The sequence below is a fragment of the Dipteris shenzhenensis genome, chromosome 6, assembly GCF_047967505.1.
Source record: "Dipteris shenzhenensis isolate YYH24624 ecotype China chromosome 6, Dip_SZ_1.0, whole genome shotgun sequence".
In the NCBI taxonomy this organism is placed as follows: Eukaryota; Viridiplantae; Streptophyta; class Polypodiopsida; order Gleicheniales; family Dipteridaceae; genus Dipteris; species Dipteris shenzhenensis.
In genome coordinates, this window is record NC_141601.1 from 53,869,666 (window position 1) to 53,941,754 (window position 72,089).

General features: G+C 40.6%; 3 protein-coding genes across 4 annotated transcripts in view; 1 reads left to right on the forward strand and 2 right to left on the reverse strand.

Moving 5' to 3' along the window:
* Positions 1–7,175: 7,175 nt before the first annotated feature.
* On the reverse strand, positions 7,176–9,913 carry LOC147901348 (purple acid phosphatase 2-like). Its single transcript, XM_087375447.1, has 9 exons — positions 9,678–9,913; positions 9,114–9,314; positions 8,869–8,980; positions 8,559–8,782; positions 8,309–8,447; positions 7,988–8,208; positions 7,762–7,868; positions 7,481–7,662; positions 7,176–7,310 (listed from the first exon to the last, which is right to left on the reverse strand). Exons 1-9 carry the CDS (start codon positions 9,852–9,854, stop codon positions 7,204–7,206), a joined length of 1,470 nt encoding a protein of 489 aa, XP_087231573.1. The 5' UTR covers positions 9,855–9,913; the 3' UTR covers positions 7,176–7,203.
* A 10,620-nt stretch (positions 9,914–20,533) lies between these two features.
* LOC147901349 (uncharacterized) lies at positions 20,534–21,540 on the reverse strand. 2 transcript variants are annotated; one of them, XM_087376181.1, is made up of 3 exons: positions 21,237–21,540; positions 20,865–21,055; positions 20,534–20,725 (listed from the first exon to the last, which is right to left on the reverse strand). In XM_087376181.1, exons 1-2 carry the CDS (start codon positions 21,368–21,370, stop codon positions 20,908–20,910), a joined length of 282 nt encoding a protein of 93 aa, XP_087232307.1. In that variant the 5' UTR covers positions 21,371–21,540; the 3' UTR covers positions 20,534–20,725; positions 20,865–20,907. The 2 variants fall into 2 exon arrangements, with proteins under 2 accessions (XP_087232307.1, XP_087232305.1); XM_087376179.1 differs by having other exon boundaries at positions 20,535–21,055.
* Positions 21,541–71,040: 49,500 nt separating this feature from the next.
* Positions 71,041–72,089, forward strand: part of LOC147901350 (protein EARLY-RESPONSIVE TO DEHYDRATION 7, chloroplastic-like) — a 2,675-nt gene continuing 1,626 nt past the window's right edge. Inside the window, exon 1 of the mRNA XM_087376352.1 lies at positions 71,041–71,747. Coding sequence (XP_087232478.1) covers positions 71,354–71,747 — 394 coding nt within the window. The 5' untranslated portion in view covers positions 71,041–71,353. The remainder of the gene's footprint in view (positions 71,748–72,089) is intronic.

Here is a 72,089-nt window from a genome sequence, read left to right on the forward strand (position 1 = left end):
ATTCATAGGTGGTTATATCCCTTGGGATGAACATGTGCCACCATGACCAAAAAATACCAGGTATTCTGAGACATTTCCAGAATACTTCAGCCCATACCATGGAGGGGGGTTTGTAGGCCATCATCTCCCGATCATATCATATTGATGCCCTCTGGGCCCTGGTATGTGCCATGTAGCTTTAGTTATTGGCACTTAGGTCAGTACTTTTAGTGTCTTATGACATAGCCGAACTAGGGGAGTATAACTTGGACTACCCTGTGTACTTTGCTAGCCGGCAATTGAACAATGCCAAGGTCAACTACACAACAACAGAGAGGAGAGGTCCTGGCCGTCTATGTAGTCAAAAAGTTTAGGCACTACTTGTTAGCCAACAAGTTCATCTTTTTTATGGCCCATCAAGCACTATTGTATGTGGTCAACAAGCCATGCATGTGGGGATCCATCACCAGGTGGATGCTAATCCTCTTGGAGTTTGACTTCACTGTCGCAGTGCGTAAAGGGAAGACCCAAGTCCTAGCTGACCACCTCTCGAGGATCCCAAATGGTGAAGCTCGGGGTCAAAGATTATCTTCCTGATGCTTCCCTATTCCTCATTGACATCATCCCTGAGTGGGCCACTAAAATCGGCCACTACCTAGCCAATGGATTGCCTCTAGACAAAGCCCTCAAGAAAGACAGAGCCCGCAAACTCACCCAACAACTAAAGGAATAGGGGCCAAATACATTATCTTGGCCACAGATTACTTCACCAAGTTGGGGGAAGGGAGAGCCACCAGGAAAGTTGATGTGAGATCCATCACTAAGTTCTTATACAAGCAAGTCATCGCACAGTTTGGGTGTCCATTAGAGTTGGTCAATGACCCGAGAACTCATTTCCTCAATGAAAGCGATCCTAACCAATGAATTCCTTTTTATACATAGGAAGTCAACGCCATATTAGCCTAGGGAAAATGGCATGGCTGAGAGCTTGAAAAAAACTTGCTGCAAGATTATAACTTGCACAGTGGAGGCTAGTCGTACCGATTAGGAACATAAGCTCATTGCAGCCTTGTGGGCCTGCCGAACATCTTATAAAGTAGCCACCACAAACTACACCCCCTTCAGCCTAGCCTTTGAGGTGGAGGCAGTTATGCCAATGGAGTATGTAGTACCTAGCCTCCGCATTATAGCCAAGGAGAGGCTCACTGAGAATGCCTTGGCTGAGTGCTTGATTGATCTCAAAAATCTCAATGAGACAAGATTGTGTGAAGCCTACTACCTCCGAGTGGAGAAGGCACAGTACAAGAAATGGTTTGACCGCAACCTAAGAATAAGTACCTCGAGGAGGTTGATCTCACGCTCCTCTATAGCATCCACAACACCAAACGTAAACTCAAGTACCATGGGATGGGTCCCTACCACGTGGTGGAGATCACTCCACAAGGGGTGTACTAGATAGCCACCCTAGATGGAGTAGAAATGGAGGGCTACCTCAATGGGAGCAAATTGAAACGATATTACAGCCCCCTCACCCTGCTGACCCTTTACGCCACCATAGAGAAAAAGAGCTCAAGGCCGAGGTAGCCCGGATGAAATGCCAGGCCATCAAAGAACCCAATACACATAATGCCAAAATCAAACAACGTAGGCAGCTGGCCATACTAAAGGCAACACTCGAACACCCATGCCTAACTAATGAGCTAATGGTAGAACCAAGCAGGTTGAATGTCTAATTGCAGGGTCCGAGCTTACACATCCAAGCACTCGAGGATCCAGGAGCAAGCCACAACTTCATCTCCCCTGATGTATGGGAGAAGCTACAGGTACCCGTAAACCTCACTATGGCTTCAGTACACGGTATCAACGGTCAACTCTTAAGTACATTAGGATATGTGGACTTGAGACTAATGGTTGTTTGCCAGGCAATAGAGATCCGCTTTTATATTCTCCCCACATGAGTGACTGACGAGCAAATGATATTGTGAAGGACTTGGTGTTACACAGTGAACTGCCAAATCGACTGGAGGGCCAGAACAACATCCCTCACGAATGGGGGAAGGACTCCGATAATTTTGCTTTGTGAATCTTGTCCTGTGCACCCCCTATAATACCACCATCGGCCAGGGGCAATGAAGTTCTAAGTAAAGGCGAATCTAAAGCCCCAGCCACCTTTAACACTCTGGATCCCGACCCTCAGAAGAAAGTTCGATCTAGGAAGGAACATGGACACAACCGCGGTGGCAGCCGGGTAACATCGCAAGTTACTCTGCCACTCCCGCCCACCTAGGGATGCCATGAACATCAGGTACAAGAAGCTATTCTCTGCGCTCAACACCACTACAACAATAACCGGCGGCCCAAAAAGGTCAAAGCAAGGGATAGATCTCCAATCACTCCAAGGATGACTCCGATGTGGACATCCCCACAAAAGAGGAGGGCACAATGCCATCTATGCCTTAGCTCCCAGGCCCTAATCCACCTCTCCAACCACAGCATCACCACAAGTGTTGGGTCACCACCAAGCTCTTGGAAAACTAGAGTAGTTACAAAGGCAAGTAGGTTGTCACGGTATAGAAGTTCGAATCTCAATAGGCAAGGGTTCAAAAGGTAGTAACACAAGAACCTGTGTCAACCTTGGATGCAGTACCACAAGAACCTACCATCGAACCCCCTGCAACAAACAAACCCCTAAGTCCCCAATGTGCCCTGATACCATGAATTGTACAACTCAATGAGAAGATCGCCCAGGCCAACGAGGAAGCAACACAAGAACTGACCCCTAGAATGGGGAGAGTTACACAAGAACCTTCCTCCAAGCTTGAGAGCGAGACATTGGAGGATGTCCCACTCATATCATCACCTGCGGAGCTTCCCGAATATAAACTATCTACTATATTAGAGGGTATACGGTACCACAAGAGCCAATTTTGGCACCGATTGTGGTCACACAAGAACTCGATTATCCCACAACAAAGAGCTCTCCACAAAGGATCATCACTGCACCTCTGGCAATCAGAATGAGCACAAGCTAGACGTGTGCTCTACATGGCTAATAACGCACTATGCGACTGCGCGACATTCGTCTCCACTGCATTCCACATGATCATCAAGTCTAGGTCTAAGTGAGTTTGTACGATAGGCATATCACTACGATGCACCTACAACTCACAAGTCAACCGATGCCCATGCACCCACCGGCATTCATGGTTAGCAATAGGTGATTCGTCCCTTACACATTTTTTGCATTCTCGCACTTTTTTTTGACCTCACAGTCCACCTAGTCCATACACATCACATCCACAACCACCCTCTTCATTGTTTTCTCCTTTTCCCTCTTCCTTCTTTTATTATCTGTTGTTTCTTTCCCCTTCCCTCGTTCTTTCTCCCCCCCCCCCTTCTCTCCCTCTCTCTCTCCCCTCCTATTCTCCCCCCTTCCCACACCCCCTATCCTTTTCACCCTCTCTCTTTTTTCCTCTCTCAAATTCTGGTAGCTGCTATCCCGCCGGCCGTTGCCATACTACTATCCTGCTAGCCATTGCCATACTACTATCCCTCCAGTCGTTTCCTTTCACCCAACCCCACGGCTCGTTGCCCTAGCTTCTAACCCACCAACCGTTGCTATAGCTCCCATCCTACCGATTGTGACCATCCTACCGATCGTCACCCCCCATCGCCTTATGCCATCCCCCTGGCCATAGGGATAGTGAAATCTATAATAAGACCCCCTATCCCCCCAGGTCGTCACCATAGCAAAAACATCAAAACTCTGCCAAAATTCTACCAAGAATCCCCCAGCTCCCTACCCTCTTCCAGCCAGCAATTTAGCCTCCAGTTCATGTCCTCAGCCTCCTCCTCCTCTACCAATTTGCTTGTTACTCAGTTGCCATCCTTTTTCCACATGGATCCTGTGCAAATTGCACACAGTATACTTAGAAATAGTTCATCTCCTATATTTCAAGATTCAAAATTTTTCTCATGATACAACCTTATCACTACAGATACAAGCTAAAAGATAGGTCTAAAAAGATACAACATTCTATTGATGACTCTTCATATCCCAAATTGATGTTAAGATTAATTGTATACTTTTGGATATAATTTGGCATCATAGTGGATAACCTAATGCTAGCTATGTATCCATGCATTTAAACAACTTAATTGCGTTGGCATTTCCCTTTTATTCTTTAAAATGTACAACTAAAATGATATTGCAAGTATCATGAGAAAATTGAAATATAGATTGTTTTATACAAATTGCCATGAAGAACTTGTGAAGGCCACACTTGCGGATGACTTTTATTATGAAGGCCACATTTGTGGTTGACATTTATTGAAGAATATTTTATTATGATGGTTGAGTATTTGCAATTTTCTTCAAGAAGGCAAGGGAAACTAAGTAAAAATAAAATGGAAGCCAAAGATGTCACCAAAATTGAGCATTCAAGCCAATGTCTTTGACTAGATTTATGCACTTTGCAATAAAACACCCCTTTGATATTAGAAGTTTGAAGTTAATGCAAGGGAAACTAACTAAAAATGAAATGGAAGCCAAAGATGTCACTGAAATTGAGCCTTCAAGCCAATGTCTTTGAGTGGATTTATGCTTACTTTCCCAAATGGAGAAATGCCCTTCACAATAAAACACCCCTTTGACATTATAAGTTTCAAGTCATTACATTAAGCACTAAGCCGATATACTAATGCTATCTATATATCCAAGTGTTTAAACCACTTGGTTGTATTATATACTCCAAAATGTACAACCGAAGGGATATTGAAGGTATTATGAGAAAATTGATTGTTTTATATAAATAGTCATGAAGGACTCATTTGTGGATGACTTCTATTACGGAGGCCACATTTGTGATCAACATTTATTGAAGAATATTTCAATATGATGATTGAGGATTTGCAATTTTCTTTATGCAGAAGGCATTGGTCAAAGCACTGTCCGACTAGTAGACCATATTTCGTCACAACTTGTACCTCCTTATCCAACAATCTTTGGTTGTTATAGCTATTTCTTTTCACCCATCACAAGAACTGGCTTCCAGGTCATCCGAACCCATAACCATCCCAATGTCAAGCCTTGTTGCCAAAATTTTTCCTGTGTTCCTCGAATCATGGACCATCTCTGACACCAAGAGCAACATACAAAAAAACAACCCATTATTTCAATGGTTTAAAAAAATACAATGCCGGTAAAATGTACATAGTATAAAAGTTTTCAAAAATCAATTGGAGTGGATATCCATTTTTTTTGTGGTTCTACTCTTAAAATATGATGATATCTAACAAGAGTTGGGAATGCAAGGGTTCTCTTAAAATTAAACATATAAACTGAACAAATCTTATGATGTATGTTCTACATGAAAAATTTCATCAAATCAAATGTACTTGGGCTTATGGGTTAAGGGCTTCCTACATGTTACACAAATATGGAGTTCCAAGTTTGGGCTTGCAGCCATGTCCGTGGAGGCTTCTTCCATAGATATTACCTCTATTTGTATCCACTTAAAAACTAAAATTTCTTAATGGATGCCTGAATTATTGGAAGACAATTTAATTCAATTAATAACCTTCCACTGTGGAGATCTAAGCTTACCTTAAATAAGGGGTGCCTTTTGTGAGTTTTGTTTCAAGAAAATTATTTTGGAATATTTTACATTGATAATACCTCTCTCTCTCTCTCTCTCTCTCTCTCTCTCCCCCTAACAATGGAGCCCACAAATGGCATGTGGCTTAAGCTCTTTTAAAATTGTTTTTGTAAGATATTGTCTTTTTTAGTCCTATATGCATGATAATAAGTATGCAACATTCTCATCTCTCTCTCTCTCTCTCTCCAACCCACTATTTACTTGCTACCTATCAATTTTTTTCCCCAAAATTACCGAATATATTAGGGGGAGTCGTTAGCCGTCGAGCAAAGGTCTTGATACAAAATTTGATCTAGAGTGGGACATGGCCCAAGACCTACACTACTAACAAGCACCCACCATTACCCTATTACCAGACAATTACCCACGCTTAAGATGGCAAAGCCCACCACAAGGAATTCGCCCAAAATTCTGAAGGTATGATTTGGTGATCGCTATGATTGCCGAAACTCAAAAGCCAAGTTGTTGGAAGGTTGATTTGTTCTTGGCTTCTCATATGCCTAGAAGGGTCGCAGCACGCAAGTACAACTAGCTAGTCATGAACGTCGACGAAAGATTGCATGTCACCCAGAAGCGACATTGCATAGTACGAACCAATCATGAACTTAGCCATCAAGCCAAAGGCCCTAATAGCATCTTGTAACTCCCACCACACCTCCCTCACGACTGGACACCTCAACAAGAGGTGTCTCAGATCTTCAAGGACTTTACCACACAAGGCACAACCCGAGTTAATATGCATCCATCATGCCAACTTCCTTTTGACAGGCACAATCTTCCACATCAAGATTTTTGCTTTGCCAACTATGCTACTTCCTACCTAACAATTGGTATGTGGCTGAAGCTCTTTGCATGGTTCTTTAAAACCATGCTTTTTGTTCAACCCAACCAATTCTCCATTGTTGGCAACATTAGTATGCCAAAGCTAGTGTGGCCTACATCAAAGATGGTCATGTTACGGAGTATACAAGTCACTGACAAGGTAACAATGATGATATGGCTACAACAAGGGAGGATTTACATTTGGTCAATAAGGTAAGTCACATCTTTCAAACCCGGCTTCCTCACAGGAAACACCCTCCCTTTCATCTTTATAGGTGAGAGATTTCTAGGTGGTTCTAGTAGGTCTTGTTGAGCAACCACTTATCATTTATTGGTTTGAGTTGAGGTTGAATTTGTTTAGAGGTGGTGTCTCGGAGAGTGTTATGTGAATTTGTATGGGAGAGGAATGTGTGATTATGAAAGGAAGCTGAGGCACTCTGTGATGAGAGCTCAGCAGAAGAATGGCTATGGTTCCAGTCGGTTGATATGTGGAGCACGCATTATGATGAAGGTTTCTTGATCCAACGGCCAGGATCAACTTTCCGTCAACCAACCGTTGACGTACTCTTTTCTTCGCCATCTCCGATTCGGAACTCGACACTTGGCTCCGCCTCCCCCATCCGTCGACGGCTGGGAATCGCAGGCGGTTGTCGATTCCGATCGGAAACCACCGGCGCCGGCGACCGGTCATTAGCCGGCGGTTCCCTACACCTTCCCAATTCTGGACAACCCTTACACTTCTCACTCAGAGCTTACCCGAATCAAAGATTGATGGCTTTGCTTCAGCGGAGGATCTCTTCTGATCCATGTTACCTGAAATTGTGGATGTACCTGGAACGCAGCTTTGAAGTACTGAACGCAAAGCACAATCTAGAGGTCAACTTCTAGCATTCGCACAAATTCGACTGATTTGTGTGCTAGAACAATGCCTTCGAGGAGAAACGATCAAGTTTCAAACGCAGAAATATCGATGGAATCTAAACGTTGAGCTAGTTCCGGGTGATCGGCGATGCTTTACTCACCATCGATGGTCGCCGATTTCCAGTATTGATTCTTGAACCAGTAGGAATCCGCCATTACTGCCTCTCCGTCTTGGTTCCGGTGCCAATAGAACAACGCGTCGGTGCGATTCATGATCTCCAAAATGCCGTGGCCGAAGCTGGCTTCTCGGAAAGCCGAGTACGCAGGCTGAGGTTCGATGTACCTGCACCAAAGTGAAGCAGTTCATCGTCCAAATTTTGCGAAAAAGCTCCTGCCTTTCCCGACCAGAAAGTGACGGATATGCAAGCGTTGAGCTTCTTACGGCCAAGCAAGGCCTTCCACATTTCCTCCGTCACCAATCACGATGTACACAGGGGCATCGTCATCCAAAACTGGTTCGCAAGCACCGTGGATGTTGGAGACGCGATACTGTGTACTCAACACCACAATGAGGTTATGAACTCATCAAAAATTCATGAGAAAGTGAGGGAGATGAACAGTAGAAACGAAAGATAAGCCAGCTTGCATAAAAGCACAATTTCCTATACCGTTCTTTCGTATGCGTGAACGTGGCCGGAGAACACAACGTCGACCTTGTATTTTACAAACCAGGCTTCGAAAACAGCCCGCATAGCTTCCCCTTCACCATAATGTACTGAGTTGCTATTGTACAATGGCACATGCATGATAACAAACAGCCATGGCGTCTTGGTTCTATCCACTTTCGGCAGCTCCTCGAGAAGCCAATTGTACTGTGGAGTATATTTCACTGCGACAATTCACCGACTACAATTCACCATCAAAATCGCGTGCAATAGAGTTCAAACCTGCACTGATGATGAAGCTCGATAGTTTTGCGGTCGTTTTACCGAATGACGAGTACGAAGACAGCACAACGATGTACGCCGGCCCGCGCTGGATTGAATACCAGAGAGGAGACGTGCTTTTGCAAGTTGTGTAAGGGGTCCAGTAACGATGCGTGAAAGCTTTGAATGTTTCGACCTCTCCCTGCAAGCACATTGCATGGCAGCTCACTGCTACGATTGTACTTCTAGTCGAAGCCTGTTCATCCATGCTCGAACACGTACTTCAGATCCTGCGAAGGGAGACGAAACTCACAAACGCCGGGCCAAATTCGATGTCGTGATTGCCGGACGCCCAAATCCATGGCTGGTAGGCCGTGCTTCTTTCCACGAAGCGACCGCAGGTATCCCACCGATTGTTGTCGTAAAAAGGGTACTTGTCTGCGTACGTTAAATCTCCAACAAACAGGACAGTTTGCCCCTTGCTTTGAAGATAATGTTGGAGAGTTCTGTTTGAATCCGGAGTTTGGCCCAGGTCTCCTGAAATCATCTTCTCCTGTGAGCGGGAAAACCACACGGGACTGGATTGCGCAGCAGATCGAGCAAGGGCGTTTGGAGGAGCTTACCAATCAAACCGAACGTGTAGGGGACGTCAGGCCCAACTTCCGGAGGTGTAAGAAACCAGAATTCGCGGGAATTGTTGCACTCCCCTAGCTCGTAGAAATACTTCCTGTCATACTGGCGGACACAGGAACCAAACGTCACAGAGGAGCTCAATGATGATCACTCCTGCAGCAGGTTGCAAGAGCGAGAAGACAGGACGTCCGTCATGGATGCAAATGATGATAGATTGGCAAGAAGCGAGGCTTACCTCAAGATCCTCGAGGGTGCAGTGATGTATGTAGCCCGATTGATAGTTGAAAGCCGTATACCTTGTTACGCTGGCGGTGGCATTGAACTCGTACTGCCGGCTCTTGGTGCCGTAACGCACGACGGGACATCCTGCGAGGTTTGGCGTAATCCACGATACGGTGACTGCCTTGCCATGATGATCGCCTTGCGTGATGTGCACCTTCCCGCCAAAAACAAAGCAAAACAAGAATGAGATATCCCGTAATGTGAGCTTCACGTCTCTCTGCAGGGCTAGCTAATTAACTTGCGGATCAAAAGATCGAGTATTGCGGAAAATTGAATCTACTACATGAGGTCTCTCTCGTTCGAGTTAAAGATTTGCTCTCGGCTTGCGAAAAGAGTATGCAAGTGAGGGAATTGCTCTTCAAGCTCGACGTCTCTACAGAAAAATTTGCTGCGGGAAGAAGAAATCTGGCCCTTGGGAAGAGAAGAAGGATTCAAAGTGAGGAGTAAGGCTGAGCAGATAAGGTGAACGAAATGCAAACCCTGCGCCATTTGAAAATATGGGAGATGAGGGAGGTACCTGCTGCGGGGAATTGAAGCCGGGAGGCGGGAGGAAGACGTCGGAGTGGAGGGGCATGTCGGAGGAGGGATGGAGGGGGCGGAAGAGGGGGGAGGAGGAAGAAATGGAGATGGAGAGGGAGAAGAGGGAGAGGGAAAGGGAGAGGGAGAGGGCGAGGGGAGTCGAAGCAGCAGCCATGGCGATGAAGAAGCTCAATATTACAGTGCTACAACAGTCATGGCGATGAAGAAGCTCAATATTACAGTGCTACAACAGCCATGGCGATGAAGAAGCTCAATACTACATACAGTTCAACAACAAGAAACAAGGAAGAAGCAGAGAAGAAGAAGAAGAAACGAAGAAACAGCAGCTCACGAACAACATTTTTCACTTTTCTATCTCCAAATTTTAAACAGTTTATGCAATTTACTTATATCCATTTGCACATTTTTATTCAAATTTTGACACCCCAAGAATTTTATGCAATTTACTTATATCCATTTGCATTTATTCACATTTTGACACCCCAAGATGGCTGATTTGTTGAGGCAAATGTTTTCTCTTCAACACTTAGAACCATGGCTTGTTCTTTTTCTGCCGGCCCCTCTCTCAGTTTTTGCAAAGGGTAAGGGAGATTATTCTCGCGAGATTATGGGCTTGAAGGCCTCATATTTTGGCTTGTGTTCCATGTTTCGAGGCTTTCGTCCATAGGCCTTCGCATTTACTCATGTAATTCAACTTGTTAATCTTGTTATATATATTATATATACTTTTCCCATCTTTTATAAAATAAAATTTTTAAAAACCCTTTATTAAATGCTGTTCAATGAGTTTTTTCAAGTTCAAAACCATCCCTACACGTTTACTCCTTTCTAGCATATCCATGGAATATCTCCCCTAACCTCCCTAACATAATATATTATGAGTTTTCCTTTTACTAGGTTTAAAAACTTAAGTTGCCCAACATCTAATATTGCCCTTGACATGAGAATCTTCCTCTAGTCCCTTGAAAATACAGTTTTTGAATTTAACACTCCTCCTTACCTTTGAGTGCACTCATGAAATTGAGGGCATGCATATCCTTGTCTCTTCCTACCCCTCTCACAACCTTCAATGATTCATCAGAAAGCCACCCTAGCGACAAGTGCAAGCTCATGCAATTTCAACACTTATGCTGGTGAAATGTAAACAAACCTAAGAAAGGGGGAAGGGAGTCATGATCTAATCACTTAACCTTGAATATCCTTTTTTTATACAAAGTCTTCAAAATTTCGCCTTTGTCAAATAGCATATAGTACACTAGAGAAGCATGAAAAGGTTCAAACTCAACACCTCCACCAATAAAGTACTTTTATTTTTATGTATGTCAAAGGTCATTAATAGTTATTTTGTCCCAAGAGAAGAAGTCATCTTTTAAGCTTTTGGAGGAACAAATAGGGGGGGGATTCATCCCTTTTGAGAGGGATGATTGAGCTTTGTGTCTCCTTTAGTCTTTCTCTTCATGTATGGTCCTTTAGAGTTTCATACTATGGGATTTTTTCTTTTCCCAAGTGGCATACGGTTCTTAAAAAATAGGACCACCAATATTGTTTTTGAAAAATGACACAATATCATATGTCTTATTCCTTCTAAACGTCTCAAATTTTGTCCTTTACTACATTATATCTTGTGACTAGGGAGGTTTTTGGGCAAACTTGTGTGGTCCCTATTTCGTACCAAGTCAACATAAGTAAAACCGATTTGCCTTGGAGAAAGTAACCTTAAAGAAAAATACTTTATCATAATTGAAATGATTCTCCCTTTTCTTTGAAGGAAAACATACTCTCACACCATGTCCCATTGCTCTTACTTAAATATAGATGGGCATTAACAACCTACCAACTTTGTTCTTCATTGATTTTGCACAACAATTTCTTCAAATGGACTAAGGGACAAATATGGTGAGTCAATTTGAATACAAAGAGCAAAAGAAAAACTAGAGGAATATCTTGGTGTTGAAGGGATCTACTAGATGAGCTCCTTCTTACTCCTTCCATAAGCTTGACATGCCCTTTCTTTTGCTTACTATGCCTTCTGTATTTACCATGATCTTTAGGATGGAAAAAATAGGTCACTAGAAGCAAAAAGTATATAAGAAAGGAAGTTGGAGGGAGGCAAGAAACAAAGCTAAACTTGAACCCATTTAAGAAAAAATGAGAGCAACCAAAGAATGATTGATGCACTGTGTAACTATTGGGAGAATGCTATCATGCACCACAATCACACACATAAGGAAGAGACAAGGGGACAAGAGGGGGGGGGGGGGGGGTGTTGGGGGAGGTTGCGCTTGGGGTGGGAGGGGATGAGCCCAAGACAGAGCTCTTTGGGTTGGTCATCCCCCATAGGGAATCGTATGTGGGCAATCGATTAGGAGGGCCAATGCCAAGACCATTGGTCATCAAAAGTGAGGCAATTGAGGATCTGCATACTGAAGCATATAAGGAGAGGAAAATAAAAGTATTTTGGTATAAAAGATAAAACTTTCATTATGAAATTTTGGAAGCATAGTGAAGCGTATAAGGAGAGGAAAATAAAAGTATTTTGGTATAAAAGACAACTTTCATTATGAAAATTTGGGCCTTATAGAGACTTGATGAAATAATAAAGGACCAAAATTGGACAAGAGGAACCCTCCATTTAGGCATGTCGAAACCTCCCTAATAGAGTCTCCCCAATTTTGGGGCAATAGATTTGTTCACAAAAAAACTAAAAACCTGTGATTGGTTACTCACATTAAAAGGATCCTCTTGATACTCCAAACCATTCACAAATAGAAACCATGCTCAGGTATTTCTTTTGCTTGAGCATTTGTCTTATAACTCTTTATCTAACCAAATCACCTTACAAAAACTTTTGAAATCACCTCACTTCACTTCCAATTTGTTCTTTTCCCTCCTATTTCTTTTATCTCTTAGAGTCTTTGAGAGAACACTTGCACCCAACTCTATGCACTACTTCCTCCTCTTTGCACAAAGTTATATTTCCATCCATCCTCTAGTAGTACCTTTCTATCAAAGATTCAAGTTTCCACGATCTCTATCTTAACAAATGCAAGGAATGTTCAAGAATACAAGAATACAAGAGCTACAAGGGACTTTAATTCACTCTTGTCTTATAGACTACATACAATTAACAATGCACTATGGTTCATGCACTCATTTCCCTTAGAACAAGATATAACACAATTGGAATAGGCTTCAATTCTTATAATGAGGGACCAATGATCTTTTGGTTTGGTTAATTATTTTATTTATTACAATTTTATGTCCTTTTCGAAATAGGGTTACCACTTTAACTAGCTTGAGAGATGCATTTGAAGTATAACAAAGTTGGCCTTAAAGTGAGATAATCCATTCTCAAATGAGGGCATGATCATGTGATGCCCATTGGAAGGGCCATTTAATACTGAAATGGGTCATAATGGTCTAGCATTTACAATCACATGACAATTCAACATCAAGGGCCAAAATGGTTGCCCTAATGATGAATGTAGCAAGCAAGGACAATTCTAACTGCTCACAATAAAATGGAGAGGCTAATTTACTCCTTGCATCAGCATCCACTTTACACTTCTTGAGTGTTTTGCAAAATATTTAGATATGCTTGATCTACCTACTAGATTTTGTCACAAATACTTTGTCCATCCTCAAAAAAGTGATAGCTGAGGTACTAATTTGTCCTTTTAATGCATGTACCTTGTTTAGAAGGAAAACTTGATAGAAAGCATACATGATGTGTTGTGAATGTGAATTACAGTCTATGAATTAGGAGCATTGCACAAAGAGTAAAAGAAATGGGTGTATCCCACAATGTAAGGACCCATATGAACCTCCTAATAGTGCTCCGAAGTACAGTTACATATATAAACTTGTTTGTCATCTTTATGGGATAGAGAATTGTGCATAGTTTGAGATCCTGCATTGCATCCTATCCTCTTCTCTACCTCAAATCACATATTCATAGATCCCTACTGTTGGTAGCCATCTCCTACCGATGTTGTAAATTTGTTTTTATTTTTTTGGCAAAATATCGTAGATTGAGTGATTGTTTTTTGTCAAGGGAGCATATTCCTTGAAAGGGGTTGTGCCTTGAGCCCTTTTCTGACCACAAGGCCCACACACAATATGAACCTTTGAGAAGGTGTATATAAACTGGGGGGCCCTTTCGAGATATAAAAGATCACTCAATTGTGGGTCTTATTTTTTGTGAAGGTTCAAGGCTTTGTAGCTCCAGGAACGAAGTCAGTTGAATTTTTTCAAGTTTCAAAACGTGGGAGACAATGTTTGAGTTAGATTTATAGATGCCTTATATCAAGCCAGCAATGTTATGTTAGGTTAGCTTTGATTTTTTAGTTTCTTTCTCAAGGTCAATTAATCCTCTGATACTTTTAAGTCTTTTCAATTCCTTGTGTGAGTGTGAGGTGAAGAGAATTATGATATTCTTGTGTGAGAAGCGGTTCCATTTTTTAGCAAAGATGGTGTGGCATTCAGATCAATGATTGCTACAACCAATCATGAGACTATTTTAGGACATCTTGGGGATACAAAATCAATAATGAGATCTCAAGAACATGTTACAAAGGGGCTTTTAAGCAACATCAAGTGATCACATTGGTAAGTTGAAAATTAGACTAGCGCCATCAACTTGGGCATCACCAACAAACTCTCAAATTGTAGGCTAGTGCTAACCCATGAAAGAAATTGTGCCATGTAAGGGTTGCCATGAGGACATGTGGCACATGTAGGATGCATTGCTCTAATTGAAGGCACCAAGATGGTGTGAAGTGTGTTGCTACCACCATCATGCTACTTCTTTGGAGTTGTGTAGACTATAGCTTGCTACCACCACCACCATGTACTATGGTTCCTATTGGAACCCGTGCAAGCCATAGTGTAATGCTTCAAATGCCATGGCCAAGATTTGGAATGCGTTGCTACCACAACCATGCTAGTTCTAGTTCAAGGTACATATCCTTATCCAAGCTGCAACTTGCTACTACCACAAACATGATCGTTCCTAGTGAAGCACACAATGCATTGCTTCAAAGGATGTGGGGTATGGGTGGTACAACGTGCTCCCAATCATATTTCCAATAGAGGGCACATCGTGTTGTATACTACATCCAACTTATCTAAAGGGCAATTGGCAACGAGTGAAACAATTTGATTGCTCTGTACTTCATCAAATGCAATGCCAAGGATGTGAGACCATACCATGTGTATGTGACAAGAAGCATCATGTCGATGCAAGGAAGGCTCTCGAGAGTCGGTTTGCAACCATGAACAATATGTCATGCATGCCCTCTTTCTTGAGAACAAAATCAAGACTTGCAACATCCAAGTCCAAGCTTCAATCTCTGATAGAGATGAAAGATCTTACATACTTATAGACCACAAGGTGAGAAATATAATGAGCACATGCATAAAAGGACATGTAAAAATAGTAACTAATCTCAAGTAGCAATAGAGACAATATTATATATAAAGGACTCCAATAGATAGTCATTTACGATTTCGTAACGGTGTATGTATTTATCATCAAAAAGAACATAGCCCACTTTGTGCAATTACCAAAAAAAGGGCATATCCCACTATAGAATAAAAGGTTATCAAGGAGCTAGTATGAGTAGGTACTCTAAGGCCTTCATGACATCAAGGAAATACTAAGAGAGGCAAATCAAAAAAACTCTACCATATGCTCTTTCACAACAAGCACCAATCCCAAACTAAGTTCCCAATAAAATGATTAAACACAAGCCCTTTTTGCAGATGCATACATGTGCGCCAATTCCACTCGTGAAATAAGTTCCCTCCATTGGAAGCAGTATAATGTTTGTGACATTAACATTTGTGTAAATGGAGACCCAGCTTGTTTTAATATGAGGAGAGATGAGAGACGTGGCCCTGAAACATAACGTAAGACATAACATTGCACTAGGAGCTAAGCCTTAATGTAATACTTAACCTTGTCCTTACATTGTCGAAAGACAAGTGGAGGATGAGCGCTAGAAGACAAGGGGTGAAAGACGAGGGCTAGAAGACAAGGGCTTGAGGATAAGGGTGTAGATTTCAACAAACATAAGGATTAAGCATTACTTCAACACTTACCAAATGTGAGATCAATCGAGCAATGTCAATGGAGAAGAAAAAAATTTCCTCAAATTCTATCAAATCTGCAAAAGTCAATATAAGAGTCAAGCAACATTGACATTCCGTGGATAGTACCATGAAAAATATCAATGTTCATTAAAGACGGTGAGTTTTTTGCCGAATGACAAATGTGACAAGTGTAAGAATGTTAGGAGACATGGAAATATTAGAAAGATAGTATCAACATGCGGGAGCAAAAAAGTTGGATACGCCCCTAGGCCTATAGAATAGAATACTGACCAGTTTGAGGTTTCAACAAATGATTTTGCAACTTACTTTTTTCCTTGAAGGAATGTTAATGGAATGCCCTCCAAATTGCACTAAAAAGTCACTATCTTGTTTGATTGTTGCAGTTTGGAAGATTTTTTGGACGAGTCCCTCACCACCAAGCTCCAATCTTCCCACACACTAGTCAGCAACGATAGTCCAACTCCACAGTCCATTTGGGAGTACCCAACCACATATTCATACCATAGCGATAGCGCATGATGTTGAGCTCCGCGTCAATGGGATGGCAGAAAAGCATGCACCTTCATTGTCACACAATTAGGCCATGCAAATATCATCTTGGGCACTTGCTAACCACCCAGTGCAGCATACAGCTGGCAAGGCCCAAGTACTTTATATTGTGCTTAATCTGACCCACCAGAAGTTACTAGCCAGTCTATTGATGACTCAGCTCCAGCCAAATGTACAGGCAGTTCTTGGACAGGGGTCTTCATCCTTGCCCTCTGCTCCATTTCTAGCAGATGGGGATGTCATTGGCATCTGTAGCTCATGGCATGGCTGCCTCTACAGCCCACAGCAGCAGCAGCAGCAGGAGAACAGAGCAGGGTCAGACCTGCAGCATCAGTACAGTAGCTGTAAGGCTGTCTGGCAGCCTATAGACAAGTGCAGGTACAAGGAGCAAGCGTAGGACACGTGGCAGGTCAGCAGTCTGCCAGCATCAACAGGTTGTATGCCATATCAAGAAGTTAGTAGTCAGCAACGTGGTCGGGTGCCATGTCAGCAGGTTGACAAACAGCAGACCCATTCAGATCAGTCTGTGGCAATTCATATAAGAGCCTGTATTCTCCTCTCATTCCAGTATCCAACAAGATCCTCCCTCCGGCTATCAGAAGCCCCAGAACCTACAGCAGATGCAACACCTCCAATGGTGGCTCCACCTCCACCTCTAGCAGCAGCGCAAGTGAAGTACTTCCAGCAGCAGCAGACCCAGTCCATGCAGCAGTTCTAGGTAGCCCACAGCAGTCCCAGGAGCCCACCCAGCTCCCGCAGCTGTAGTTGCAAAGCAGACCTCACAGCCTTTAGAAGATCCTTCCTCCCATGGCGACAGATCTGCCATAGCCTCTACAGCATAGCCTCAGCCATAACCTTGGCCCTGGACAGCCTCGTAGCCTCGACATAGCTCTTCAGTGGGACTCAGACATGCCCTCTTCAATGAGGAAATCACATAGTTGTACAGACGGTATTACTGGTGACTGCCAGGCCCCAACTAAAAGAATGAATATAGTAGGCATAAACCTCAACCTCTCAACCTCTCTCTCTCTCTCTCTCTCTCTCTCTCCCCCCCACCCAAAGTCAGCATTCCACACTTTCGCACTCGGTAGGGAGAACGAGCACAGTTAGTGAGAGACTATTCCAGGCCACTTGCCTGCTACATACACTTTCATGATAGCTTACATCCACTTGCCCATGCTTCTGCACTCGGTGCGGAGGACGAGCACAGTTAGTGAGAGACTATTCCAGGCCACTTGCCCGCTACATACACTTTCATGATATCAGAGATTTGAGCCATCATCTTAAGGCTTTAAAGCAAAGAGTCTTTTTTCAAAAAACATGAAGCTTAAAAAAATGTCCAACCACTAAAACTAAATTCAAACACAAAATAATAAAATAGTGAAACTTAATAAGTGGAGAATTTTAGGACTTTTGGTTTTGCTCTCAGGTTTGGTACGAGTGTCAAGATGGCATATGTATGGTATGTTCCATCCGGCTCATGATGTTAGGTACAAGTATTTTAAAATATGCAACTATGATCCATACCTAATTGTGTTAGACACACATGAGAATGCCCAATATCTATTAATCCACCACACGAGGCCTTCCACCTTTGACATCTACATGGCAGCATGTCTCTTTCCTCCCAAGGCATCAGATAATAGCAGCACAGCAATGACATGCATGCCCATGCGCATGTCACGCATTATAGGCAACCCACCAGATGGTACTCTACAATGGCTTACAGGGATAGCCAGGACTAGAGCATAAAAATGTAGTCATCATGGGGGTGGACGAATGTCATGGATACGTCGTATCGTCTCCTTTTGCCTTGTGGATCCTAGATCTTACAGTTCACCCAATATATCCTTCCATCTAGCCTCGTCCCACACAGTCCAGCCCAAGTCTCAGATATTTCCTTCCATCTAGCCTCGTCCCACATCATCCAGCCCAAGTTTCATGCCAAAGCCTAACTCACTCACATGTATCCTTCCATCTAGCCTCGTCACACATATATCCTTCACATCTAACCTCCCCCATTTTGTTTTATGCCAATGGCATGGTGTTGATCTCAGATACAGCAAAGGGCCTTAAAGACATGTTGATCTTACAAACATTTTAGGGCAGCCAAGATATGAAGGTCAACCTTGGTAAGACCAAACTCAGATTCAATACTAGGGATGCCTACCTTGGACATGAATCACTTACTTCAGTTGGAGAGCCAGTTAAGATCATCACATCATATGCGTACTGGCATGCATGTTCACAAGGACCAATGTCAACATGAAATAGGCAGCCAAAGCCCATCTGACCAGAGAACATGCCTCAATAGATATATGGAAGAGACAGTTCTTCCAAGCCCACTCTCAACATGCCAACACAAAGTCCCTTCTCTTTGATCCTCAAAACAAACCAGCAGAACTATATGTAGAAGCTTTCTCGCGGAAAATCTCAAGGAGGCTGATGAGTGTGTTGGACTTGAGCCGTTGCGCTTACACATAATTTGACGGAAGAGATGCACTCCACATGGCATCATTCTAGCAGCAAGGCCATATACACAAAAGTCTTATTTCAGATCATCACTAACCTCGACAAAATTCTGTAGTATGGCCAAACTGATGCAGGCAAACAGAGATTACCTTTCATCGTCTACGCAGGTCACAACAGACAGGGACGAGAGGTGTTGGTAAGCACAGGTCACCAGATGATGCCACTCTCGTAGCATGTACCTCCCCCCATACCAGTACCCTGTGGATGAACCATCACTATGTCTGACACAGCAGCAGATCCACCAAATTACTAGAGATAATCTATGGCAGGTGAAAATCCAGATGACTTGGGTGTCCCCGGGCAGAGACGTCCTTCACTTGGCTAAGGATGGCTTATTCGGGCACCAAGATACCTACAGATCCACATTTCACATATTGTACGAGTCACTATGGCCAATTTCAATTATCATCACTAGTTCCACATTGAGGCAAGGCAAGACGTTGAGGCCACAGAGCTGAGTCTCTGAACCCTATGTGACACACAAGAGGTGGAGACAGAGGACCATGTGCTACCAAGATGCTCCCAATATTATGAGATCCAAGGCAGACACCACTGTCTTCTCCAAAGGGATTCCAGGACATGAGCCAAGTCACTGACTACCCAAACCAGCGTTGAGTGGCTGTCTTTGTCAAAGCTTAAAGACACAGGTGTACAGTCATGCAATCAGCAGCCAATCACGGGCTCAAACAGCACAGAGTCACCAACTATTGCACAGGAGAAAGTTTACACTAAGTTCCCCAGGTGAGCCTGCTCTTCATGGCCACCAAACAGAGTGGAGCAGAGATCGAAAACAGCAGATCTAATACATACTTGAGATCTACACATCTTTGGCTTGTTCCAGGTATTGCACATTATTTTCAGCTTTTTTAAAGGCCTTTTTCATCTTTTGCAGACGTTTCTAAACCTCTCTCTCAGCTTTTTAAAAGGCCTTTTTCATCTTTTGCAGACGTTTATAAACCTCTCTCTCTCTCTCTCTCTCTCTCTCTCTCTCTCTCCATCCACCAGATGGAACTGTGGATACCCTTGAAAAGCTTGGCCTTGAAGTCCCCCCAATCATCCATGGCATAAATATGTGGACAAGAGAACAGAAAATCAAAGAGGACTACTTTGTGCTTATGTTCTCATCCATACCCAAAGCAGAAGCTGCTTACGCAGTCCATGAGCGTCTCAGGATACCAGAAGCAATACACCAATTGGAATCATCTACCTCACTCACGTACACCTAGAATCATCATTATGCATAAAAATCTCATCATGTCGTTGTCTCCCTTTGAGATACATGTAACATGTAAAGTAAAGAGAGTAAAGTGCATTGGTCCAACTTTACAAGTCCTAACTATTAAATCACTAAAATAGTTCCTGATGTTGTCCATGCCCAAGCAACTCCCTAAGTTTTCTAAAATTCCAAATGTGCAGTCAGTGAACCTCTCAGGATCAACAAAAGTGATATACCACTCGGAATCATGCCCACCTCTCTCACCTCGTCCCCTCCTTTCCCTTCCCTTCCCTTCCACCAAAATGAAGGCAGTGTAAATAGTTAAAAGAGAGGAGACCCCACACATTCGTTAGAAGAGCAGACACAGATCAAATAATATAGCACTTGGGATCATCCCTGCCTCCCCCCTGACGTCTTCCCCTCCTTTCCCTTCCCTTCCCCCAAAAAGAAGGCAGTGTAAAATAGTTAAAAGAGAGGACAATGACAATTTCCATCAACCTGAAAAGGAGTAACACAAGCCGCCTCCTTACAAAGATACTGGATGGAGTTTGGCATATTTCCCATGATGATGATGCCCATGAAAACGCCTAGCCATGCTTTCTATCTTGAGTCTCCTGGCCCACATCAAGGTGCAAAGTCAGGCTCTTGGAGATCATTTCAGACAAAGAGAGACGTTCGCTTGTAGGTAAATGAATATAATTCTAACAATGGAGAGTCTGGAAGGAATAAATAGAGGAAGAACGATAGGATTACAGGGAGGCTTATTTTCTTATCATTTCCACAGCCAAACAGCATATCAGTCAGGACATCCCGCCAGGTATGCCTCAAATCTTGGTCGTGGAGGGTCACTCCCTCTCTTTACATTTAAACCCCTGACAAAACATGCCTCCGAATACTCATCTTTCCAGCCTTCCCTTAGCTCTGCGGAATCCCTATGCCACTGCCTGTAAGAACAACTCACGCACAGCCAAAAAGTCAGCTCCGAACAGAGGTTTTCCACAAAGAGCATCTGACCTCGACAAAATCGACTCTACAGAAACTCATAGAGTCGTCTGCATAAGGCATAGCAAGAACCGCTTTTCCATAAGTGGCGTGAAGAAGGTGCAGGTTAGAAAATGTGCTCACTTGCAAACAACAGAGCACATCATGAGGTCGACGCAATCCAACTGCGCAAAAACACGTCTAAGAATGTCGGAAGGAAGTATGGACGATGTATGATTGGCAAAAGACACAGACGGAGCAAGTGCAGGAGCTGCCATGGGGCATCATGATGATGATGACGATTACCTCATTTTTGTCATCCTTGCCTGGTAGTAAGTCGGCTTGACTTTCGCTTATGAGGTCCCTTATCGTGTGCAAAATGCACGGCTAAATTCATTTTGTGAATTTTTGGGGTGTTTTGGAGAGTTTTTGTTGTGGCTGACCAGCATCGCTCCGCTGGATTGCCTTTAGTTTTAAAGAATAAAATTTAAGGTCTTCATTTATAAATCACAAACATTGAGGGATAATTAAGTTTGTGTGGTCAGACCAATAAATATAATTTGTTCCAAATAATTTGTGATATTGTGGGTTGTTTGTCCAAATGTGGTCAATAGTCGATCCGTGTGTGGTGGTTGCTTCATTGATTATTTGTGTCATACTGTAATATTTCATGAATGTATGAAGTTTGTTTGTGTTACCATTTGATAATGAATAGTCTATATTGAAATCACCTATGATTGTTGTTGGTGTTGTTGTTGGTATATCATGGAGTTGTTGAAGTAGAGTTAGAAGTGTAGTTGTTGATGCTGAAGGTGATTTGTAAACATTGAGGACAACATATTTTTTTCCGTTGTTTTGATCAAACATTGTGAGCAAGCATTCCAGGCTTCTTTGAAAATGTATTTCTCGTGCATTAGCTAGACGTGTGCTTTGTAGCAAGTTGCTAGTTCAACACCTATAATTTTTTGAATGCATGAGAATCTTGGTAGTGCGAATGATCTTGAGTCTCATAGATGAATTTCTTGGAGGCATAAAATTGTACCGGAGAGGATGCTATTGTCTGCGAGGATGTCTTGCAAATGTGATGCAAGAGAGCGTGTGTTAAGGGATTGTATTGTTTCAATTTTGTTGGTGCTAGTAAAGAAGTTAAGTTGTTTGGGAATCCATTTTCTGTCATTGCGCAACCTTTCAAGTTCTCGAAGCACTTGAATGTCAACTTTGATGTATTGCTGTAGAAGAGGTTTGATAAGAAAAAGGTTGTTAGGGTCTCGAACACAGGATAGTGTTGTGTATGTGAGTCCATGTGAGAGGGGTCGAAGGCGAAGGAATCCATTGTTAATCCTTGGGATCTGTCTATAGTTCTAGTAGTTGCTGGTTGAATTGGAAATTGATGGTGAGAAATTGTGTTGAGGAAGTTGTTCCTATTTGAAATTCTCTTGTGATTGCAAGCATAGGAGTCCAAGAGTGAGGGGTGTCATCAGAATTAAGGTGTGCATTGTTCATTCTTGCCTTTTTCCCTATGTTGTTGTTGTTAAAAAGAACCCAAACAACATTTGGCTTTATTGTTTGGTTGGAGCTCTTAAATATTCCATTAGAACCATTAACGAGTCCATCTGAAATGTCCAAGTTTTCCAAATATCATGCCTGGCTTTAAATGCAAAGTTTGGTGCAAACCAGATGTGTGCTTTGGGTTTGTTGGGATAGTTATTGTTTTACTACAGGTCTTGTGTCTTGTGTCAATCGCTTGCAAAATATGCGGAGGTTCTTGCAATAGCTCGAAAACTTCTTTGTTATGAATATCTTTTGAAGCATTAGTGTAAAACAGAATGTTTTCTTTATTGAGTGGTTATCGCAAGTAATGGTGGTTTATGTATTCAATGTCCTCTTTTGTGTGTTGGCCTATTCTAATTCTATTTAGTAGGTCAATGAAGTTTTTGTTTCTTTGTCTCATTGGTATAAGTAGTTCATATAGGAGACATTTTCCTTCCAATGAGAGGACATCATTTGTGTGTTACTATTCTACAAAGAGCCATGAATCCTTGGTTGGGCTTGCTTGACAAAGATCTCCACAAAGAATTACATCTATGTCTCCAAATGGTTGAAGATGGTTATGTTTAATCTCACGTAAACGCATATTTGCCGCAACCAATGTGTTCTGTCCTATCAAAGACACTTCGTCAAAAACAACTAGCTCAAGGTCTTTGTAATGTTGAGATAGTTCTTGGAGCTTTTCAGCTGAGAGACTTGTGTAGTATTAAAGGCGAGTGCAAAGCTGCATGGATTGTTGTACCACCAATGTTAATGGCAGCTTTGCCCATGTATGCAAGAAGGAGAACTTTAGGAAGTTCAATATTTGAGGTTTCTTTATGTGAGTAGTATCTTAAGAGTGATTGCACAATAGCCATCAAAGTGAATGTATTTCTAGTTCCAGCGTTACCTGTGAGGAATAGATGAATTCTTTTTTGTGGTGAGAGTCTTTTCTTTAACATTATATCATCAAGAAGGAGTCTATGTTCCTTGTTGAGCAAGCACAAATACTTGTGGTATTCTTTGTTTAGAATTATTCTATAAGTAATAAAAGAATTGTTCTAAAAATGATTTTTCTTTTCTCTGTTTTGCAACTCTATTCCAATAACGTACATTTATTTGTTTACAGATGATACTTTAGATCTTGATGTTGAGCTTGATGTTGTGTTGCTGTGGCTTGTTGAAGGCAATTTTGGAATAAGTTTGTTATATTTGTTTGTGTTTATGATGTGTTTGTGTTCGTTATAAATGTCATGCCAAGTAGGTAAATCACTATCTAATGTTGGCTCATATTTGCTATGCATATACAAAGTGCAAAGCTCTCTGTAGTAATTTTTTGGATCAGTGAATTGATTGTAGTTGTTGAAACAAATGATTTTTGCCTTTTTTATTTCTCTTGCTTTGGATTTTGAGGTTGAATATTCACTAGCAAATGTTGCAAGACAAATATGGAAGAGAGTGGAGTCACGTTTGAGGTACTTGGAGATTATGTCTTCAAAATATATGTATGTGCTTTCAAGAGGAAGCTTTTCTAGTTGTTCTCGCCTTTTGATCAAAAGTGTTCGATTGTTTGCTGTGTTTGTATTTACATATTGGATTTGACATGTGGAGCTTGTTAACGGTAAAGAGAGAACAAGGTATACTGCTTGTTGGGAACTTATGTGTTGAGTGTTGAGGATTACATTTCTGACTTTACGAATACGCTCATTTGGTGCAACATTTGACATATTGCTTTGGGATATAGCGATTTTCACTGCTTCAGTGGTTTCCTTATCGATTTTTGTATTATAAGAGGTACAATATGAAGCTGCCCCATGTGGATTAAGTATAAATGGAATGCCTATGTTTGCACCCCATAATTTGAACAAAGTTGGGTTAAAATTGTTGTTAAAAATGTCTTTAGGATGTCGTTTTAAGAATATAGTTGGTTGTGAAATTGATGCTTGAAGTGTTGAGATGTATTCTTGGTCACTAAGACCAACTATTTTTAAGGAATTGTAGTTCAACAACAATGTAGATTGATCGCTTAGAACAAGTGGTATGTTTTTCATGTTGCTTTTGAGGGCATGAAGTTTATCATGATTCTTAATTGGTAAGAGTATACATGTTTTTGCCATTGGTGGTCTTGGAAAGCCAAACCTACATTTTCTCTTTTCTTTAAAGCATGTTTTGTGATGTTTGTGTGTTTGAATGTGTTTTTCTTCAAGTTGAAATAAAGATATGTCACATGAAATGTACCTATCCTACAAAAGCCACAACCTCTTCATTTGTTGATACCCCATATATAGGTGCATTTTCAATCCAAATTAGGCCATAGTTGTGTTGGCATCCTCTATTTTGGAATTCTGTTACAAAAAAGAAATCATTAATTTTCCCTAGGATGGTATTATCTTTCTTACGAAGATGTTTAAGAGCTTGGAATTTGTGAATGTAATATTGTGCTGTGGTTACTAGATCTGAGCATATGAGTTGTCTTATTTGTACATTTGCATTCTTCTTGTTTATTTGTTTGTACATTTGCATTTTCTTCTTGTTTATTTGTTGTACTTGGATTAAGCTTCTGCAACAATCTAAAAGAGGTTTCCACAATCTTTCTGGTGAAGACAATGTTATAAAGAAAGTTGGAGTCCCTAACTGCGTTATCATTGCAAATACATTTTTCTTGAGTGAATATTTGTAGTCTGCTGAAGTACGAAGGTGTGCAAAATCTTTATACCCAATGTTTGATTTCAAGAGTTTCTCAATTGCTTCACAAGGACTTTCATTGTTTTGAAAAAAATGTTTTCGATTGATACTACGTGCAAATCGACGGTCCACATTGACAAGTTCCCAAGAAGCAATGTCTTGGTATGAAGTACGCATTGGAATGTTGTAGCTATGTTCAATATTATAGACTAGTTTTGAGTAGGCAAGCTCCTCACAAAATGTGTCTTTGAGAATGCTCAATGGGGCAAAGCCCTCTAAAGGAGCTACAACAATAGTTTTATCTTCAAAATCAACAACTTGTTGGCTAGTATATATTCCATGGACCAAAGTGTTTGTGTCCAAGAAGTCATTCTCATGGCCTTTAATGTTTTCTTCTTCATTTTCTTCATGCTCTTTTTCTTTCATTTGATAGGATTTTATATGATTTTCCCACAATGTGTTCATTTTTACTTTATATTATTTGTATAGTGGAGATTCCAATAACTCTAATAGCACTAGCATTGTGGTAATCGGTCACACTATGCCACTCATGTAGCTATGCTTATATGAGAGCTTGCATTTGATTGCAAGTGCTACTATGTCGTGTTGGTTTAGAAATCTTGGTAGCACTAGTTGAGCTCTATCAACATCGGCAAAAACATTAACAACACTCCCATGCAAACCATATTGCCCTTCATAATTTAGCTCTCTTATCTGAGCAAAAGGTATTCAAATTGAGATCAAGAGTGCGTCAATGTCATTAAGCTAGTTGGTGAAGTTTTTTTTAATAGCCATCTTCATGGTCTTTAAAGACAACAAAGGAATTTTCCCATTTTTAACATGTTTGTAACATTGAGAAAATAACATGTTCTTTGATAAATTCAAGTTTGTTGCATCAATTCCATTTGCTTGAGGAAATAGTGCCATGTGTGATTTGATCTTTTTCATGTTGGAGAAAAATTTCAAAGATCCACAACAGCGCATTGAAAACTAGGAGTGTCCAGTTTTTTTTTCACATATTGATCTACAAAAGAAACAACATTTCATTTTCTTTTGCGAGTTATGGTAGATTTATTTCATTGGGTCATATCGATGAAGGCATTTGATTATTTTAATTGTGAGTTATTCTGGTGTGCAAGAGAACTTGGAAATGGCATTATTTTTCTAAGCTTATAGATTTTGTTCAATGTGCTTTGGATTGTGTAATTGTTATGGTGATCAAGAGTGGAGAACTTTTCTGCAATGGTTTCGACGGGTTCTTCAAGATTTTCAAGTAGTAAATTTTGTAATTTTGTCTCATTTTCTTGAGTCCGCTTTAAGTATGTGCGCTTTATATTCAATCGAACTAGTGGCATGATTGTGCAAATTGACTTCGACTCATCTAACAATAGTGTATGAACAATAGAATGTTTTGTTGGTCCTATAGTTGCTTTATTTTAGAATGCCTTACCATTGAAGCAAAGAAAAGAAAATGTTGTTCCAAAAGTCTTGTGGAAGCCATTAAGAATTTCTACAACTATTGCACGATAACTTGATGAATTCAAAAGTAAGTTATGAACCATATCAATAGATGGAAATTCTAGAGGGAATATGCCATGAAGTTCTACTTGTACTTGGGTTAGATATTGCTTTTTGGAACAAGATCTCTATCAATTGTTCATATGTAAGGCATTGATATATATGTTTAAGACATAAGAGAGCATTTGTATTCATTGGGTTCTTTTCCACTAAGTCCAAGTCATGAACTAAGAATTTTCTTTGCAATAATGCATCTAAATCCATTGTTTCTATTTGAGATTCCACGAAACAAATTACTAGAAGTCTGCAAGAAATATATAGAAGTCAACAATTAATGGAAATAGATGTTTTTTATTTCATTCAGTTGGTTCAAATGCAATAACAAAACCAGAGCTATTGACAGTGAAGCTGCCACTAGGTTTTGTCGATTTAAGTTTGCCACGTGCTAGCATTACATCTTGGTCATAAATATTTCATTCACTTGCTTCAACTGCAATAACAAAACCAAAGCTATTGACAGTGAAGCTGCCATTAGGTTTTGTCGATTTAAGTTTGCCACGTGCTAGCATTACATCTTGGTCATACATGTCAAGAAAAGGAACACATAAATGAAGTACAAGATCCACTTATGGTCCTCTGATTAGCACAGGCACACGCTCACCACCATGCTATAGTATATCAACTATCAAGCAAGGAACCTGCACAATACTTTGGGCGCTTTTGCAAGAATAGCAATAAGGCCAAAGAGTGTTGCGGGCTGACATGAAGGCCTCCACAACTCTCGCACTCGTATTCAATCAAATTGGGATTGACATTTGTAAAGTGAAAGATACCAAAAACCTACAAAAAGCAAAGAAGTGTTATGGATGCATTTACATGGAAGAAGCAGAGATATATTTTAAGAATTACCTTTGTACCATAACCCAAGGGTGACACTTGGGCTACAAATGCTTCCTTTAAGCCATCCTTTGTTGGGCCATCTGCAAGCTCAGCTAGTATGGTGAAATCAAACACACAAATGGTTCCCTTTGCACATACATAACCACCCCATCTTCATTGAACTCTTGTATGAGTTGTGTAAGTGTGGATTTGAGCTCTTTGACAAATGCAAGCTTCAACCACCAAAATCAAACACAACAATAGAAGGTATAAGTTGTTGAAACATTTAGTTTAAACCTATGATATCATAAGAAAAATTCACTTGAAGCAGCTTGATCTTGGTCCCTAGGTCCGTCAGCACAACAATGATTTGATCAATCATCCCATCCTCGCTAGTAACTTTAATGATCACAATTGCAATGGTTCCCACAACATTTGCAACATTCCAATTGCAAAGGTTTATCATTTTTGCTGCCCAAGGCACATATGTGCATAGAGAATGATCGGGTTCCAAACAAAGGTTGCCATCAAAAGGCTCTCCTCTAATAATGCATGTGGTTGCATCAACAAGTAGAGAGAATTTTGAGGTTCCTCCCTCACTTGCTCCTTTTGGAACAACACTAGCACCCTCAATTCTATAAAATTGCCCAACTTGCAAGAAGTTAACGAATTGGTGAATGTAGGTAGAGGGTACAAGCAATGTGATAGTATGGGAGCAAAGCTTGTCTGTCACATCAGCTTTCAAAAAGATAGCATATTTGGCATTTGGTATTTGTAAGTCCCATACTTAGAAAGCAACTTGCCTTCGAACACAAACCTATGAGGTATACATTTAGATAGTTGGGTTATGGCCAAGGACACCAATGAATTTCCACCACCTACAAAATTCTCTTTGCTAGAGACAATAGCTTTAGCATTGAATGAAAGGTAATGGGGTGGTGGTGGTGAATTGTTATTGTCATTAGGTCCATTATAGGAATTCACATCATCATCATTTTGTTTGGAGAGAACATGCTTGCTAGGTGCAAATCAAAAAATAAAATAGTGTGAGTTTGATTTTGCATGTTATGTCATAATTCATATAATTTATTGCCAGAAATTTGTTTAGCTAATGTTAAAACCACAATTATGAGATTTGCAAAATTCAACTTTAGATCAATGAAAACAAAAACATTTAACTATGATATAAACAATATGACTTTTGCTAGCATGATAGCAATATACTCATTAATAACACAAGCACCTTTGCAAAATTATAATGTGTTGAAGACTTCATCTCCACCTACGTGGCCAATAACCCAGGGATAGCATAGGTTAGGATAAGTCAGTGCCATGACAAAAGGCAGTTACTAAGCATGTAGTGAATACCACTATCTATAATGGATAAGTAGTGGGCTAATGCAATAGTATGATGTTTTGTAACAAGGGCTATTACTAAAAAATATAACTAACTGCAGACTTATAACAGTTGGAAGGGATCTGGATAGCTATAAAAGTCCTGTAACAACCCATTTTGAGGCTGAGTTGTTTATCTTTGCTAAATCATAATGCCAAATATCCGTTTTGCAAGTTCATGAGTCTTCTATTGCTGTTCTTACGTTGTTTAGTTCAGTCTACATGAAGTCCGACTCCTATCAGTCTCTTGTCCAACTCCTTGCACCGGTTGCATTTGAGTTGACATGAGTTCTATGTTTTCATTTGTTGAATGCACCCTGAACACATTTGGTGATCCTCACATCATTCATTCCTAGAGTCTCTGGTTCGCACTGTTTCACGCTGATATCAATAGCAGAGATAGCAAAGCAACAACTCCACAAACAAAAAGAAGAAACAGATTTACTAGATATTCTTCTCTTGCACGTATGCCATTCATACAAACCCACAGCCCAATCGAATACGGTAGTGAGGCTGGAGCAGTGAACGGTCATTCATAGTTCACACACCAAATCTACATAGTTTGCATCACTACAAAAAGCTGCATACAATTCATTCAAATCGAATAGCTAGGTGCAAAAGACCACCGAGGCAAGCTATAGCCAAACAATCTAGACTGCATCAATACACAATTTTGCAGACAACAACAATCGGATTACTGGCGGAAAGAAGACCAACAACAGAAGCAAACAAATCAAGACAACAACAATTGAATTATTGGTGGAAAGAAGACCAACAACAAACATCAACGAATCAATACATCATCAGTCGGATTACCGATGGAAAAATGGCGGGCAACAGGCAACATAAAAAACAACGACAAACAACTATAATCCCAGATCAACATGGAGTCACAATAGGAAGAGCATCATTCGAAGCTTCAAACTCAAGAACAATCAATCGACTAAAATCTAGTGAGTAAAACTTTCTCCATTTATTTCGTGGGAAGCACAGTCCATGTCAAATAGGCCTGAGGAAGATATCTCTTCATGTCACATTGCTATTGCATACTTCACACGAAATAGAAGTCGAGTAGAAAGTGCATCACAAATGGAAGATCCTGACAAACTCTACATGACTTTGATTATATTCCAAGTGGCACAAGTTCCTTAGACAATTCATTACATAGCATGGAAGTGCATGAAGCACAAGCTAAGTTACAAAAATTGATGCTGCCCAGTCCTACACAAGAACTTCTACAAAGAGCACTTGCAGCAAATATTGCAACTAATGTATTCATGAGTGCAAGACAGAGGCTGAATTTCAATCCCCTCCCCAAACCTCCAGAAAGGAGCATTCTTGAGTCGTTTTAGAAAAGAAAAGCCTCCGGAGGACATCCTCAAGAAACTGAGAACTATGAAACAAAAAGATCTTATGGTTGAAGATTATTCTCAGATGTTTCAAAACCTCAATAGAAGACTGAGAGTGCTCTCAACGGAAGCAAGAATGGAAGAGGGAGAGAGAGAAACAGAGAGCCACACAAGTTTTTGGTGGGTGCAGGACACCTAATCTTCTTTTTCATTCATTTATATATGTGTTTGAGTATTATACATAGCCGGGGTAAAGGCACAGTGTCCTTTAACCCCTATAACCTCCCACTTAAAGGACAATGTGCCTTTAAGGAAGAACAACCAAGGAGCATACTATCCAATGCCCATCAATACATGACAATACTCAAACCGCTGACTAGGTAGACTCTTCGTCAGCATATCTGTAGGGTTATCATCTATATGAACCTTGACAAGCTCTATGTGCTTGTCCTCAAGTACCTCCCTGACGAAATGGTACTTGACCTCAATGTGTTTGGTCTTTGCATGAAAGACCGGATTCCGTGCTAGCTGAATAGCACTCATAGAGTCACTATGCAATGTCGGTACACCTGTATGAATCCCCAAATCTCCCACTAGCCGATCAAGCCATATAGCCTCCTTGCAACCCTCTGTGGTTGCAACATACTCAGCCTCTATGGCAGACAAAGCAACGTACTTCTGTGCACAAGACATCCACGACACTGCACCACCTACAAAGGTGAACACATAACTAGAAGTGGATCTCCTACTATCCACATGCCCTACATACTCTAAATCTGTGTACCCAAGTACATGCATGTCTCCTCTATCAAAGCAGATGCACATCTCCTTGGTACCCTTCATGTACCTCATGATGCACTTAACTACCTCCCAATGCCTCTTTCCTGGATTAGCCATATACGGGCTAACAACTCCCACTGCAAATGCAATGTCTACTAGTAGCTATCATAGCATACATAAGACTCCCAACCGCTGATGCATAAGTAACCCTGGCCATCATGGCCCTCTCCTCATTTGATTTGGGACTATCTGTATGACTCAGTTTCACATATGGAGGCAATGGAGTACTCACTGCCTTCCCCCCCTCCATATTGAAACGCTGCAATACATTTGTAAAATTCTCCTTCTGTGAAAGCCAAAGAAGTTTTCTACTCCGATCGCGCATGATGCACATACCAAGAATATGACATGCAAGTCCCAAATCCTTCATATTAAAGGCCTCATGCAACTTGGCCTTTAAAGCATCTAGCTCATAAGTATTCTTGTTAGCCAATAGCATATCATCCACATATAGTTCCAGGATTATCAGGCTATTATCCTTAGCCCTTTTAGTGTAGTGGCAGTGATCAATTTCACTCCTTCTAAAACCCTTGGGACCAAATGAAAGCATCAAACTTTTGATACCATTCTCTAGGTGCTTGCTTAAGACCATAGAGACTCTTCTTTAGCTTGCAAACTAAATGCTCTTTGCCCTTTTCTTCAAAGCCTTCCGGCTGCACCATGTAAATTTCCTCATGCAGATCCCCATGCAAGAAAGCTGTCTTAACATCCATCTGCATAAGCTCCATATCCTCTGCTACCACTAGTCCAGGCATGCATCTAAGTGTGGTCATCTTCACAACCGGAAAGAATATCTCATCAAAGTCCACACCCTTCTCTTGCTTGAACCCTTTATTAGCAACCATACGGGCCTTGTACCTAGGCACATCATCACCTATGACCTTCATCTTGTAGACCCATTTACATGGCAATGCTTTCTTTCCATGTGGCAAAGAAACCAAGTCCCAAGTCTTATTCTTCATAAGTGAATTCATCTCTGATTGCATAGCATACTCCCACTTGCATTGATCCTCGTGCATCATAGCCTCTCTGTAGCAAGAAGGCTCCCCACAATCAGTAAGCATCACACAGTCTACCCCTAAAACAAACCTATCAAGTGATCTAGACACTCTAGATGATCTTCTAAAGGGCATTTCAGCTTGCAATACTTGGTGATACCATTTCTTGCACATTTGGTGCATGGATAGCTTACTATCTATCAACATATGTAGGTGGATTCATGTTCTGGAAAGTGATTCTCCTCATTTCCACATCCCTCATGGGTGCCTTATGCATCTTCTTCTCATTGAAGATTACATCATGGCTGCGTATGATCTTCTTTGCTTCTAGATCCCAGAGATGATAGCCCATCTCTCCACTTTCACCATAACTCGAAAAGATGCATTTCCTAGACTTAGGATCTAGCTTTTTTCGAAGCTCTTTTGGCACATGTGCATATGCCTCACACCCAAATATACGCAAATGAGAGTAAGAGGGCTTCTTGCCACTCCATGCCTCTTCAAGAATACCACCATCCAAACTCTTACTAGGTGATCTATTGATCACATGCACTGCAGTCTTCATTGCCTCAGCCCAAAAACCACCAGAAAGACTTGCATTGGAAAGCATGCATTGCAACCTTTCTTGAATGGTATGGTTCATCTTTTCTGCAATTGGATTTTGCTCTGGAGTATGAGGGGATGCAAGCTCCCTCTTAATGCCACGTGTATCATAGAAATGTTGAAAGTCATAAGAGAGATACTCTCCACCATTGTCAGTCCGCAGGAATTTAAGCGTTCTACCTGACTAATTCTCAACCGAGGCTAGCCATTTCGAAAATACCTGGAATACATCACTTTTTCGAGCTATCTCATGAGCCCACACTTTCCTAGTTGCATCATTAATGAATGTCACATAGTATTCAGCCCCGCCTAATGACTGTGTAGGGATGGGACCACATACATCTGAATGCACCAAATCAAGCTTTTCAAACTCTTTCTTTCCCCTTCTTTTATGGGCTGATTTAGTCTGCTTTCCATAGAGACAATGCTCACAAAATTCAAAATTAGAGAAACTCAAATGCGCCGGTACATAACCCAAACGGCATAAGAGTTTCATCCCATTTTGGCTCATATGGCCCAATTGGCAATGCCATAAAGAAGTGCTTGGCTGCTTGGTTATTGCAACAACATGATCAAATACCCCTGATATGTGTAAGGGATACAAAGTCCCACACTTGGCACCCCTGGCCAAAAGCATAGAGCCCTTCTAAATTTTCCAGCTCCCAAAACCAAAAATGGTCTGAAAACCAGCATCATCTAGGTGACCCATTGAAATGAGACTCTTGGTTAGCTTAGGCACATGTCTCACATTTTTTAAAATAAATGCAGAACCATTTGCAAAAGAAAACTTTATGTCACCTACTCCCACTATGTTACATGTAGTCATTTCCAAGATGCACACAACTTGTCTTTCCACTGTCATAAGTGGAGAACCATTCCCTATGGGGAGTAACACAAACACAACAGGGTCAAAAATACCAGAAAGGGAAAACAAAGATATAAAAGCAAAACCACAAGATGCACTACATTCCATCATTACAGAAAAAAGTAAGATGCCTGTGACGATGGACAATGAGCAGAAAGTAGGCTTCAATCCACAACAAGAGGACTATATACTCTTTTACCAAAAGCTTATGGAGTCACTAGTTCAAATCACTCTTGACCAGTTATTGAACTTAGTCCCAGCCTTCAAACATAAAATTTGCAAGGGATTTCTCACACAAGAGTCAGATACATGCAAAGACAATAAAGCAAGTGATGACAAAGAAGAAACTCTAGACATTTATACATCTGCAATTGAAGATGTGGACTATCAAGTACCACTCATTGATGTACTATACAAAAGGCAAACAATTCCAGAAGTTTTAGTTGATGGAGGTTCAAGTGTGGATATCCTATCAAAGGATATATTAAAATAATTTTGCTATAATGAGCTAGTTCTAGCACCATTCCAAGCGAGGATGGCTGACCAAAGAAGAATCCAACCTCTTGGAATCTTGAGAGGACAAGAAATTACTATCATGGGAATGCAGAAGAAAATATATCCCTCGAGATGCATCTTCACGCTGAAAGCAATATTACGTAGTGTAGCAACAAAGGTTCATAAAAAGTGACAAAGTCTAGAAATACGTTAATACTGTTGCATGTAATGAAAATGAAACGAAAACCGTCAGGTCTCTTTCAACCTCAAAATTAGAATACAATAAAAAGAAATGTTAGTTTGAACTGAGAGATAAGTAGGGCGATACTTTTGACTCCAAGATTGGTTCCCACGTTTTTGTCAGCCTCGCTAAGCTTGCTCTCCACAAGAACCTTTGCAGCTATTAGGGTGGCAGGTGATTGACATACATTAGGGCACACCTGCATGCACACAGACAATAGTTAGCACTAGATAATGCTCGCACATGAACACATAACACATGAAAGTTTATGAAAGAAAAGAAAGAAGTTAAAATAGAAGAAAGAATGAAGGAAGCGAAGAAAAGTCAGCTTTAGTGGAACCTCACTGACTGAAGCTGACTTTTCTTTGCTTCCTTCATTGTAGTCAACTTCAGTGTCCTTGTAGTCGCTGCATCCTTCCCCTACCAGAAGAAAGAATGAAGGAAGCGAAGAAAAGTCAACTTCAATGTCCTTGTAGTCACTGCATCCTTCCCCTACTAGCCATCAAAACAAAACCAAGAGCTAAATAAGCAGGAGCGAAACCAAGCTCACGAGAAGGTTTCGATATGGTCATCATGGAGACTAGCAATGGCAAATCCTCCCCAGATACACTGCACAAAGAATGTCATAAGTGAGACAAATTCTCGCCACAAACAACGCCGCCAGTGCTGAAGACTCTACCACATGGAGGATTACCATAAAGCGAGCGGAGAAAAGCGAGCAGCCCCAAATAAGCGAGCAAGATTAAATAGGTTTCAAGCGAGCGAGAACCTCATCCAGCATCTTATTCCTCTCAATATCATTGGAACAATTGATGTGATTATAAGCAAATTAAACATATTCCAACAATGAAGGCATGTTTGAAACTCACAATTAACTTCTCTTTCATCCCCATACTATCAATTTGAGTCGTTGTGGAGAGGTAGAGACAAACAACACATAAAATTTGCGATAAAAAAAGAAAACACTACTCAGATTGAACATCCACACAACAAGATAATGATAGATCACAAGGTAGAATATATGACTAAAAATATGTATACATGATCATGTGCTACATATACATATCATGTCTTTTATGCTTGCAGAAGATCATCCATACATTCGATCCAAAAACATGGAAACAGAACTAACTATGTCAAAAAAAAAAAAATTTTTCATCATAAGGATTAATTTTGCTTAGTGAAAATACCTATGTAATCTGGACAATACCATGCTTTAAAAAAATTAGGGAGCCAAGAAAGGATTTTAGCCCTCCATACTTCTATTATGACCAATGTCTGAATGATAGTTCTATCAGAACTGGAAATGAATGCATCTAACCACTATGTTGAGTGATCATCTAGTATCCTGTAGACTATTATGTTAAACTCAATACATGACCACAAACTCAAGCATAAGAGGAGCATGATTCAAGTGAAATAATTGGCAAAGACACTCTGTAACTAGTATCCTGCTGCATCTAACGAAAAATATGCACCAGTGTTAACAAGCTTCTATTTCCACCCCTATAAGCAAACTCGTATCCTATAGTATGAAAAACTTTAAGGAAAACATTGCACTTAATGCATCAATTAATCCAGTGACTACTCATCATGCACAATCGAACAATCATCAAGGAAAGTCTAGTCAAGCCAGTTGAAGCAAAAAACCAAATATCCATTCGGATCTATGCCGTGGTGTATCTGCCAACCATGAGTAGCAAAAGAACCTATGAAAAAAGCAAAATAGGGATTATGCCACTCTACCATGATCACTTCCATGCTACAAATAAGGGAATACATAGTCATTTTAGGATACTTTTAGGGTTCATTCCCAACCACTAAAAAGAGAGCCAACGCTATCTATTTGTATTCATAAAATCTTTGTGAACATTATCATGTTCAATATAAGGATAGGAGCTAGCTCAATGGGTAGTCTTAAACAAATATAAATACTATTCGAATTTTAACCTTATGCAAAAGCTTTTTTTAAAACACAAAGTAAAACTTGATTATACATATAGATGGGAATCGGGTCACCATTGTAAGTATGTATTTAGTAATTAAGTTGAAAATATTCCCTTAGATAAATAGCTCAATCAACATAGTACCCATATTATATATCCAAAATTTACAAGATCTCATTCATACCATTAGATTGTTTTCATCACTTGTCATGAGTACTAACCTCAATTGGCATTACGTATTTGGGTCAAAATAGTTTTTAGTATAGGATATAAAGGAGCAATACATTTATGTAATATCTAGTGATCATAGTTTCTAATATAGGATAAAATGGAGCATAGAGTAATGTTGTCATTCAAAAATGATAATATACCTTCCTTGACCATATACAAGTATCATGCATTCATAAAAAAAGTTAGTCATAAACTGCAATATAATGTGCCCATAATGCATGTACATTAAATCTTCACATGTTAGAATGCGAGAAAGGGAATAATTTAACTATGAAATCAGGGATCAATGTAGGAAATGGTCTTCTATGCACACATATATGCTAAGGGTCCATCTAATACAATATTGGAAATTAATGTGAGTATAAGTGTATGCATCCATCAGTGATGTATATGAGTGTATGCATCCATTTGTGATGTATATTGTTGTACTAATCCATGGTGCTTTACGGCTTGAGTTGTTTGTAGTGCAATTAATCACAACAATGTTGTATCTTTTAAAATAAAAATGCCATAAAAATTTCATGCTGCAAAACACACACAAAAAAATGGCATTTGTAGCATAAATCCAAGCATTTCCTACAAGCAATCTCCATCCCTCCCTTTCTTGCTTACTCTTTCGGCCACCTCCACCCTCTTGTTGCCCTTCAAAACTGCCTCTTGCCTCCTCGCCTCCTTGCTTCCTCACCTCCTCATCTCCTTGCTTCTTTGCCTTCTCACCTCCTTGCATCATGCTTGTTGCTGGCAATTCCAAAGCTGTCCCTCCCCTCATTGGCCAGCTCCTCTACTCCTCACGTCATCCTTCTCCTCATTTTGGTGTCTCCAATGAATAGCTTGGGGGTCTTGTTTTTGGAGGGGGGAAGCATAAGAATGGCAACACCTTAATGCACTGTCATTTTTCGTGCTTTTGCCACCCAAAAACAAGACCTGCAAAGCCCTTGCTTAAGCTTTAATGAGCCTCTTGATTTTGGGCATGTTAAGCCATTTTTGACCATTATACCCCCAAAATCAAGAGGCTCATTCAAGCTTAAGCAAGGGCTTTGCAAGCATTGCAAGTCCAGTAAATGAAATCAATCAGATTAGGAATTGGCAAACTCAATTTGGGAATGGTAAAAAATACATTGTCTTTGAATAATGCCTTGCATCATGGGATGGGGTCCCATGAACCTGTTGCTTGTGATGACACATGGTTCTGCCCTCGACTAAAGGCGACGTGTATAGTAGTAAAAGGATAGCCCTCATGGAATCTCTAAGGGGTCTTGATTTTGGCCATGATTTGCACGTTCTAGCACTTGAGCGATACATCAATTTCCAACACTTGAGGCATATAGTGGCTTTGCCCACACAACGTTTCCAGCTGCAATCCAAGCATCAAGCAATCTCATATTCTGTATCCAGAGACATTATGAGGGGTAGAGCCTCTTTTTGGTAGTCTCACTAGCAATATGTATTGAAAAAAAAATGTATTCAATTATTATATTCTTCCTTGCTAAATGAATGCTCTTAATGCATCCAAATTGTAGAACTACTTCAATACTACTTCTTAGTTATATTGTATAATAACCTCCATATGTATGCTTGTGAGACAACAAAAAAGAGACCTGGCAACCCAAAAATGATAGTGCATTGATGCGCTGCCTTTTTTGGGCTACCAGGCCTCCTTTTTAATGTCTCCTAAACATAAGAACAAGCACTTGTGTTCCTTACCTTTCTTTCCAATGGGGGTCTTGATTTTGGGGGTGTATGCCAAAAACTGATAAACAACATTATTTGATGCATATAGATTTATTAAATCCATAAAATAGGCATGAAAACATCTAAATTGGCTCTTGCCATTTGATTTGATGTATGACATGACCCCATTTGGATTTGTAATTCCAAAGATACAGGGTCTTACTTTTAGGGCTTGAATGCCTAAAATAGGCAGCGCATCAATGCGCTACCTATTTCATACATTTAGGCCTTAAAAGTAGGACCCCATGTAGGACCAAATGAGGTCCTACTTTTGAGGCCTAAATGCATGAAATAGGCAGCACATTGACAAGCTACCTATTTCAGGAATTCAGGCCCTAAAATTAGGACCCCGTATATTTGGACTTACAAATCCCAATGGGATCATGTCCTATATCAAATCGAACGGCAAGAGCCAATTTAGATGGTTTTCATGCCTATTTTCTCCATCAATCAAAACTGTATGCATAAATATATGCATCAATATATACATATGTATGTATGTATATGTATATATATATATATATATATATATATATATATATAGATACATACATACATACATGTGCGTGTGTATACACACACACATACACACACACACACACACACACACACACAAACACATATATATATACACATATAGATATATATGTATGTATATACATACATATATACATACTTACATACACATAGCAAAATGGGGGTCTTGATTTTGGGGGGGGAATGCCAAAAATTGATAAACAACATTATTTGATGAATATAGTTTTAGTTGATGGAGAAAATGGACATGAAAACCATCTAAATTGGATCTTGCCATTCGATTTGATATATGACATGACCCCATTCGGATATGCAAGTCCAAAGATACGGGGTGCTACTTTTGGGGTTTGAATGCCTAAAATAGGCAGTGTGTTAACGCGCTGCCTATTTCATGCATTTAGGCCTCAAAAGTAGGACCCATTGTGTTGCCAATGGGGTCCTACTTTTGAGGCCTAAATGCATGAAATAGGTAGCGCATTAACGCACTGCCTATTTCAGGCATTCAGGCCCTAAAAGTAGGACCCCGTATCTTTGGACTTACAAATCCAAATGGGGTCATGTCATATATCAAATCAAATGGCAAGAGCCAATTTAGATGATTTTCATGTCCATTTTCTCCATATATCAAAATTGTATGCATCAATATATACATATATGCATCAACATATACATACATACACACAGATATATATATATATATATGTATGTATGTATGTATGTATGTATGTACATGCATATATATACATACATACATACATACAAACATCAAAAGTAAGACCCCATTGGTTTCCCATGTCATGCATTTTGTTGTCTCATGAGCATAAGAACAAGCACTTGTGTTCTTTACCTTTCTTTGCAATGGGGTCTTGACTTTGGGGGGGTATGCCAAAAATTGATCAACAATGCTATTTGATGAATATAGTTTTAGTTGATGGAGAAAATGGACATGAAAACCATCTAAATTGGATCTTGCCGTTCGATTTGATATATGACATGACCCCATTTGGATATACAAGTCCAAAGATACGGGGTACTACTTTTAGGGCCTGAAAGCCTAAAATAGGCAGTGCATTAATGCGCTGTATATTTCATGCATTTAGGCCTCAAAACTAGGACCCCATTGTGTTGCCAATGGGGTCCTACTTTTGAGGCCTAAATGCATGAAATAGGGAGCGCGTTAACACGCTGCCTATTTTAGGCATTTAGGCCCTAAATGTAGGACCCCTGGCTATCCAGCACACCTCTTGTGGAGTGATCTCCACCGTGCGATAGGGACCCATCCCTCGGTACTTGAGCTTTCGTTTGGTCTTGTGGATGCTATAGAGGATTGTGAGATTGACCTCCTTGAGGTACTTATTCTTAGGTTGCGGTCGAACCATTTCTTGTGCTATGCCTTCTCCACCCAGAGATAGTAGGCTGCATGCAATCTTGTCTCGTTGAGCTTTTTGAGATCAATCAAGTGCTCTACTAAGGCATTCTCAATGAGCCTCTCCTTGACTCTATAATGTGGAGGCTAGGTACTACATACTCCATTTGCATAACTACATCCACCCCAAAGGCTAGGTTGAAGTGGGTGCAGTTCGTGGTGGCTACTTTATAAGATGTTCGGTAGGCCCACAAGGTTGCGATGAGCTTATGTTCCCAGTCGATATTACTGGCCTCCATTGTGCAAGTAATAATCTTGCAACATGTTTTATGTTGAGATATCGAGCTCCACTCATGATATTCCCAGGTGACCATTGTACATTTATGTCACCGACTTGTTAGCTGCAGATGCGGTTGGTACACTGCCCATGAATAATAGCTAGATGACAGCTATCCTTATGTACTCTAGTTCGTGGCTCAGTTACTATGCCACCTTAGTTAGCTGAGTTTGGTTTGAGACCCACATAAAGGGTTCTTCTATTTCTTTGTACAAGAGTTCTTTTGGCTTTCACAACTAAGAAGAGGAAAACTATTTTTAGCCTCCACCTTTGTGTGTATTCCCCCATTGTGAGAAAGCCACAAGTGAGACTCCTTCCTTCTCTTCCACTATCTTCACATGGTATCAAAGCCTGGTTTGTGGTAAGGAGCTCAAGAAAGCAAACCAAGTTCGCGGTGTCCTGGTAAGAGGACCAGTGTTGCTTTCCTTTTTTGAGTTTGGGAGCAAATCTCTACAGGTAGCACAGCCGAAAAGTGCAAGAGTGCATTGTCTCAGATTGAGATGCCCTTCGTGGTGTGGTGAGAGGGCTATATATGCTGTAGGTCAGGGCAAAGCCCTTGGCGAATTTATTTTTTTGATTCGAGGCCATTTTGGGGCCCGTTTTGGAGGTGGAAGTTCTCCGCAAGCTCTGACAAAAAGGCCCTATTTTTGCTGTGCGACCACTGTTCTGTAGGTCGGTGAAAAGTTGCCACAGAAATTGCATCATATGCCTGTGTACAGAGATATTGGGAGTTACAGAATCATCCTTATTGCCTGTTGATGCAAAATCGTCACTAGGAAGTGACTGTGTGGTTAAATACCACTTTTGTTAGTTTTGCAGATTTGCCCGTGTGAGGCAGAAGTTGTGTTTTTTGCAGTGACAAAATATTTTACAGTGTTCTATAATGGCGTCTGATTCTCTTTCAGAGATTGTCACTGAAAAGCTTGATAAGAACAACCTCCAAGCATGGAAGTTTAGAATGACAAATTTCCTCTTATGGGAAAAGGCTATTGGGAGTTCATTATAGGAAATGAAGAAGAACCAGTTCTTCCTAATGTTCCCAATCAACAGGAAATGCAAGCATTTAAAGGATGGCATGAGAGAGCCAGAAAAGTTATGTACTGGCTATCTATTAGTATTTCAGATTCTATGATTGTGCATATTCAGGATGTAAGTATGCCAAAGGAGGCATGGGATACTTTGGCAAAAATGTACAGCACAAATACACAAGCTAGGAAAATGCAGCTCAAGCAGGAGTTGCACAATGTATAGAGAGAAAATATGAGCATCAATGACTACCACATGAAGGTAAAGAAAATTGCAGATGCACTTACTTCCATTGGGTCGCCAGTGGAAGATGATGATTTAGTTTTCGTGACCTTAAATGGTCTAGGAAAGGATTATGCACAGTTTCGGACATCCATTGCCGTCTGTGAAAAATTTCCTAATTTTGAGGAGTTGTTTGCTGTTCTAATTTTTGAAGAGCAGAGAAATGGTGGTGCATCTTGTTCAACAGGAACTTCAAAAGAAATTGTCTTCTACTCAAATGCTAGAAGAGGTAGAGGCAGAGGTAGAGGAGGCTGATCTGGAGCCTATGGTACAAATCAAAATATACAGCAAACTCAAGAAAACTAGTCCTTTGGAGGAGGACGTGGTAACTCTAGAGGCAGGGGGAGCCAAAGAGGTCGTGGTGGATGGCAGAGAGGCCAAAATGCAAATAGCAATGTTGAATGCTACTATTGTGGTAAAATGGGTCGTATGGCTAAAGACTGCTACAAAAAGCGGAATGACATTATGAATGGAAAATTGCAGCAAGGCAATTATGCATCCTCTAGTAGATAGGGTGATGACAGAAATGAGCATTTGTTTATGGTGCAGCACATGACCAATTCTGTGACAAGTGCTAAAGAAAGTAATGATGTGTGGTATGTTGACTCAGGTGCATCAAACCACATGACAGGTCATGCAGAATGGATACAGGATGCAAGGAAAATGGAAAGACTAGGATTTGTGGAGACTGGTGATGATACTGCACATCCTATTGTGCAGATTGGTAAAATTCCTTTGTCTATGCAGGATGGGAAAAAGAAATACCTATCTGATGTATTTCATGTACCGAATATCACCAAGAACCTGGTTTCTGTTGGTCGAATGGTTGAGCAGGGCTTGCAAGTTAGATTTAATCCTCATGGATGCTTTGTTGAGGATATGAAAAATAATGGTCGCTTGATAGCAAAAGGAAAGAAGAAGGGCAGGATGTTTACGTTGGATGCGGACATGCCTGAATTGAGTACAGCAATGTTTGCACATGGGAGTGGTGTAGTTGCAGATATTGATATTTGGCATAAACGCATTGGTCTTGTTAATGTACAGTGACTTAAATCAATGCATGCCCAAAATATTATTGCAGGATTGCCTAAATTCAAGGTTGCAGAAATGCATAAGGTATGTGAAGCCTGTCAATTTGGAAAACAGGCAAGGAAACCATTTTCTAGACATGTTCAAGAGAGTAAGAAGCCATTGGAATTAATCCACTCTGATGTGTGGACTGCTAAAGCTACATCTATTGGAGGCTGTCATTATTTTATTACATTTATTGATGACTATAGCAGAAAAGTTTGGGTGTATTTTATGAAAAAGAAAAGTGAAGTGTTTGGGCATTTCAAAGCTTTTAAAGCTATGGTTTAAAAAGAAACAGGCCTATAAATAAAATGCCTAAGGTTAGATGGAGGGGGAGAGTACCTCTCAAATGAGTTTGCAAGGTTCTCGCAAGAGCATGGCATATTACAGAAAGGAAAAACATGCATATTGGAGAGGTAACTCGGGCCATGCTAAATGAAAAAGACCTACCAGATTATTATTGGGCTAAAGCAGTTGCTACAGCAGTTTAGATAATGAACAGGACTCCCACTGCAACAATACATGGCATGACACCAGAGGAGATGTATACTGGTAGGAAACCATATATTTCTCATTTGAAAATTTTTGGTTGCATCGCCTATGTTCATGTGCCAGATGAGTTGAGGTCCAAGTTGGATCCAAAAGCTGAGAAGTGCATCTTTATTGGTTATTCTCTATAGCAAAAAGGGTATAGATGCTATAACCCTACTGCTCATAAGTTTACAATGAGCAGAGATGTTGTTTTTGATGAGATGAGCAGCTGCTATATACTAGTAAATGTGATTGATGATGTAGATGCACAAAATGGTAATGCTGCACAGAATTCACAGCAGCAGTCACAAAATATTAGTGGACCTGCAATGTCCTCTAGCAGTGGTTCACATACTTCGCCATGGATAGGTAGATTGAGATCAGGAGAATCTCCTCAAAGCAATGCAGATAGTGGTATGCAAGTATCATAAAAAGGAAAAGAGAAGGTAGATCAACCCATGTTTGATGTGAATGCAGGTCACTCTTATGTGGATGGTGAATCGAGTGGCTCAGAATAGAGCATTGATGATGAGCTGGGTATTCCTTCTATTGTTACACCTGGAGTGAGGAAGACCAGGGATGTTTTGAGAGCACCTGGAAGTGAGCCTACTTTGCACAGGTCTACTAGAGCTAGGTATTCTGTGGATAGGCTGAAATATGATGGATTTACAGCCACTCACTATGCCTATATGGTCAAAGTGATATAGGAACCAGAACCCACTTCTTTTGAGCAAGCCATGGGAAAAGAAAAATGGGAGAAAGCCATGGATGAAGAAATGGATGCCTTGGAAGCAAATGCTACATGGCAATTGGTGCCTTTGCCTAAAGACAAGAATGCAATTGGCTATAAGTGAGTTTATAAGGTGAAGCACAATGCAGATGGTTCTGTGAATAGATACAAGGCAAGATTAGTTGTCAAGGGGTATGCATAGACATATGGCATTGATTATGAAGAAACATTCAGTCCGGTTGCAAGGATGGCAACTATAAGAGCAATCATTGCTATGGCTGCATCAAAGGGATGGTCTTTACATCAGATGGATGTAAAGAATGCCTTCTTGCATGGTGATTTGCAAGAAGAGGTCTTTATGGAGCAGCCACCAGGTTATGTTCATGCTATTCATCCTGAGTTTGTTTGCAGGTTGAAGAAAGCCTTGTCTAGCTTGAAGCAAGCACCTAGAGCATGGTCTAACAAGATAGGACAATATCTTGTCACTATTGGCTTTTAGATTTTGAAGGCAGATTTCTCACTTTATGTGAGAAAAACAGAGAAAGGTATTATGCTGCTTGTCATTTATGTTGATGATTTGATCATCACAGGTGATAGTGATGAAGATATCCTTCATGTGAAAATGCTATTGAAGCAGAAGTTTGAGATGAAGGATTTGGGAGAGCTGCATTATTTCTTGGGCATTGAGGTGATTAGATCACCAAGTGGGATACGGCTCTTGCAGAGGTAGTATGGATTGGACATGTTGTCCAAATATGGGATGATAGGCTATAAGCCTATTTCAGTTCCTTTGGAGCAAAATGTGAAGCTGAGCGTAGATGCAGGTGAGCTTCTGGAAGACCCTACTATGTACAGGCGCATAGTAGGAAGTTTGATTTATATGACTATTACCAGGCCAGATTTGAGCTATCCTCTGTTGGATTGGTAAGTCAGTTTATGCAGGCTCCAAGGAAACAGCATTTGGATGTGGCTAAATGCATACTCAGGTGTGTGAAGTCCACATTGCAATATGGACTATCTTATGAGGCTGGGGTTCAGATACAGTTGCATGGATACACTGGTGTTGATTGGGTTGGTAGTATTTCAGATAGATGATCTACCAGTGGATATGTGTTCTCTTTTGGGAGTGCTGCAGTCACTTGGAGCAGCAAGAAATAGCCTATAGTTGCCTTGTCAAGGATAGAGGCTAAGTACAGGGGTGCAGCAATGGCTACATGTGAGGTAGCTTGGTTGCATAAGCTACTTTATGATATGCATCAGTGGGCCAGTTGTCATTTATTGTGACAACATGAGCAGTATACACTTGGCAAATAACCCAGTCTATCATGCTAGAACAAAGCACATTGAGGTGCATTATCACTATGTGTGGGAGAAGGTTTTACTGGGTCTTATTGATCTAGTTTATGTCAACACAGAGGATCAGGTAGCTGACATATTCATGAAGGCATTGGGTGTAGAGAAGCTGTGCAAGTTCAGAGACCTACTTGCTATGCAAGAATTGGGATTGAGCTCGAGGGGGAGTGTTGAGATATCGAGCTCCACTCGTGATATGCCAAGGTGACCGTTGTGCATTTATGTCCCCGACTTCTTAGCTGCAGATGCAGTTGGTACATCGCCCATGAATAATAGCTGGATGACAGCTATCCTTATGTACTCTAGTTCGTGGCTCAGTTAGTATGCCACCTTAGTTAGGTGAGTTTGGTTTGAGACCCACATATAGGGCTCTTCTATTTCTTTATACAAGAGTTCTTTTGGCTTTCACAACTAAGAAGAGGAAAACTGTTTCCAGCCTCCACCTTTGTGTGTATTCCCCCATTGTGAGAAAGCCACGAGTGAGACTCCTTCCTTCTCTCCCACTATCTTCACATTTATTCAAGCTCTCAGCCATGCCATTTTCCTTGGGATAATATGGCATTGACTTCCTATGTATAATAAGGAATTCACTGGTCAGGATCGCTTTCATTGAGTAAATGAGTTCCTCGGTCACTGACCAACTCTAATGGACACCCAAACCATGCGATGACTTGCTTGTATAAGAACTTAGTGATGGATCTCACATCGAATTTCCGAGTGGCTCTCCCTTTTACCCACTTGGTGAAGTAATCTGTGGCCAACATAATGTATCTAGCCCCTGTTCCTTTAGCTACTGGGTGAGTTTGCAGGCTATGTCTTTCTTGAGGGCTTTGTCCAGAGGCAATTCATTGGCCAGGTAGTGGCCGATTTTAGCGACCCACTTAGGGATGATGTTGATGAGGAATAGGGAAGCATCAAGAAGATCATGTTCGACCTCCGTTGGAGCTTCGCCATTTGGGATCCTCGAGAGGTGGTCAGCTAGGACATGGTTCTTCCCTTTACGCATTGTGATAGTGAAGTCAAACTCCAAAAGGATAAGCATCCACCTGGTGATTCATCTCGGCATGCATGGCTTGTTGACCAAATACAATAGTGCTTGATGGTCCACAAAAAATATGAACTGGTTGGCTAATAAATAGGGCCTAAACTTTTTGACGGCATAGACCATGGCCAGGCCTTATCTCTCTATTGTTGTGTAATTGACCCCGGCATCATTCAATTGCTGGCTAGCAAAGTACACAGGGTAGTCCAAGTTATACTCCCCTGGTTGGGCTATTTCATAAGACACTAAAAGTACTAAGTGATCTAAGTGCCAATAACTAAAGCTACATGGCACATACCAGGGCCCAGAGGGCATCAATACAATATGATCGGGATGATCGGGAGATGATGGCCTACAAACCCCCCTCCATGGTATGGGTTGAAGTATTATGGAAACATCTTAGAATACCTGGTATTTTTCAGTCATGGTGGCACATGTTCATCCCAAGGGATATAGCCACCTATGAATGTACAAGGTATGCCAGATCATGTAACAAAGGGAACCAAGTGTAAAGCCTATCAGAAGACTTCAAACTTGGGACGGGGTATCTGCTATGTCATCCTCTATGGGAAGGTAGGACAACTCTATGTCTCTTGCTGACAACTGCTCTCAAACATAATGATAATGAACCTCAATATGCTTGGTACGTGCATGAAACATTGGATTATGCGCAATAGCCAAAGCACTCTGGATGTCCGTGTAGACCATAGTGGAGGATGTCTGGTGGATACCAAGATGTGCAAGTAACTATCAAAGCTAGACACACTCTACTGTAGCGATGAAGGCGGCCCTCTGTACTCAGCCTCATAGCTGGATGTGGCCAGTATGTGGCACTCTGGTGTTGAAACAACCTGCCCAGTCACTATTTGTGTAAGCATGCATGGTAAGTGAACCCTGATCACCATAGAAGAGGGCTAAATCCTAAGCGCCTCTGAGATATCTAAAGACTCTCTTCACTACCTGCTGAAATTGAAATCAAATTGACTTCAATTCCAGGCACAAAAAGAACATTGGTAAAAGTGACATGATGGCCTGATATGGATGTGAGGTGCACATCTCTAATTCCTTTTATAGCATAGGAAGAATTATTGGCACATGTGACAATCCCCCCTTAAGGTGCATCAACCAAGGAATGAAAACTTTTTGCAAGAGGTTATGTGATTGGAAGCACCGCTATCAAAATACCAAGACTGAGAAGCATTAGCAAAAAAGAATGTATCAACTTTGGAAGGATCAAAAGGAAAATGGACAGCCCATGCCCGCTCATCTCGGACAGCATGTGCATGTGAGGCATCTGTTGGCTCATGAGATTCAATTGCATGTGGGGAATTTATTGTCAATCCTATTTTCTTCTTCTCCGAAGCAATGTGCTTCCTGCATTCTAAAATTTCATGCCTTGGCTTGTGACAATCGTTGCATCTTTTCTTCTTTGACTTATCTGCTGCATTTTGGGATGCATTGCAGGAATTGCCTTTGTTAGTCACATATTTAGGCTTACTCATGGGCTTGGAAGTCTTGCCTTTTCCTTTCTACTATGAAGCAAATGCATGATCAGGAATTGTAGCTTGCCTATTAGCATGACTTTGTTCTTCCTGCAAAAGCAAAGTCACTAACTAATCAAATGAGTAGTGGTCAAGATTTCCATTAGCCACCACTAGTCTAAGGGTTGTAGCAAACCCTTGATATGTGTTTTGCAATCCATTCAATGTAGTGCTTAACAAGCTGAGAATGAGGCACCACTTCATCAATATTTGCAACTTGCTCCATGAGGTCCTTGACCTTTCTTAAGTATGTATCCATAGAGTCACTTTGCCTCAAGCATAAACACTCTTCATGGGGTATAAGCATCAATAATGTCTCATCCAAGAGAGCATAACACTATCAGTGCATCAACTACAATGTGTCAAAGCTATCCCTCAGCATAAAATAGCATCTATGTGCTAAACGATAGTAGACCTAAGAGAGGGAGAGAGAGAGGAGTGCACACGATATAGTTACTTGTACACTAAGTGTATTGAACATGATGAAGATATACATATGAAACCCTTAATGTTAGGGTTAGGTTTTGCCCCTATGCCCTGTGTAGATGGTGCAATTTACACCATTCTTAACACCCGCTCTTAAATTGCACTAGGTAAGTAGAGGGTGCATGTACAAGACCTGCTTGTGGATTTCATTTGGTGCATATGATAGCATCCAAAACTGAAAATAAAATTGAAAGAAATCAAAGTAGTATGCACATGTGTGAGCACACTGTGACTACGAAGCCAAAGCATGTACAATGAGTACAACTTATGAGATCATGCAGATATTATGGATTTTCCTCTCTTAAGTTGTGGGTCATCCTTCACCTTTAGAAATAAAACCCAGAAGATAGGCCGAAGGGAAGACGAAGGAAATGTGCAGAAAGTCAGATCCACCTGGATCAAAACTAGTCAATCAAAAGATGACTACATGGAGAGCTATGTGTATGGCTGTGTAGTACTGAACATGTCAAAGCTAAACATGTCATGTGTCACTATGGACTATGCTGCCACTCTATAGAAGAGACATCCGAATGTGAAGCTAGTTGATGTAGTGATGGCGATGTGAGCCAGTACGTTGTGACATAAAAGAGTGTCACCAACCCAAAAGAACTGATTGCAATGTGCAAGGTGTGCTACAATCAAAGTATGATCTCTATCAAATGATGCAGGTTAGAAGAAGACTGCATAGTCGGTGTGGACAAAGTGATCTAGTGGTTGGATCTAGGGGTTGCATAAAAGCTAGGGCCGAAGGTGCAGGTATGATGCACTGCTCTTCAATGACAAGGTATAGGAACCTGTCCAACTTGTATGCTCAACTTTCATGAGCTAAAGGTAATTTGATATGTGCAGAACTAAACATCCATTGACATAGGATGCAGCATTTGTCATAGGCTCATCGTCATCGCAAAGGAGTTGACAGTATAAAGGCCTAGAAGCTTGAAATACAACTGAAAGTGCATAAGATGTCCTTGAGGCATAGACAGAGCCGAATGCTAATGTAGGTACTAATATGATATCATGGATCCAACCACTAATTAGTATCAAGTATGGACTTTATACTACAGCCATGAGTGCATGATGAAACTCTGAGTCTCCCTAGGTTACGCTATGGCTAAACCTGATGATGTCCACTGCACTGTGGCAGGACATATTGATGCATAGGTATCCTCATGTTGAGGAATGATTTGCTAATCGAAAGAGGTGGTGGTGATAACTAGATCCAAGGCTGGGGCAATGCGACATGACTGAGCCAATGCTAGAATGCCTTGAAGATTGATTTCCTGATTTGTACTGATCATGGAAACTATCTCCAAGGAGATGATGTGCTATGTATCAGAGGTGAAAGCATCATTGATGGATGTTTGAATTGGAATCACCTAAGATGTTGAATGCGTTGTGGCATGTATCTTTGAATGCGATAGAAGGTGTAAGTGCCTCGTACTGAGGACTTACCTGTTGAATAATTGCATGATCATAACTGAACTCCTTTGTATCTGTATCTGATGTGACAGTAAATGGAGTTGGATCCATGCATGAAGATGATGGTTGTGCATCATAAGAATCAGACTGTGTTGATGTAGATGGGACTGCCTTGTGCTAAGGACTTACCATCAAATTTGTATCATGCTGAGGCCTTATTGGCGAATACGCCTCATGGTGAGAGCTTACCAAGAAGTGGGCATGATCAAAAACTGTGGGTTGATCCATGCTAACATGTGACGTGTCTACATCTAATCTCTCAAGGCCAATGAGGCTTGAGTCTACATCATAGGTCGATACATACCCTATGGTAATAAATGGTCGAAGAAGGTTCTCTTTCCACTCACAGATCTCATCCAGAGTCATGACTGGTATATCATCAGCTGCATGATGTGAATAGCTCCATGTTGGAGGCAGTCTGGTGCTTTGTGCAAGAGGCTTACCTATGTACCGGTGAGAATGTCTACCCATGAGAACACCATGTTAGAGTTGCCATTGGGGGGCTTATGCTAAACGGTCAAAACCAAGTCATGTGAGAACAATGATGTGCCAAGGACCAAGCATGTAATAAAGTGATGACAAATGTGTGTCGAGTGTAACCAAGAGGCTGTACAAGGTTGATGTGTATGTGCAGGATCCAATGCTAGAAATAGTCAATGAATATGACTGTACATGGGTGGCATATGTGCATACAAATGTGCAACAATCTTGAATCCAAGAGAGGGATAACTCTGCTACGTGTCACACTGGGTGATGAACTACCAAATTCCAGGTGACTGAGATGGTGTCAGATGTGTGAAAGTGTATATTGATGATAGAACCACATGGACTGACGCTGGTGGAAACTAATCGGGTAATGTGGCATGGCTTGCTTGGCTTGGTGGAGTTGGATCTCCTCTATGGTGGTGCTAGTATATAGCTATACTACACGTCGAGTTGCAAATTATGACAAATAAAGTTTATCTTAATACATTTTAAGTGATGGGTACACTGCAGTGGATTAGGAGGTGGTTCCAATGATGAGGATTTGATGATGCTAGATTTTGGAAATCTCAGATGTGAAATATGAGGTCACAAATGCGTAGAGCACATGGTAGTGAGGAATTTTGCTTTTTGGAGCACTGAGAAATTCCCTCTGGACCAAAAGATACGGCCCCTAAAAGGGTTGGCCAAATTTTGATCCCAAGAAAGCCCAAAAATGATGATGTGGCATGTGGTGATGTGGTAGTGGGTGTCACATGCTGAATGCAAAGTGTGCATGTGAGGAACTATGTGTTGAGATTTTACATGGTGACATGGAACTACTGACTAGGCAAGCTGACTGTACTGTTGACTGGGCACTGCATGATGAGGTGGTGTCACTGCTGAGGTGGCCAGTGACATGGCACTACCATATGTCATGATGATATGGTAGGTTGATGTGGCATTACCACATGGAATGCTGAATGGGCAATAGAGAGGATGTGGTAGCTATGGATGAGACTACCACATGGCATAAGAGTGGCCAATGATCAAACCTAGGGTCAGTTTGACTTAACCTAGGTGTAGCTTGCCCTGACCCAACTGTTGACCAAAGCTTGTGAGGTTAGCAGACCTTACCCTCATCTACCATGTGTCAAGGGCCTTATCTTGACCCATGGACATCCACCTATGCTATGAATTTATAGATTTTAATGAAATCATAAAGATTCCATCAACGAAATCTTTCTTCGACATTGTGCTCGTCGCTGAGAAGATGGTCGTCATTTGTCATTGAGGCCCAAGCACTAGTCGATGGAGCATTCTTTGTTTGTGTTGTCAATGGATTGAGGGGGCACCTTTGGTGTATGTTGGAGGAGTTGTCGCATTGCTACAATTGCTAAGGCAAGCATTGAGGAGCCGTCGAATGAAGAACTGCTATGTAGATGCTCGATGCCAATACTCAACCGAGTGGAGAGCCATGGTTCTGAAGTTGTTGAGATGTGCTTGGAGAAAGCCTCCTTGCCGAAGTTTGGAGCTTGCATGCGGATGGTCATCCTTGATCATGATAGAGGCTTGCTAAGCTAAATGGAGCTCACCGGCTCTGGTGGCTTGATGGCCGGTGACTCATTTACTGATTCAATGGAGCTGAAGAAGTCAAATTGGTAGAGCTTCTTGGTAGTCTATGGAGGCATTGCACGTGAAGGAGCCATACATGAAGACTTGAATGGCACTTAGTTGCTTAGCGCTTTGGCCAAGTCTGAGATGGCACTCGCTGTGTAACCTTTTGCATTTGCTAACTGACACACACACATACATACATGTGTGTGTGTGTGTGTGTGTGTATGTATATGTTCACCCAAAAAAAAAGGTGTGTGTATATGTATGTGTATATGTATATGTATGTGTATATGTATATGTATAGGTATATGTATATGTATATGTACACACACACACACACATACAAGTATATTTTTATTTCCCACTCAGTTTATGGAAGGGTGTTAGAAAAAAAAGGTTAGTGGTAAACGTCATGGGGTTTTAGGTGAGTAATTGACACATGGCTTCAATGCATGGCCATCTCTACGTGTTCCTCTTCAACCTCTTCTTCTTTCCCTACTTGTCTCGCAAGGATTGCCTCCATGAGAGTTGGGGCCAACATCTCTTGGCTAAAGTCAAAAGGTGACTCTCTGCGTCTTGGTTGGCTAGCTATGGTGTTGGCAGTGTGATTTGATAGGAGGTTATGAAGAACACGATGGTGGATGTCTTGGTCATCAGGAGGTTTGTGGAGTCTATATATTAAGAGAATTTCACATGTTGTGCTATTGTGTGTGAGAGAGATCAGTTTTTGAGTTTGATATCTAATTGTGAGCTTGTATGGTCTCTTCAACAAGATGATCAGTGTGGTCATGTATCAAGACTTTGAGGCTTTGAAGATAGCTATATACTCTTATAAACCTCCACATCAAGCCCTGTATGGATGTGTGGAGGTGTTTAGGTCTTTTGGGTCAAGTTCTTTCATTGTGTGTGAAGTAATAAAGGTTGCCATCTTCATAAGAATTCTCTGCTTATCTCTTTTTGTAACTATTCAAGTGAAACTATTTGCAAGCATTTGTATCTAAATTAACCAACATATCGGATAGTCCAACTGACCATCTGGCTATGCTAAAATAATACCCAATGCATAACCCTAGGGCACAAACTCCCTTTAGTAAGAAAACTTATCAAAATCTTGAGTATGAGATGAATTTAACAATATGCCATGAGTAGAAATTATTCAAATTAACATGGTTGTGTTCTACATTAAAAGAGCTTCAAATATGTCTTTACACCTTGAAATTCGGTTAACAAATTTAAAAGGAGATGGGTTTTCATATTTTAGTGTATTTTTTGTTTTACCCCCCCTCATCCAAAAGACCCCCCCCCTTGGGCCTTACATATTATGAAAAATATGTACAAATCTTAAAATCTTGCATATTTTTCAAGGTATATACCTTATATTTTGTGGGAAGGGGGACATGAAATTGTCATACTTTTATCTTGCATATTTGAATTTTAAAAAGGAAATCCATGCATATTATATATGGACCTTGTCCCCCCATACCCTAGATTTTGGACAAGGGTAGTAACATATTACATATTGAGTTGGCACCCCAACTGCATAACTAGAAGCATCCACATGCACATGAAGAATTGTTAGGAATGGGCTAACCCCCTTGGGTGCCCCCCCCTTGTGTGGTTTGCATGGTTTTCGGTTAATGAAAAAGGGGGCTCTTGGGACTATGGGACACGTGGCTTTGAGGGGTTTCATCCGATAAGAAAATATGGGATATTGTGTGCCTTGGATATATATGCGAATTTGGACCTCTCTCTATCTCTCATCCCCCTCGGGACTTTTTGGGGGGAGAGAGAGAATTGTGTGGCTATGGGATGGGGAGTGGGAACCTCGCACCCGGCACACTCGTGGTTACATGTGGCAGCAAGTGCAGACTCCAACATGGTATCAAAGCCTGAACAGTGGTGGCAGGCTGTGCATTTCAACAACTCCTACATGGGTGATGCGTGGCAAGAAGACTTTGACTGTTGTGAAGTGTCACGATTTACACCAAATCACTTAAGTGTGACTATTTATTGGTAGTGGCTTGCTCTCCATCGGTAGCTGGTAGTCCTTGTTTGGGATGGCATGGACTTTGAGTCATAAGGCATCTTGGCTTTGTCATCATGTGCATTTGTCATGTCACCCTTGCATTCGTGGGACTAGTTGGTCTAGTTCACCTTTCAAGGTGCTTAGCCCACGAGGGTTGTTGGGAATGGGCTAACCCCCTTGGGTCCCCCCCCCTTTGTGTGGTTTGTGGTTAATGAATAAGGGGGCTCTTAGCATTGTTGGGCACATGGCTTTGAGATGGTTTCATCCTATATGCAAACATGGGATATTGTATTCCTTGGATATATAGGTGGGTTTGGACCTCTCTCTCTCATCCCTCCTAGGAGAGAGAGAGCATTGCATGGCTATGGGATGGGGAGTGGGACTCCCACACCTGGTGCACCCCATGGTTACATGTGGTAGCAAGACTATAGACTCCAACAAAAATGACATCCCATCTTGGTTGTCTGAGTATTGGAGTAGCCATTGATTGGTTTTTCAAATCATTGAAAGCTATAGTCAACTTGGCATTACACTCAAAATTTGTATCCTTTTTTGTCAATTCATACAAGAGTGCTGCAATCTTAGCAAAGTTTTTGTTGAACCTATGATAAAAACTAATAAAACCTACAAAAGAATGTAATTGAGTCAAGTTATGAGGTTCAGGAGGCATCTATTGGATGGCTCTAATTTTACCTGACTCGTCAGTTCTGATTCCATCCTTAGAAATAACATGATCGGTAGAATACCAACATGGACATAGAACACACTCTTAGCAGGGTTCAAAGAGATACTCGCTTGTTTACATCTTTGGAAAACCTTCTCAAGATATCCCAGGTAATCAATATCCAAGGAATACACACCAAAATCATCTAAGTAAATTGCAATGAATTCACAGAGGTAATCTTTGAAAGTTTCCACCTTAAACTTTTGAAAAGTGGATGGGGCATTCCTCAATCCAAACGGCATCACTTTGGTAGCATAATCACCCCACTTTGTAATAAAATTAGTATTTGCTTGGTCTTCAAGAGCCACTACAATTTGATTATATCCACTGTACCCATCCATGAATGAGTACATCTCATGGCCTACAACTTGATTTAAAATTCCATCAGTAAAAGGTATGGGAAATGGATCTGGAACTATCTAAGCATTTAATTTTTGATAGTCCACACAAACTCGGAGTTTGCCATTTTTCTTAGGCACAACTACAATAGCAAAAAGCTAATCACTTCCGTCTATGGCATATATAAATCCATCTTGTTAAAGTTGATCCAACTCAGCATTGACTTGCTTGACATAATTGGGATTCATCTTATACCTTTGCTTCTACCAAATTGGCTTAGCATCTGAGACTAAAGGAATCTTGTGACATAGTTTAGGAGGAACTCCTCTCAAATCTTTGTAACTCCATGCAAACACATCCTTATACCTGACAAATAGATCGATAGATAGGTTGGCACTACCACTACCATGGCTGGGTGCACTCATGCTCCTAGATTCAACTCTTGTGTAGGTTTTGGAACTAACTGCTTGCTTCCACTGAGACATGTGATTATTACTAGTACTTTAGCAATGTCTCTTTTTCCCTCAATGTCCTATGTGAAATTTCTCGAAAAAGTATTATTTTGTTTAGCAATCAGTTCATTGCACAATTTATGTTTGATGTCAATAACTACTTGAAAAATATATATCTCACCCATAGGAAAGATATGCAACTCCATTAATTGAGATTCAACATCTTGTGGAGATGGATCTTCAACTTCTAGATTCTTGGCATGACAAGAACTCAAAACCTTCACACATCTTGACCTTCTATCTTCATATTCATCTCCTCTATACCCCAATCATGGAGTACTTCACTTTTTAGCCAAGGTCTCCCCAATAAATTGGTTAGGCATGCTACTCCAGAGTGATCACAATAAAACCAACTACATAATAGATGCGGCCTATCAAGATGACCACATCTTATAGCATACCCTTAGGATCAATTGGTTGGTTTGCCATATGCACTCAGAATAGCGATGGTTTATATGACTTAAACTTCAGTTTTTAGGCAATTTCTTCATAGATGATGTTCACTCCTGAGCCTCCATCCACTATTACACGTGCTATAGTCTACTTCTCAATCTTGATAGTGATGAATGGAACTTCCTCATCTACAACTGGCATATCAGTCATAGGAATGGTGGCTAAGGTTTGCACTTCCTTGGGTTGCTCGATAGATTCCTCGATGTGCTGAGCAAAGAAGTCGCAACAGTTTGGAGCTATTTGCATCAGCTTAGAAAAATTTAGACTGACTTGCATGTTCTTTAATGTTTCCCATGCTTGGTATAGCTTTGCACTAATTTCTTGTGGAATAATGGATTTTGCTTCTTTAGAGACAAATCTTGAGGATCTTGCTCAATAACAGAGTGTTGGAACTACTGGGCATTTAGCTTCAAGCCTGTACACCAATTGAAAAGGTGTATTCCCTATACTGACCAAATGGTTTACAACAGATTCTATTGTGAGGGGATTGAAGTCCTTATGTTGTGGTTTAGTAGTCAATTGCCATACATCACATCTTTTGACATATTCATAGGCATCTACCAAAAGTGTTGGCCACCAGTAGCCTGTGAGGATGACTTTTCTTATTGTTGTTTCCCCTTGGAAGTGTCCTCATGCAATGCCTTCATGGACTTCACTGAGGATTGGCATGATCTCATTTGGCATTACACATCTCCTTAAAACCTAGTCCTTGCCCATCTTGTATAGTTGGCCGGTGATGAGTTGATAGGGTGCAGCTTTGATTATGAGTTTTTCAACTTCAATTGGTCACAATTCTGGCAGGGGTCCTACCTGTCATTAAGTAGCCCATTATATCCACACACCATTTTGGAACATCATCTATTTGAAATAGTGTGGCATTTGGCAAGTCATCTTTCACTCTAGTGGCTTCTTCTCCCATCTTGACACGAGACATGTGATCAACAATGTAGTGTTCGGCACCTTTGCAGACCACTTCATTGAAATGGAGTTCTTGAAGCAAGAGGAGCCATTCGATTATTCTTGCTGTTGCACATGGGTGGTTCACAAGATAAATCAATGCTTGATGGTCAGTGTAGAAGACAAAATCATTTGCCAATAAATAGTGTCAAAATTTCTTAACACTATACACCATTGTTAGGGCTTCTCTTTCTGTGGTGGTATAGTTGATCTCTGCATCATTGAGTTGGCAATTGGAAAAGTAGAATGGGTAGTCTTTCTTATGTTCACCAGGTTGGCAAAGCACACTCCCAGTTGCATAATTGGAGCCATCAGTATGAACATGAAAATCAATATCCCAATTGAGAGATATAAGTACGGGTGCTATGATTAAGCACCACTTTAAAAACTCAAAGGCTTGGTCACACTCTTCTTTCCATAAGAATTCCACCAGCAATTTGTAAAGTGGTCTGGCTATCATGGCATACCACAAGATGAATCTTCTATAGTAGCCAACATGGCCCATAAAAACTTGTACCCCTTTGGAATTTGCAGGAGGAGGCAATTCCATGATGATTTTGATTTTTTCCATGTCAATTGCAATCCCATGTTGAGAAACGATGTGTCCCAAAGCAACTCCATGGGTGACCAATGAGGTGGCATTTTGTTGGATTTATGGAGATGCCATACTCCCTGCATTTGATTAGAACTTATTCCAGACATTTTAAGTGGTCTTGCTTATTGGTGTGGATGCACAAATCATCCAAGAATACTTGTATGAACTTATTCAAAAATGACTTGAAAGCGGTGAACATGACTCTCTGGAATGTGGCCGGGGCATTACATTGGCCAAAGGGCATGACTCTATAGGCAAATATGCCCCATTCTGTAGCAAATGTTGTTTTGCAGGAGCAAATTGCACTTGGTTACAGCCACTAAAACCATTTGAGAATCTGTATATCTCTGATCCATATCTCTAATCCAGCCACCTTTTCCAATAGTGTTTCTATTAGGGGTAAGGGATAGTGATCCCTTATTGTGGCGGCATTCACATTCTTAAAGTTAACACAAATCCTTAGCTTCTGGTTGCATTTAGGCATGATGACAATGGGTGAAACCTAATCAGTGTGCTCTATCTCATAGATGAATCCTATATCTAAGAGTTTTTCCAGTTCTTCATAGACCATGATGCCATATTTTGGATCTTTTCGATATGGTCCACATACCTTAGGGTGGGAACCTTCCATAATAGGTATTGTCTATATTGCCACTTCTGGTATTTCCCTTCATTTCCTTGTATGACCATGCTAGGTAGTCTCAATATTCTATTAGGAGTGCTTTTAGCTTTGTTTCATCTTCTAGTGTGAGTTGTTTCCCATTGAATACCAATTTCTCTTGCTCCCCTTCAAGGGAGAGGTTTATTGTGCGAGTTTCTAGTCCCTCATAGATTGGAGTCTCTCCAATGTTATTGGTTTCTTGCACTTCACATTCTCTTATTGGCCTTGGCATTGCTATGGGGACACTACCACAGGTGTAGTTCTTGAAGTATTCTAGTACTTCATAAAGATTCCTCTGATTGTATTGAACTAGCTGTACATGGGCTATGGACACTAGTTGGCATAGTATCATTAACCAGTTTGGGAGGATTTTGTGGAGTCTCTTTTTTGGGAGTCTCATTGTCAAGCTTCACCTGCACATGTGGCTTAAACTTCCAAAACGTTTTATGTTGGGAACTATGAGGTAACTCTTCCACTGGAAAATTATTCCCAAGAAGTAATGGCTCATTTGCTATGCATACTCCTTCAAATCCATTGAGGGATGATTCAAGAGGAGGTGGCTCATATTTTGGGGGAGTGGGCTTTGCTAGATACAACTGTACAATCCTAGTTTGGACTCTTCAAACTCATTGAAGTGGTCTTGGCCTTGGCTTTGTGATGATGTCCTCCTTCGGTTTTCTTGTGGGATCTTCTGCTATTATTCATTTTTGGAGGTTTGATTTTGGGAAGTTCAATGGCCATTAGGGCATGGAGAATGGCTAAATCATTTTCAAAGACATGGTCCTCTAATTGAGCATGTTCAGCCTCTATTTCAAGGTTCTAAGGAAAATCTAAGTCCTTATTATCATTGGTAGCTTTTTCAAGATCACTATTCGATTCAAGGCCAACCATAAAGAATGGAACTTTTGGATCGATTGGTTCTTCATGTGTGAGCGGAGGTTTTACCTGCATGATCTTAGCATCAATTTGCAAGAAGATGAGATCTAGTGTAGTCAATGGTCACCAATGCTTGGACCCAATGTTTGTCATTGCTTTGTGTATCTCCCACTAAGGCATGTTGGGGCTCATTTGCTTGAGATCTTCATTGAAGAGATTTCATCCAACACTCTAGGAAAAATGGGTTTAATTGCTCCTGTCCCCATATTGACTCTTACTGTGGTGTCAAGATTTTGTATTGTCAGTCTATCAGCTCCCCAATCATGGAGGACTAATGCTTCACGTAACCAAGGAATGCCAAGCAAGATTTGATAAGATCCCTTGGCGAGATCCAAGATTGTGAATTGAAGAGTAAAGCAAACTCCTGCTACTTTTGTGGATACTTCATTCACTATTCCCAAGGGCTTTGCACATGAATCATCTGTAAGGCATATGTTGAAATGAGCCTTTTGCATTGGTGGGAGACACCATTCATCATAGAGATCCTTGGATAGGACATTCAAACCTGCTCCACCATCCACAATGGCTTGGACTTCATCAAATGCTTTATGTATCAAAGGCATGGTGATGTTGTGTATGTCATCTCTTTCATCCATCTGCATAGGGATATCTTCTCTATCTTCCATAGGTGGAGGGAATTTGCTAATTCAATCCATCCTTTGAAACTCTTCCAGAGATTGGGACAATTTCGTAAGAGGATTTCCATGGGAATGGACACATGGCAACTTTAGAATGCTAGAGAGTGTGGCACCTTCAAGTTGGTGTGGTGGCACATTATGTTGTGGTTCTTGTTGCTGGAACAAAGGCTCAAGTACAATGTAAATACTTGTTGGGGCCAAGTCAAGTATTTGATCTTGTGCTTGCTTCTCAGCCTCAAATTGAGCTTACTGTTGGTTAGTTGGAATTGGTTAGAGTAAAGCACAGTTAATGTAACTGCTATAGTTTAGTTAGCCTAACTTAGATAGCTAGGTTGGTTGAGAGCCCCCCCCCCCCTCCCCCTCTCCACCCCCCCATCACCCCCTCTATTCCCCCCAGCCCCTCCAGAATACACAAAAAGTTGGAGGCTGAAAATAGTTTTCCTCTTCTTAGTTGTGAAAGCCAAAAGAACTCTTACAACGGCGATTGCACCAATGAAGTGGTAGAAGAGATGCCCCCCTTAATTCCTATACAATATGGATTCTCATGAATCACTATATGAAATATCCCATAAATATATTTTCTTGCACCATGTGGTAAGTGTTTATCACATTCTACGAAAGACTTGATATGGTAAGGCATTGTATAATACTACTGCACCACCTAGCTACCCATGACATTCTAAATACACACCTTTTTTATGTATGTGGCCTTATAGAATAGCATGAACCAAGCCAATTAGTTGGAAGATTACCTAGATCTACAAAACAAATGTGAATGCTACTATTATTGAACTTCTTGGGCAATAAATGTTAAGAGCACCATCAATATGGTGTGTCGATTCAATAGCCAAAGATGGTTATTGTGCCCAAGTAAGTTTTTACACATTTACTTTTCTCACTTGATGAAAGCATGCCCATGAAAATTTATACGTGTACATAATACACGTGAAATATATTTACTTTGAAACTGATGGAATAGATCAAGTACAACAAATAGCCCTTTTATTTTCAATCTAGAAAACATTTTGTGTAGCCTATCTTTAGTTCTATTTACCAAATAGAAATGTTAACAAGCACTACATTTCAAAATCTTAAATATATTGTTCATGAAATTAATATGGTTTCAATCCAAATGCTACATATATAATCATCCAAAGTACATAGAAATTGAAATGTACTCCATGCATTGTATTCTCTCCTCCACCAAATGATGTATTCTATCTAATAGCATGCATCAAGACTATTAATATGTTATGTTCAACTTGTATTTACCGCTTATTAGCTAAGTCCTTATGTGTGTATCACGGGTAATACATATGTAAATTTATATGAAAAAAAATATAGATTTTAACTTAAGCATGTCTTAGATAGTTATTAGAAACGATCCTCATACAAGCATGTTAGTACGTAGTGTCATAATAGTAGACACCTACCTCTAATTTTCCACATAATATAAAAGCATGCTAGTAGAAATTATCAAGATCTTGATAATTTCTACTAGCATGCTTTTATATTATGTGGAAAATTAGAGGGATCTTGATAATTTCTACTAGCATGCTTTTATATTATGTGGAAAATTAGAGGTAGGTGTCTACTATTATGACACTACGTACTAACATGCTTGTATGAGGATCTTGATAATTTCTACTAGCATGCTTTTATATTATGTGGAAAATTAGAGGTAGGTGTCTACTATTATGACACTACGTACTAACATGCTTGTATGAGGATCGTTTCTAATAACTATCTAAGACATGCTTAAGTTAAAATTTATATATTTTTTTGTATTAGGGATAAAAGTTATTCTATATAGCTCCCCTTAACTCAACCTAATCCTCAACTATATATATATATATATATATATATATATATATCCATGATCCATGAATACACTACTACTTCCGGAAGAAATCTTGTGTCTCACTCCTCTCTCCCTCTTCTTCCAACATGGTATCAGAGCTAGGATTGCCACCCTCATAGTACATCTACTTTTGTATATGATGCTTTTTGACAAATCCGCCTATGATGCCTTGCAGAACACGCCTATTCCAAGAAGTTTAAGACCCAACATGAAGGCATCTCGTTGTGAGATGAAAACGATATGGCTCGTTCTCTGATTTTGACTATATCAATTAGGGGTTGACTCCAACACGTATGTTGACTTTTCTATATGATGCTTTTTGGTGTATCCATCTGTGATGCCTTATAGACCAAGCCTATTCCAAGAATTTTAAGACCCAACATGAGGGTATTTCAATGCAAGATACAAAAGATTTCTCAGATTTTGACTAACCAAACAAGGACTATACGAGACAAGGGCTACCTCCATCATCGTACATCGACTTTTGTATTTGATGCTTTTCAGTGAATCCGCTCATGCTACCTTACAAAACAGGCCTATTCCAAGAATTTTAAGACCCAACGTGAGAGTATTCTTCCTTAAGATGAAAAAGATATGGATCATTCTCTGATTCTAACTATACGAGATAGGGGTTGCCTCCAACATAGTACGTCAACTTTTGTATATGATACTTTTTGGTGAATCATCACATGAGGCCTTGCAAAACAGGCTTACTCCAAGAATTTTAAGACCCAACATGGGCGTATTTCAATACAAGGTGCAAAAGATATGGATCGTTCTTTGATTTTGGCTATATGAGACAAGGAATGCCTCCACCATAATTCTATAAAAGCAACTAAAAATGAAATCACTGCTTTTCTCTTATCTGACATCAAGATTAGGTTTGTGATTGATGGATCTGAAACTAGGTGCATGCTTTCTCTTCACCAAAATTTCTTTTATGTATTGTTGAATTATTTTCATGCCTTCTTAGTGAAAACTTTACGCTTGCTTTAGGCCTTTTGATAATCTAAAGAATTTTATCAAATGCTAGTTTTATTAAGCTCTTATTATTATTGTAGACTCATGCATTCCAAACAAAATATCACTCCTTATACAACTTATCAATGCTTGCCATACTATTAATGCTTGCCATTTTCTGTATGGATTTAGAAAGATAAATAGGTATCACTTTTCATCTTGCATGTATATGCTACATGGAGAGTAATTCATCCATCTTAGACTATATTATTTCTTACGTGATAATCTCTCAAATAAAACAATGTTTGTTGTTACATATATGCATGATGTTATACCTTCATACTTGTCCACGAGTGCATGGCTTGATATAGCCAACGAGTTCATCCACCTTAGACTGTATTATTTCTTACTTTGGTGTTGCTCCCTTCATCCTCCTAGATGTCAATCCAACAATTATTAGATGAGAATCATATAATTAAAGTATATCATTAGTTCATCAAATAAAGTGATCATAGATATTGCTTTAGCAACCATCAAACATCAATTGTATGTACCAAAGTATGGTTTCCAATTGGCCTAGAGAGTTATTTCCATCGGATATCTTTTGGGGTATTTGTAGATGTTTATAATCTCCCACTTCCTTTAAGAATTAATGTAGGATGAAATACAACATACCATGCTAAGGTTTCTTTCGGATTCTCCACCTACAATTTTGAAAACTCCTTCTGACTATATCATTAATATGAAGTAGATAAAGAAGAGTCTCTCTTTCCTCTTATAATATACTTTCATCATCATTTTTTTCAAAGATAAATATCATATTATTACCTTATCATAATCAAGATAAGTTGGTCATGCTCATCATAAGAAAAATTGCTAGTTTCCTGGTACACTACCCTGACCCCTAGGAAAACATTATCCATGGAGTATGTGTCACTCTATTTGACCTTACACTACCATGACCCCTAAGAAAACATAACCCATGGAGTATGTGTCAGTCTGTTTGACCTAAGAGTCTACTTGATATTTTAGAGGGTTGTCCTTTCCTGCATATTTATAATCTTTCAAGTGTACATTTATCATTAGTGCTATGTTGATGATGACTCTCTCAAAGATAAGCATGATATTATTACCTTGGATTTGTGAAGATGCTAGTTTACAATCACATTGTACTATGAAGCATATCCAAGTTTGCATCATCATTTGTGTTGATTTATATATTTTCTCATGTGAATTATAATAGTATGCATCTTACATAGTTACTTGCATAGGTCCATGCCCCTTTTGTACTAATTATTATAGGATCATTGATTACTTTCCAGTGACACATCAAGCATCATGGAATATGTGTCAGTCTATTTGGCCTAAGAGTCTATAGTTGATATTTTAGAGGGTTTTCCTTTCCTACATATTTATTATCTTTTTCAAGTGTACTTTTATCATTAGTGCTATGTTGATGATGACTCTCTCAAAGATAAGCATGATATTATTACCTTGGATTTATGAAGATACTGATTTATGATCACATTGTTCTGTGAAGCATATCCAGGTTTGCATAAGCATTTGTGTTGATTTATATATTTTCTCATGTGAATCAATGTAGCTTGCATACGCACTTGCATAGGTATGTGCCCCTTTTGTACTAATTATTGCAAGATTATTGTTACTTGCTAGTGATCCATGCCTCTATGCTGATCACTGGTCTTGATTCACATATTCCTAGATGTTCCTTATTCTTGATTGTTATGTACTTTCAGATGCCCAGATGCTTGTGTTTCCCAGATGCCCTGATGCTTGCATTTCTGGGATGCAAAGATGTTTTGGTATTCTAGATGCCCAGATGTTTTGGTATTTTGGATGCCTCGATGTTGTGGTATTTAGGATGCTCGGATGTTGTGGTATTCCAAATGCTCTGATGTTTTGGTATTTTTGATGCTTGAATGTTGTGGTATTCCGAATGCCTACTCTATTTGTCTACTTCTTACAGGGTTGCAGATCTTGATCATGATAACTTCTACAACACAATTGGATTTATTGATACCTTATATCATGCTGAAGGCATCTTGACCGCACGAGACTTGACACGGTAGTGACCAAGAGACTTAACAAGGTAGCGATGGATATTGTCTAACATTTGTCACTCTGTGCCATCTAGCACTCCTCTACAATGTGACATCCTTACAACGGTCTTCCAGAATTTTTGAAATAAGTTCAGTATCTTCATGATATGTATTTTATCATCACACACAATCTTATTGCCCAATGATGTCCTTTTTTACATAATTTCTAGCATTGGATTGCACTTTTATAGATTATGTATGTGCATTTAACTTGATATGCCTCCAATTTGTATCTTTTAGTTATGATTTGCTTCAAAAAAAAAGAAGAAGGAAACTCATCGGATATTGTAGGGGGCATGGATAGGGGGCATGGATCAAAGGGGGTTTCTTAGCAGGGTCAGTGACCATAGTGTTGAAAAATCAAAGCTTTAGGGACTAGAAATCAAAACTCTAAATCAAATGCTGACATAGATATACAATCAAGTTGTGGATATATACAATCTCGGGCGGGGGGGGGGGTCACTATGCATAAACCCTATATATCATGTGCGTTCAAGGCCTATTTGTAGGAGATTTGTAGAGCCCCTTATCTATGAATTTATTATTATGAATATAGAACACACTTTTCTATTCAATCTATGAATACCTCCTTTATATGATAGCCTTATTTATGTGAAAAATGTGTAAAAAGGGGATTGAAAAAACTCCTTCTTTTGAACCCATGTGCTAATATGCTTACATATTTATGACTGACCCCTTGAGTATACAATCAAGATTTAAAACTTAGGTGTAACTTTGATATAGATATACAATCAAGTTGTGGATACAGATCTCATACAGATTTTAAACTCAGTTAAAGTGTGTAGTCTCAACGGTGACTCACGTGTCATGGGTACTTGGAAGGAATGCCGATGGATCCTCCACTCAAAGCTACTCCTTGTGAGAGCAATGCAAAGCACGATTCGTCTGCATGTGTCGCTCAAGCGGCTCTTAGATTGTTGCAATGTATTTCCACAAGAGAAAGAGGGAAGGGGGAGAGGGGAGAGGGGAGAAGAGAGGAAGAAGGAGAGAAGGGAGGTAGAAGGAGGAGGGAAGAAGAGAGTGAAGGGGGATGGAGTGGCAAACACAAAGGCACTACAAACTGTGCACCATCCATGGCTGCGGCCGTTAAAGTAAAGCCTAATCACGTTTAATCACTCATTACCATGCATTCTACGACTGTACCATGCATTATGGGGATGTGGTTGTTAACATTACCCCTTTCTTGTTGTTGTTGATCCGCCCTTGGATCAGTTGCGCTAGAGGAGATGGATGGAGAGGACTGTCAGGAGGACTACGTAGCGGTCTAATTGGCAAGGGGTGATCCAGGTGAAGTATGAGTGAAACTTTCAAAAGTGGGTGGCATGCAGGCATGTCCTCGTATGAGTGAAACTTCCAAAGGTGGGTGGCATGCATGTCCTCGTACGTGCGAATGTGATGGCCATGAAGATTGTAGAATTGAGGTAGAGGCGGAGGTTGTGGAACTGAGAGGGGCCGATGTCAAGGTTGAAGACAATTTGGTTGTTGAGATTATGGAGCTTGTCATCAATCGGCCAACTGTGGAAGGGAGATCACGGAGATCGAGAGGGTGAGGCAGTTGAACCGGACTATTGCAATGACCACAAGAAGTGGTACAAGCACATCATACACATGATTGATACAATGCAGGTCAGTGTTTGCCTAAACCAACTCGATGGTGTCTGTGACTGAGTTTTGGAATAGTTAAATTGTTTAATTTCTAAACCGGGCTAGCTTGAACTTAATGTGATTGTCCTAAACTAGCCCAGTGGTTGGAACATCATGCAATATATCACTATGTTGGTTCAAGTCAAACACCAGTTATGTGATCATCCTAAACCAACGTGGTTGAACAACAATATATTTTGCGAGAGAAATAAACCGCAATATATTGTTGTTTTCTTATTGATGACTAGCCCGGTGGTTGAAATGGATCCTCGAAGATCCTATCACCATCGATTTTTGTTTGAGTTCCAGCTTTAGCTCATGCACTATTTCTCATGAAGTATAGTGAGCCAACTCAATTGGGTGACAGTGGGAACTCAGTTTTGTTCGACAATCACTGGTAGTGCCTCCATGAAATAGATTGATTGCATCATAATGTACTTGACTTGTGTCAAATGTGGTGAAGAATTTGCTGTCTTGAGCTTGTTGGAGTTTCCGACCATTGGCCTCAACTGTTGTTGAATCAGAATGTGTTCTATTCTGACACTCAGCTTTGTTGTTGGAGGGAACCGCTCCAGAGACTCCTTATCACCGTCACAACTTTTCTGCAAACGAGATCATGTGGTGAAATGGTCCACCGCATACTCTACAAGCCACCTTGACGCCTTGCCCACCAAGGTTGATTCAAACACTGTCTTTTATCAGAGTGCCACCAAGGGTGGCAGGCCGCATACACCTTCTCAAATTTCCTGACATGAGCAATGGGGCCATCGCTTTTCTTCCCCGAAAACTTAGTGTACAGAACTTGGGCCGCCATCTGTCTCCCTCCTGCGGGTTGAACAATCAATCCACCTGCTCTCTAGATGGCCCTCCCTATCCGAATAGATTGTGCGAAGCTGTCAAAACCATTGTCAAAGAAGAGGATGCGCTCAGCACCTTACATCCATCCAAAGAGACCCACACACGGGTAGGCAACGGTTGGATTTGCTAGAAGGACCCGGAGACATCTCGTCTCCATGACCGGGGTCACTCCTCCTCTAATGTATCTGTGTTGTTGGTGTCAAGGGATTAAGAGGACCCTGCAAACATGTTCGCATGCATGCTTACTACTATGAGGATAGCAAGTGCAGAATCTGGTCCCAAGACCATCGAATGAGGTTGGTCACGGCAATCTCCATGCTAACCATACCATACCTAACGTAGATGGGCCATTCTCCAGATAGTGACTTTCCTTGTGTGCATAGTAAGAGTGCGCATTGTGATCGCCAATGTGTAGTGTCTCTATATATCGCGCAGATGCTACAGGATATACAAAAATTTAAATACACGTGCCTTTCGTTGATGTTTGGTGATATTGTATCATCGGTTTCCATGGTGTTCAACCTCATCCTCGTACGTTGACTGGGTTTATCAACTTTCTATCTTGCAGCCCCTCTCTAGTTCTCTTGCAGCCCATACCAAACTACATTGCACCTTGTGGTATCTTATTTTAAATAAAGAAACTGAACCAAGAAACGATAAACAATCTATGTTAAATGACCTAGCTTACGAAGACAAATAAGGAGTCGCATGAAGCTTCATGACATGAATCAAAACTTGCGCACATTCCAAAAGAGCCTGAGGACCATGGAGATTAGGGAGGCAAATGTCCCTAAAAGGAACAAATATGTAGGGATGGGAGGAAGCCAAGGAAGATACTACGAGGAAAATTCTTAAGAAAAAGAAGCAACAAGCTTGAAAGAGACATGTCACATGATGCCAAATGAATGCTCTGCATAGATTAGGCAGGACAAGCATGTGCACTTTGTACTTTATTTGTGATTTACCAGCACAGGAGAAGTGAAATTTTGAATTCAAAAGTGAAAGTGTCAAATTTTAGGAAAAAGAAACAATCGTGTTTGGTCACCTTTGGCTGTACACATCACCAACTCATGTCTTGTAAACAAGCTAATAGCTCATAATGGCGAAATGGCTTGCTAGCGGGTTTAATGCTATGAATTAGAAAATGAAACCACCTTTGGCATTCTTATGTGCCTCATTGCGAGGTAGTGACTCAAAAATGAACCAATGCAAAATGATAACTAATGTTAGATTTTTTCAAAGAGAATTGCACATGTATCAATTGAGTTTTTTCTAGTGAAAGCATTTATGGGTGAATTAAGCTACAACTATCACCAAATATCAAAGTTGTAAGACACACACACACACACACACACACAAAAGTAAGCACCTAGAGACTAGGAATCAATAAATGAGCCTTAAACTAGGAGCAATGCAAGACCTTTCATTATCACAACTGTTCAAACTATAGTATAGCAGGAGATTGGAGGATAGGATTGTAATAGAACACAATATATGGAACCCTATAGGAATGCATAAAATGCTCACAACGTTCATGAATTGAGACAAGTTTAATAAAAATATACTTCATATAGATTGGAAACTTGGAATGCATAAATATGTGGAGAATCGTGAAGCTATCATAGTGACATGATAGAATATAAAGGTTCAGTTGCATGGCTAGTCACATGGTCATATGATGCATTGTTTTGTCACTCTTATATGAAGAAGTCAATCATAGTGGTCTCAACTAGACTAAAAATTATTACAAAGGGATATTATATGGCATTATGATAGATGAAAACAAAGCTACTAAGAAAGCCTATACTTAAGGATGTGAAAATGCAAGAATAACATTTTATGTGTTACAGGGACATAGACCTACATGGCTTTATTTGAGGAGGCACATAGAATCAAATGTAAGCTCAAATATGAAAATGTTGATCGCAATTGATTTGTGGAACCTATAGTCGCACCGACTTTGTATTTTCAAATAGAAGAATGCAAATAGAGTAACCTTTTCATGAGAGTAATTCTTTAAACATATTCTTATTGTGCCTCTTACAATATACGAGTTCAAAATTCTAGGGTATGTTTCAACGTTGACTCAAATCATTTTTACAATTTGTTCGCTTTCTTAAGAACGTAGGTCTAAATTGATTATTTGCAATTATTATATATCACTTCTTAGCATAGGACATAATGCATCATCACACTTTGAAAACATAGACAAAACCTAACTATTTTATAGTTAACACTTTAATCATGCACATTTACAAGCTAACCCCCCTCCCCCCCCCCCCTCTCTCTTTCCCTCTCTCTCTCTCTCTTCCATGGAATCTATGCTTCTCAATTTGAGATGAGTCTTCATCGATATTTCCTTGTTAGCTTGCTATGCAAGGGATACATTGGATGTGCATTTTTTGTTGGTCAGACTAACCTCCTATTTTTAGCTTGCACTAAGACTCCAATGTTTGCTCTTATTATGTCATGAACTCCATCAACTGCTTTCTTTTACGACATACTTTTTGTTCTTCATTATTCCTCCCAGGACCTGGTAAGGCTATAGTCATTCTATCACCGCATTAGTCGTGCTATGTCCTTGGTCAAGCTACTCCTATTTTAAGTGGATGATATATCTAGTTATTTCCCTTGCAGATGTCCCACACTTTTTTTGCCACATACATTTAGTCCTTTGTCATTCATCTTTGTCACATAGCAAGGTTGTGGTTCATTGTACCACGTTGTGTTCTTTGAGTGAGTCAAAGAAATGTTAAACTATTATGCATGTTCTCATTTTGGGAAATGTTAGTTGAAAGGCTTCAAGTAGATTTCCTCATTCATGTCTTTGAGTGTTTAGATGTAAATTCTCTCTATACAATCTAATAAATTATTTGGATAATGTGGGGGACCTGTTTGTCCAAAGGTTTTGAATGAAATAGCTTCAAACTTCAAAGGATAAAGGGCAGGTTATTTGCTTCTGTCAAGGAAAAAAACATGCCACTTTAAAGCAGGCGGATTCGTAGGGCGAGTGAGGCACCGCCACGTGGGACGCTATAACTGGACACTGGCACCGCATCCCAGATAAGCCGCAGGAAATTCGCGCTTCGATTCTAGACAGACCAACACGTGGCAGACCAGGGGCGGCGCGCTAGGGACACGTGTCAATGGCTGCTACTTGTCGGGGACGCGGTGGTCCAGAGGGGCCCGAACACGTGTCGGGGCATTGAAAGGTCGGCGGATGGCAGGTGTCGGTCGGGTGTGGCCCAGCGGTGAGAGGTTTAGGCACTGGTGAGGTGGAGGGGGTCCAAAGTGGCACCTAGGTTGTGGCTGGGAAGGTCGCCACGTCATCGGGAAAGCATCTTATAAGCGGTTTAGGGCTGGTGGTTATGTGCCAGGCTGTAACCACGTGCACGTGGCGGATGTGCGTCAATGTCAGGGGACCTTTTGAAAGCCTTACGTACGTTTGGCTTCAAAAACCTAGTTCTTTCCAATCCATCCTTCATCGTTCAGGTTTCCATTGATTCCATTCCGCTGCCACTCGTCTCGATCAGCAGCTACGCCTTCCTTGTGATCGCCTTGCATCTCGTTATTTTGCTACATCTGCAGCAATCTTTTCAGCTCCCCTCCATGGACGAAGCTGTTGTCCGCGTCTTCCACTTTTTCTCCTCACCCCGGACGTGATTTGGAAGAAGTATGGAGTTGTATCGCAGGGTTGTCTCCCGCACAGCCAGCTGCTTGTCATCTTGCCGTTTTTGAACTGCGAGCTTGCTCCTCTTGATTCAGTAAAAACGGAATCGTCCTTGTCTTCCTCATGGGGGGCGAATCCAGTGGCTTCCGCGGGGAAACTAGCATGCGATCGTTGCCTGTACGCGGTGAAACCGAGCTTTTCCGATCCCAAGCGGCGCAGTTGTACTTGATTGATGGCGAGGAAAGCGTCTTGTTGCAAACGGGAGACTTTGCTCTCTTCTTGGTCAAGCACTCGCGATCTCCTCTGGCAGCGGTTGTCGCTGTGGTAGGTGATATGCAATGGCCCGTGGGCAAGGATTCTCCGGTGATGAGAGTAAAAGATACTCGCTTCACATTTGCGTTACCTGGTCTCACATACGGCCTGGTTTTGGCGAACGGAATAGCCGCGGATGTACAGAGACTGGAACCTTTACTGCAGGAGTATGCCATATACGAAGTACACTTGGAGATTAATCCTGGTATGTCCGATCATCATGTTCTCTTTCCGCCATCGTCTTTTGATATTTGCTTCTTAAGTCTGCGTGGGTTGTGTATTCTTTTTCTGTGAGCTACGAGTGTTGTAAGCGTGCCAGATCGCTAGCTCCTGGTGAGATTGCACTGTTTGTTGGGTATATCCCAAGCCTTCTTGCTAACCAAACCCTGCACCACGATGTAAGACGGTGAATATATGACAGAACTATGTCTGAAGTCCGAAAGAAAGATCCGATCTTTAGCCCGGGAGAGACGGTGTGATGGTGGCGGCGGAAGCGTTGCAGAATAAAAGCCTAGAAATGTGAGCCATACATTTTTGGCAAGGGTAG

Bases quoted from the DNA above. Each gene is read 5' to 3' on its own strand.
- LOC147901348 (XM_087375447.1), bottom strand. From the start codon at position 9,854: ATGGCTGCTGCTTCGACTCCCCTCGCCCTCTCCCTCTCCCTTTCCCTC. The intron at 8,783-8,868 runs GTAAGCTCCTCC...AGATGATTTCAG, and splicing joins CTACACGTTCGGTTTGATTG to GAGACCTGGGCCAAACTCCG. The intron at 7,311-7,480 runs GTGAGTAAAGCA...CTTTGCGTTCAG, and splicing joins GAAATCGGCGACCATCGATG to TACTTCAAAGCTGCGTTCCA.
- LOC147901349 (XM_087376181.1), bottom strand. From the start codon at position 21,370: ATGGCAGCTCCTGCACTTGCTCCGTCTGTGTCTTTTGCCAATCATACA. The intron at 21,056-21,236 runs GTGAGCACATTT...TTGTTCTTACAG, and splicing joins ATGTGCTCTGTTGTTTGCAA to GCAGTGGCATAGGGATTCCG.